At 50.4% G+C, this 70,903-nt stretch overlaps 3 protein-coding genes across 3 annotated transcripts; all 3 read right to left on the minus strand.

Moving 5' to 3' along the window:
• Positions 1-20,769: 20,769 nt before the first annotated feature.
• LOC148217262 (olfactory receptor 14A16-like) lies at positions 20,770-22,335 on the minus strand. Its single transcript, XM_088158751.1, has 2 exons — positions 22,331-22,335; positions 20,770-21,616 (listed from the first exon to the last, which is right to left on the minus strand). Exons 1-2 carry the CDS (start codon positions 22,333-22,335, stop codon positions 20,836-20,838), a joined length of 786 nt encoding a protein of 261 aa, XP_088014877.1. The 3' UTR covers positions 20,770-20,835.
• Positions 22,336-29,896: 7,561 nt separating this feature from the next.
• Positions 29,897-30,475, minus strand: LOC148217263 (olfactory receptor 14J1-like). The gene has a single exon (XM_088158752.1). The coding sequence runs from the start codon at positions 30,473-30,475 to the stop codon at positions 29,897-29,899; it is 579 nt and encodes a 192-aa protein (XP_088014878.1).
• Positions 30,476-42,240: 11,765 nt separating this feature from the next.
• On the minus strand, positions 42,241-43,191 carry LOC148217264 (olfactory receptor 14I1-like). The gene has a single exon (XM_088158735.1). It carries the CDS (start codon positions 43,171-43,173, stop codon positions 42,241-42,243), a length of 933 nt encoding a protein of 310 aa, XP_088014861.1. The 5' UTR covers positions 43,174-43,191.
• Positions 43,192-70,903: the final 27,712 nt, after the last annotated feature.

A 70,903-nucleotide genomic window follows, 5' to 3' on the forward strand; every position in this document is an offset into this window, starting at 1 on the left:
TCCCTCCTGTCCCCCAGCCAAACCTCTGTCCTCAGGGCAGGGGGTCCAAGGTGTGGAGCCCCTCCTGTGCAGGCAGAGCTGCAGCAGAGCCGTGGGGCAGCTCTGCAGCCCCGGGCCCAGTTCCCTCTGCAGAGCACAGGGCTGGGAGCAGCTGCCCGGCACTGGGGGCTCTGGGAGGGGGCACAGCTGGCTCAGGGTGACGCTGTCCCCAGTGCCCGGCTGTGGGCAGTGCTGTCAGTGCAGCCAGGGAAGGAGCTGGATCTGCCTTACTCCAATGCCATCACTGGGACACTTGGAAGTGTCTCTGAGATTTCAGTCCAAGCTGGGAGCTCCAATCCAGGATGCAAACCCGTCCTAGAGCATCTTTGTGTTATCTGAAAACCCACGGGGAAAGGCAGAAGTGTTCTGAAACTGAAAATTCTGTTAGGGTGGTGAAATGAGCAATGTGAGTCCTTGGATACAAAAATGGTGCTGGGCTGTGGTGGATACATTGCTCTCAGCAGTATCTGCTGATCTTTAAGGAAAACAGGGCAGTGTGATCATCCTCCATTTGAGAAATATGAAAGTACAGAGAAACAGCGAATGAAGTGACAGATCATTTTCCCTCAGTCTCCACTGATCATTCTGCGTCAGGGAAGTCACTCTGCTCTACCAGAAAGCAGCAAAAATGATGAGGGTTACTGATATCCAAGAATACCAGGAGAGACATGGGGAGAGCTTAAAAAGAAAACCTCACAACTCTGAAAACACACACAGAACTCTGAAAAACAAAGGTGTGTCTGTGTGTGTTACAAGGGAGGGTGTCTGGAAAAGGGTTTTGATTTTGGCTACAGATGTCTCCTCTAATATTTCACTGTCTTTTTATCCATGAATAGGTCCCCATGGCAAGACACAGGAAATGTCCAACAGCAGCTCCATCAGCCACTTCCTCCTGCTGCCATTGGCAGACACGCGGCAGCTGCAGCTCCTGCACTTCTGCCTCTTCCTGGCCATCTCCCTGGCTGCCCTCCTGGCCAACAGCCTCATCATCAGCGCCGTAGCCTGCGGCCACCACCTGCACACCCCCATGTTCTTCTTCCTGCTCAACCTGGCCCTCACTGACCTGGGCTCCATCTGCACCACTGTCCCCAAAGCCATGCACAATTCCCTCTGGCACACCAGACACATCTCCTTTGAAGGATGTGCTGCTCAGCTCTTTTTCTTTGTGTTCTTCATGACAGCAGAGTTTTCCCTCCTGACCATCATGAGCTACGACCGCTACGTGTCCATCTGCAAACCCCTGCACTACGGGACCCTCCTGGGCAGCAGAGCTTGTGCCCACATGGCAGCAGCTGCCTGGGCCAGTGCCTTTCTCTATTCACTGCTGCACACAGCCAATACATTTACCCTGCCCCTGTGCCATGGCAATGCCCTGGGCCAGTTCTTCTGTGAAATCCCACCCATCCTCAAGCTCTCCTGCTCCAAATCCTATTTCAGGGAACTTGGACTCATTGCTGTTAGTGCATGTTTGTTATTTGGTTGTTTTGTGTTCATTGTTTTTTCCTATGTGCAGATCTTCAGGGCTGTGCTGAGGATCCCTTCTGAGCAAGGACGGCACAAAGCCTTTTCCACCTGCCTCCCTCACCTGGCTGCGGTCTCCCTTTTCATCTTCCCTGGCACATTTGCTCACCTGAAGCCCCCCTCGACCTCCTCCCCATCCCTGGATCTGGCAGTGTCAGTTCTGTACTCAGTGGTGCCTCCAGCCCTGAATCCCCTCATCTACAGCCTGAGGAACCAGGAGCTCAAGGCTGCAGTGTGGACACTGATGACTGGATATTTTAAAAAACACTAACCTCCGGGCCAATTTCTGCAAATAACTCGTAATACCAATTATCTTTAATTGTTCAGTTGGTTTGATTGTGGATATTTTTTCCTGGGTTTTACCTTTATATTGGCCACAAAATATTGTTTCTGCCCTTCCTCATTTTGTTCATCTCCAACTTTGCTATGGCCAAAAATTGTGTTAATGGTGGGCTGCATTATTGGTGGCTGTATACAAGATAAAAAATCTCCCAGCAAAGTTTTCTCTAGAGATGCCACTTTTGTTCCCTTCTCTGGAGCTGCAGCAGCAGTGTCTGTTTGCAGAGCTGGGGCAGATCAGTGCTGGCACAGCAGCTGTGCCCAGCAGCAGCACTTGGTGTTGCCAGTGCTGCTCCCGTGCCACTGCCCCGCTGCCCTCCTGGCCCTCGTGTTGCTGCAGGGCCTGAGTGCTCTCGGGGGCCAGGCACAGCCCTGGGGGTGGCAGTGCCGGGGCTGCAGCAGGGACAGGCCATGGGCACTGCTGGGGCAGCGCTGACGCCTCAGGCCAGGGCCTGGGGGCTCCAGGCTCCTTGGCCAGACTCTCTCCACAACACTTGGCCAGCCCAATGCTGAGCACAGAAAAGCCCCGCGAGCAGCCCCAGGCTGGCCATGGGCAGGCTGGGGGCAAACAGCATGGCTGGTGCTCTGCAAGCTCCCTGCAAGGGGGACACCCTGGCAAGGAGCAGCAGAGCAGGGGCTGATTCGTCCCCACTGCACTGGACACCCCAGGGCAGCGTCCCAGAGCGTCCTCATGCACCTGCCAACAACATCCCCCCTCTGCAGCCCTGGCCTCTCCTCCAGCTCACACAGGAGCCGCATCCTTGCAGGCACACACACGGCAGCACTGGCTCAGGAGCCCCTGTTTGCATTGCACACAGCAGGCTCAGCACCCCCATGGTGCTGCTGTGGGGACATGGAGCTGAGTGAGCACAAATGCCATCAGCCCCTGGGGCCAGTAAGGGCTGGGGGACAGCAGGGAAACCACTCATCTTTGTCGTGGCCTCTGAAGTCAGCCAGAAAGTTTGTTCCCATCAGCTGTGAGTTTCCTGTCCCACTGCAGACGTTGTTGCTCAGAGCCAGGTCTGCCTGGCAGCCACCCCCAAACTTCCCTGACCATTTTCTTTGTTTCACCTTTGCTTTCTTTCTTCTACCCTGTTCCAAATGTCTCCCTTTTGCCCATCCCTATTCCCTCCCCTGCAAACAGCCCATCCCTGTTTGCCCTTTTCTCTCTGGCCCAGGTCCCCATTTCAGTTCCTGAGTTGGCACCATGGGAACATCCCTTGGGGAGCAGGATCATCATCCAAGTGCTTCAGGAATTGTCTGCAGTGTCCTGCAGTGCCTCGTGCTGCTCCCTTGCCAGAGGCACCTCAGGCCAGGGGGGCACATCTGGGCTGCTGTGTCTGGGTGTGGGGCTCCCTGTTGTGGGCAATGAAGGGGGGCTGGAGAGGCTCTGCAGGACTGACAGGATGGGCTTTGGGGCTGTGTGGAGAAGCTGAGGGACCTGGGCTGCTGGACCTTGTGAAGAGGAGTCCCAGGGCTCATCCTGCAACTGCTCCAAGGTGGCTCCAAGTGGCTTCAGGGAATCATAGAATCAGCAATGCTGGAAAAGATCCTGGGGATCTTCACATCCAACCTGTGCTCTGACACCACCTTGTCTCCCTGAGCATCCTCTTCTCCAGGATAAACATCCCCAGCTCCCTCAGCCACTCCTCACAGGACTTGTGTTCCAGACCCCTCACCAGCCTTGTTGCCCTTCTCTGGATACAATCCAGCCCCTCCATGTCCTTCCTAAAGTGGGGACCCAAAACTGGACACAGCACTCGAGATGCTGCCAACCACTGCCGTGTACAGGAGAAGATTCACTGCCCTGCTCCTGCTGGCCACACCATTCCTGATCCTGGCTAGATGCCATGGACTTTCTTGGCCACCTTGGCACACTGCTGGCTCATGTCCAGCCTGCTGTCCATCAGTGCCCCCAGGTCCCTTTCTGCATGGCCACTGTCCAGCCACTCTGTCCCCAGCCTGTAGCACTGCAGGGGTTGTTGTGGCCAAAGTGCAGGAGCCAGCATTTGGTCTTGTTAAACCTCTCATTGGATTTGGGCCCTGGATCCAGCCTGTCCAGGCCCCTGTATAGAGCCCTCCTACCTTCCAGAAGATCCACACTCACACCCAGCTTAATGTCAACATGATTCCATACAGTCCTAGAGTCTCACAATTTCATGAGGCCTCCCAGTGTCACAATGTCTTTTTGGTTCCATGGAGCCCCAGGGTGTCACAAAGTCCCTTGGATCCTTGTACCCTGCAGTGTCACAATGGATCCTTGGTTCCATGAGGTCTCACAGTGCAGCAATGCTCTCCTTGTTTCCAGTGTCACAATGGCCTCCTGGTTATACAAGTTCCAGCAGTATCACAGTGGTCTCCTTGTTTCCAAAAGGACAAAAAGTGTCACAACTGTCTTCTTGATTTCATGAGGTCGCATGGAGTCACAGGGACCCCCGAATTCCATAAGGGTCCACAGTGCCACACTGTACTCCTTGTTTGCACGGTGCCACAATGGACCCCTGCTGACACAAGATCCTGCAGTGTCACAATGGTTTCTTGGTGCCATGACACTCTCCATACCCAGCCAGGCCTGTCATTTTCCTCACTAGCTCACTTCTGGCACATTGGGACAGGCTCCTTCTTCTCATTCATCATTCCTTTCTTGAAGTGTCTCTATCTGTAAGGGTAGGTCTGATGTTTCCCTCGATTTTGCCTCCCAACCGTCAGAAAGAGACCTCGAGGACCCCCACCCAGGCTGACTCCCAACAATGGTTTCCTGGCCTGGCCAAGGTGGATGCTCATGACTGTGTGCTGGTGTATTGTGTTCACTGGATTGTGCTGTTGTGGCACCAACCAGAGGTTGTGTTGTACCAACTGAGGACTGCTTGACTGTACCTGTCTCCTGCAGCACCACACAATGGTCCATAAATCTTCCCACCTCTTGGCCAGAGGCCACTCGCTTTGGAGAAGGACTATAAAAGAGCGACCCTCTGGGAAAGACCCTTTGAGATCTCTCCACTGATGAAGACCCGTCTACCCCCTGGAGAAGACCCCTGAGATCTCCCCACGGATGAAGACTCGTCTATTGGATGACACATGAGGACGCCCGTCTCGTCTGTTGGTAGCTCTTTTCCCATCCCTTTTCTTTCCTTCCTCTCTCCCTATACTTTGTTTCCTATACCTCTTCCCTCTATCGTAACTGAATTGTTGGCATTTAATGAAATGCATTGCTGTTGTTGAATAAACTGATTTTCTGCTGTTGAATAAACTGATTTTGCCCCCTGCATTTTGCCTGTTTGCACCTTTCAGATCAAAAGAACCATCACGACCCCCGCTCTGTATCAATAGCGGATCGTGACACTAGGTATGATTACCCTTCCTTCTGGGGTAGGGGCCCACCCCTCTTTACTGTATGTCTCATCCAAATTTGTAATTAGCTTCAGATCCTCTTTGTCATAATTTGGTTTACCCTCAAGGGAGACTTTCCTGTCTGGGATTAGAGTTCCTTCCAATTGTACCTCTCTTTTTGCTGCTTCTTTTGCCTCCCTGTCTGCCAGCTCATTTCCTTTTTCTGATTCCAAGTATGCCTTTTGATGTGCTCTGATGTGCATAATTGCTATTTTCTTTGGGAGCTGTACTGCCTCCAGCAATTTCAGAATTTCTATGCATGTTCAGTAGCATGAACTCTCTTTTGAGAGTTCAGTAGCCCTCTTTCCTTTCAGATTGCTCCATAAGCGTGCACAGCCCCAAGAGTGTTCTTTGGATCCAAGTCTATGTTCACATTCTCACATTGGGTCAATTCCAAGGCTCGGGTCAAGGCGATTTTCACATTTTGTGCAGAGGTATTGACAGGCAATGGTTCTGACTCTGTTACCTCATGGCTGATGGAGATGGCATATCCTGCATGCCTTTTGCCATTCAGGACATTGCTGCTTCTGTCCATGAACCAGTCCTCTGCATCTTCCATAGGGACATCCTTCAAATCCAGGCAGCTTGAGGATGTTGCTCCAATGGTTTCCAAGCAGTCATGGTGTACTGGTTCTCCTGTGTTTCCACTGAGGAAAGAAGCTGGATTGACAATGTTAGTGATCACAATCTCCACATCATCCTGTTCTACCAGTATGGATTGGTATTTCAGGAACCTCTGTGGAGAAAGCCACTACCTGCCCTTCACTTCTAATACTGCAGACACTGTATGGGACACCAACACAGTCATTTTTTTGTCCCAAAGTGAATTTTCAAGCTTCTTGGATATTTATAACTACTGCTGCTACCACATCCAGGCATCCTGGCTATCCTTTTGCAGTCACATCCAATTGCTTGGAGATGTGGGTGACTGCTCTGTGATATCTAAATCTAAATCTTGTGCCAATACTCCCAGGGTGATTCCCTGTTTCTCATGAGAAAACAAAAAGAAAGGCTTACCCAGTTCAGGGAGTCCCAGCACTGGAGCTGACATCAGGGCTTTTTGCAATTGTTCCAAGGCTCATGTGGCCTGTTTGTCCCATTGCAGATGCTTCTGTTCAGAGTTGATCAGTGCATACAGGGGTTGAACAAGCAACTCGTAATTATAGATCCAAAGGTGACACCGCTCAGTCATTCTGAGGAAAGTTCTCAATTCTTTCACAGTCTGTGGTTTTGCTATTTGGCATAGAGCCTCTTGTCAGGCTTGCCCCACAATTCTTTGCCCCACATTAATTTCATACCCCAAGTAAGTGACTTCCTGCTGCATTTCCTGGACTTCCTTCTTAGACACTCGGTGCCCTTGGAGCCCCAAAGAGTTTTAGAGACTCACCGTCCAAGGCATGCAAATATCTTCTGTCTCAGTGGTGATCAGGATGTCATCTCTGTATTGTAGCCGTCACCCCTTCCCGGGTGGGGTTTCCCAAGACTCGAGATCCTTGGCGAGTTGGTTGCCAAATATGGTGGGGAAATTCTTGAATCCTTGAGGCAGTACAGTCCAAGTGAGCTGGGTCCTTCGTCCACTTTTCCATTCAAAGGCAAATATCTTTTGGCTGGCTTCATGGGGAGGGAGGCAAAAGAAAGCATCTTTCAAATCTAAACAGTAAACCAGGTTAGTTAAGGTGTCAATACTGTTAACAAAGTGTATGGGTTTGCTACTACAGGACATAAATCCTCTGTTATTCTATTGACTGCTCTTAAATCCTGGACTACTCTGTACATTCCACCAGGTTTGTGAACTGGTAATATGAGAGTGTTAAAATCAGATTCACATTCCCTTAACAGACCCCATTGCAAGAATTTTTCTATTACCAGCTGGATTCCTTCCCTACCCTCTCTTTTTAAGGGATATTGTTTTATCCTTACTGGTCATTGTCCCTCTTTAAGCTTTACCTCTACTGGTGATGCATTCTTAGCTCTTCCTGGCTTCTCAGTGGCCCACACACCAGGGTACACCTGGTTGATGATATCTTCACCGATTTTTCCTTCTATGGGAACCTCATTATTTGAATATATTCTTGAGTATCCACCTCCAGAGTAATCTCCCCTTTTTCAAATCTGATTGTTGCATTCAATTCTTCAAGCAAATCTCTTCCAAGGAGTGCATGTGGTGAATTAGGCATGTATGAGAATTTATGCAAGCCTTAGTGTTCCACAAAAATAAGCCTTTTCAGCTTGGCCAGTGGCTCCCTTAACCATAATATAATCTTCCCCCACCTGAGTTAAAGCTGTGTTTAAAATCGAACACATTGCCCCTGTATCAATTAAAAATTTTATTTGCTTTTGGTATTTTCCTTCCCCTAGCTTCATTATAACCAAGGGATCAGCTAGGGAAGATCCCCCTGGTTCCTGTCAGTCTTCATTTACATTTGCCACTACCCGTGCTCGTTTGTTTCCCTTTCCTCAGCATTCTGGGCATTCATTTTTTCAGTGGCCTAATTGCTCACATAGAGCACATTCTTTTCTTCCTAGGCACAGAGGGGGAAGCCCCTTTCTAAAATTTTCATCTTCCTTTTTAACTACTGCCATCATCCTTCCTTGTTTCCCCTTATTCCCTTCTTCTCGATTGTTAAACACCCTCCAGGTTTCATCCAATAATATTTCTAAGTTTCTTCCTTCAGTGGGTCTGAATTTCTGAAGTTTACATCTCATATCACCGGTGGAATTGCCTAGAAATAATGACACTAACTGCTGTATCCCGATATCTGATCTGGGTCCAAAGGTGTGCTACGACACATTGTGTCTCAGCCTGTCTAAGAACTCAGGTGGTGACTCAAAGGGACCTTGTTTAATAGCATATAAAGCTGAGCAGTTAATAGATTCGGGGATGGCTTTCTCTATTCCCTTTGCAATCCACTCCTGATATTCTTGTACCTTCTGTCTTCCTGCCATTCTATTCACATCCCACTTTGGGTCCTGGGGGGGAAAGAATTCCTTTACATCCTCTCCCATGTCTTACAGTGCTCCTGGGCCAAATCCCAGGGTACCTTTGGGATCAGCTCTTTCTCTGTTTCTGTCATTGCATGTAACAGTAACTGTATAGCATTCCAATCCGGGTTATGTGATTTCACTATTAACCAAAAGTGTCCAGCTATACTTAGAGGGTCCTTTCTGTAATCCTTTACATTCCTTTTCCAAATTTCCATATCATTGGTATTGAAGGGAACCTTTAGTAGCATCTGTTCCATCAGGTCCCACTTCTTCTCTAAGAGGTGCCTGCAAAACTACTGGTTGTTCCCTAGCTTTGCCCTTGTATGGGAGGATGCTGGACTTCCCAGGGGTGTTGGAGTTTTATCCAGTGCCCTTCCTGGGCTCCCACCCAACTCTAGTGATTGAGGAGGGGAGATAATCCAGATCAGAGTCTTCTTCCTTATATACCTTGTTGTTTTTAGTGCACTTCTGACCAATACTACAGGCTGAGCAGCATCATTTTAATATATGTGAGACCCTTCTGTTTTCTCTTTCCATTGCTAGGATCAGTGGGTCTTGTGGAGGGATAATACCACAATCCCTTTGCCATTCTGGGTGGTTCTGTAAGATGAAAAATCATCTGCATATGGTGCCTCATCCCATATTCCTACCCACCTTAAAAACAACATTAACTTTAACATGGTGTTACAGTCCCATGTTCCATTTAATGGCCACTTTGCCCTATCTTCTGATTTATAGAGAGGCCACCATTGATTAGAGTATTGGATGAAAACCCTTTTGCTCTCCGTTTCTCCTGTCCCCACAACTTCCTTCCAATGGGTTAGTATGCATCCTAAAGGGCTCCTCCTAGGCACCTCTTTATTTTGCTGGGTCCCCATGATTTCTCTCCTTATTTCTCTTATCTCCTCTCCCAAACCTCTGCTGGCAATATTCTTTCACTTCCTCCCAGTGGTCATTGAAAACGTGCCAATCCTTGGGAACTGAAAGACTCAAATTCACAATCTCACACTCAACCTGTATTAATTCCTGAATATGATTCCATGGGTCCGGGGTACACCTGGGGCATGTAGGCGTCCACCTCCTAGATCTGCAGTGCCACTTCCTCTTGCACCAATGACACTGTAGGAGGTCCCAGACTGGAGGCCACCTTGGTGTCCAAATTGCTGGTCCACACCAGCAAAGCAAGGAATTGGTCTAACCCTTCTAGGTTTCCTTTCGATTAGAGGTTGCTCACAATCAAAACCCAAATAACTATCTATGGAATCTGAGAATATTCCTCCCAAGTGTACCTGCTCTACTCCCCCGTCCTCCCGTACCAACCGTACAAGTTTCCCTTGATCCCTCAAGAAATCCGGGGGCTCAGTCTGGAGCCACCTAGAAACGGCTCCCTCCTTGCTTGGTCGAGCCCTCTGCACTCACTCCCAGCTTCCAGCACCTTTTTAACTGTGACACTTTAAAAAAAAAAAAAATCACTGACCTGTCATTGACAGTTACAGACACAAGAGGGCAGCATTACATCAGAAACAATAGAATCTCACGGCTCAGAAAAGACCAGAAAGCTTAACTTGTTGCAATTACAGTTAATAACACAAGAGGGCAGTGTTACACCAGAAACTCAGAATTCACTACAGAAAACATAGAAGACATTACCCAAAATCCAAAATCTCCACCACCAAAATTAGAGTGATGCAAACACAAAACACCAACAACCATATAAAATACTTCCTTCTATCACCCTACAACAAACAACAAGCACAATTTATGGCAGTTAGGGTTATAGCAGTGAGTTATGCTGTTAATAATACTGACAACACCTTGGTTCGTTCAAGTTACCCCCAAATTTGCTAGTGGCCACCCTAAGTGGTCAACAGAAACCCCTTTGCCAGCTTCCAAATACCTTCCCCAAACCTGTCAGCTCTATGTGTTGGATGTCTCTGACACACTGTTAGCCATGTGCAGGCATCCCTAGTGTCTCACAGGCTCACCTTACCTTGGGCCTCCCCCAAAACATTTTGGTAAAACGTAACTCTAGGCCATATAGGAGGTTGGTTGCTTGTCCCTGCAGAGAGTGACCGGGGAGCAGAGGTCAGCTCCAGAAAAAGTCCGGGGTGCACTGGGATGTCGATGTCCCCTGTGCTCCAGCAGACAGACGAAGACCTTCTGGCTGGCTCAACAACTGATTTTGAGAATCAGCACTTGACACTGAAATTGTAGAGAGTGTTTCATTGGCAGCACATGGGGGACACATGGGGGATATTTCTTCCAAACCACGTGTACCTGGTCAAGACAGGTTCCAGGTATAAATACACATTGATCCCACAAGCCCACACCTCCCTGCCCGCCCATCTCCACCTTCTCTCCCTTTGTATTATAATTAGCTGCCTTCCCTCCTGGTGGTTGTGTTTGGTGGTCTTTGGGATGAAGGCTGTGTGTCCTCCTCAGTAATCACTGTTTGTGCTCTGCTTTTGGGCAGGTGCAGTGGAGGTTTGGCTCTCCCTCAGGTCAGCTTGTCCCACTCAAAACCACCTGGCTGGTTCTGGCCTGTTTCTGGAGCCACAGGTTTCTGTTTTGTTGGGTTTGTACAATAGCTAGGTCTTGCTTTGCTGAGTTTTTGCAATATATGTTATCTTAAAGTTTTTTTCCTGGCAAATAAGTTCCTATATGGTTTGTTACATACCGTTTCTGCTATGTGATCTATTTCCCCTCTACCTGCTTAAGCACATCATAGACTTCTAAAGTTCTGAATTTTCAAAACCGTGTATGTTCCCCATCTCACTAGACCACACTGGGAGCCTCTAGACCACACTGGGAACAGGTTTGGGTGCATCAACCCTTACTGGTTTATACTGGCAGCTGCTGCCACAGGACTCAGGGGCTAAGGGGTGGCTTCCAGTGCTTACTGGTTTATACTGGTGCCCTCTCAGTCTATGCCTAGGAACACCAGTGGGTGCTGGCAGGCAGGCAGGACCCTGAGGCCAAGCTATCCTTTGCTGGGGAACTGCTCAGCTGTGACTTCTCCAACTTCTCAGCCTGGCACCACTGCCTGCAGCTGCCAGGGACTCCAGAAAGGGTGAGGCTGGGGCACTGCCCCACAAAAGGTTGTAGGAATGCGAGAAATTCCCCAGAAAAATTCCCACAATTTCACAGGATCCCCAAAATTTTCCAGCCCCTCCCTCACCTAAAGTGGAAGGTGATGCGTCCTGTTGGGTTGAATGAGTAGATCTGGTGTCTCTAAATCCCCTTTGACTTTAATGGGTACACCTGAACTATGGTACACTTGAGTATTCAGATATTGGGGTGTCCCTCACTGCCACGTAGAGATTTTGGGGTGCCCCCTTTGCCCCCTCCCAGAGCTAGAGCTGGTGCAGAACACTGTCTTCAGCAACTCCACGGACCAAAGCACCTGGGTGTACCTGCACTGCATCCTCTCCTGAGATAATTCACGGCTCCCTCTCACCCCTGATGTTCTCACCTGGTGTTTTGGGGCACCCCCTGAATGTTGGGGTGCCCCCCAACAGCCCCTCAGCTGCCAAGGGTCATCTGTGTCCACGTCGACTGGGAGGACCGTGGCCATCATCTTCTCCTGGCCCATCAAGGTGAGTCAGGGCACTTGGGTGCCCCAAAAATAACCTGGAGTTTGTGAGAAATACACATTTCCATTTTAAAAAGTTGTAATTTATTACTCTCGTTATAAATGACATGTTATTTGTCCAATTTTATCAAACAATAAGATTAAATTTAGCAGCAATTTTTTAATAACAAAAATTGTATATAAAGGAATACAAATCAAAGTATCTTAGATACATATATTTGAGTATATAGAAAATTTGGCAGTGAGTAATTTAGTATGATTGAGGTTTGTGTAAAGCATAAGCAAAACTGACCGGGGGTACAGGGAGGGGCTCGCCCTTCCCCACGTACCAAACAATCAAGGCCAAAAATCCCACTTATACACTGTATGCTAATATGGATTAATACAGAATTTTCTGGAAAGCTCCTCCCAGTTTCCATTCCTAAAATCTATGTCACTGTGTTGTGTGGAGCATTCTCTGTTAATGGTTAGGGGGTCTCTCATCCTTTTGAGGGTCTTATTTCCGATGAAGGCTCTTTGTCTTCATCAGTGTCTGCTGTGTGACCTTGCAGGCAGCACAAGTGCACTGAGCTTGGGGTTGTGTAGCTCAGCATAAGTTCCCACAATAAACCTTATTCAAGTTCCATGCCTGGAATCGCCCCAATTTGGCCCATTCCAAGGTCGAAACTTTTTATTTCTAGATGCTGCTTATCAAACCTATATCCTTCTACTACTCCCCCCTAACATCTGGAGTCTGCTTTGTCTCATCATTTCTTTTGCTTTCTAACAATTATTTTCTATTGATATAAGTACAATTTTGCTAATATAGTTAAAATTTAGTTAGCACGAGCCACATTTATCACATCTTTAATATTAAAATGAATTTTTTCTTACTTATGAGTATTCTATATTTTTATAATCTATTTTTTATATTGATATGTAAAATCTTTACCTTGTTAGTAACCAAAAAATTATTGGTCATTGGTTCTAACTAACACAATTCCTTTCATTACATAAATAAGCTTTACTGGTTATTTATTTCTCCCTGCGTAAGATATTTCATAATAGTTGTAGTCATTTTGTCATCTTTATTATCATCTTTTTCTCTGACAGGGTCAAGGTGGGTGCTTCAGGGTCCAGGGAGACATTTCTGGGGCACATTTGAGGCAATTTTGGGTCTGGGGAAAGAATTTAGAAGGAAGTTGAGGGACGGGAGGACCCTTGGGGGCCTCGAGTGGGCACGGAGAGAGAACTTAGGGATCCTGGGGGAAGGTCTGGGCTTCAGAATGTCACTTGGGGGTCCAGGAGGGCACCTGGAGGTCAGGGAGGAGAATCTGGGGCCATTCGGGGTCCGGGCGGGCTCTTGGGGGGCTCTAACGGGGCTCTCCGGGCCGCGGGCGATGATGGGAGTTGTAGGCACAGGTATAATACTGTTCAAGGGGGCCGTGGAGCATCATGGGAGTTATAGGCGCAGCTGCAATGTCTCTCGGTGGGTGCGGGGCATGACGGGAGATGAAGTCAGGGCTGCAATGGCGTTTAACCGGAACCGCGGAGGTTCATGGGAGCTGTAGTCCCGGAAGTGGTCCTTACGGAGCTTTTGGGGGTCTGGGAAGGCTCTTAGGGGACAGTTTTCCCTCTGAGCGGAGACTTCAGGTCCTCAGCGGGGAACGTATACGGGTCGGGAGAACTTGGGATGAGCCTGGGGAGCTCTAACCGGGCTCTTTAGGGCGCGGGGCAGGGCAGGAGTTTTCGGCGCGGGACTGGGTTATGAGGTGCTCTGAGCTCGCGGGGGATGGCAGGAGATGAATTCCCAGAAATGGCTGCAAGGGGAATCTATGGGGTTGGGAGCATTCAGGGGATTTGGGGACGTCTTTGGGTGGTCAAGAATGGGCCCTGAGGGGGCAATTCCGGATCCTGGAGGGTCCTGGGACACGTATGGGGCAGATGGGGAGCGGATCCCGGGGGTTCTGTGGAGCGCGGGGCATGACGGGCATTGCAGTCCCAGCTCCAGTGGGGCTCTATGGGGCCGCGGGGCATGATGGGAGTTAGAGGCAGAAAGGAAAGATGGCGCCGACTGCAGGCAGCGCCCCCGAAGCCCCGATCCCTAAAGCTGAACCCCCTTGGTGGCACCTTGGACTGAAACACACTAATGGAAGGTGTCTGTATTTAGTGGGGAACATTAGGAGTTTTAAATTTCTTCAAAACTACAAAAAAGGAAAAAACCCTGTTTGCTTGAGTGCAGGCAGTCCTCCAAGCAAAGCAGGTCCCAGCTGAGTGAGGACAGACAAGATGGGGTTGGGCAATGTGGGGCAAGGTTGTCCACACTGAGTCAGACCTCAAGGCACAGCTTGTCTTTTTATACACTGATATCAGCAATCTCCAGTTGATATTAATTCCTGAAACCTTATAATGCAGTCTGAACAGAGATGAAAATCAAGACCCTTTATGGCTGACAATCAGTCACACTCTGTCCCTACCCCCACCCCACCATTTCCCCCATCCAAGCCCTGGCACTCAGAGCAGCCTTGTGCAAATCTGAGCTCCCTCCCCTCCAGGCTGTGCCTGCAGCTTTCAGCTCCTTGGCACCAACTCCCACCTGCTTTCCTTGGAGAAGGAGCTGCTTGAGACACAGAGGGATGTTCATTTCTTGTCAGCAAATAAAATAAAGCCAGGCACAGCTCCATAAAAAACAGAAATCCAGGCCAAGGAGTGCTGGGCATTGGAGTCACATGCAGGGGTGTCCCCAGGGCTCAGGATTGGGGCCAGGGCAGTGAAATCTCTTTCTTGCTGATGTGGACGAGGCCATGGAGGGCACCCTGAGTCAGTGTCCAGGTGAGGCCAAGCTGGGTGGGAGTGTGGCTGTGCTGCAGGGCAGGAAGCTCTGCAGAGGGATCTGGACAGGCTGGAGCCATGGGCCCAGGACAATTGGATGAGGTTCAGCAAGGCCAAGGGCTGGCTCCTGCCCTGGGCTCACAACCACCCCAAATCCCTGCCTGTGCCCTGCCCCTGATCCTGTCCTGTTTCCTTCATCCCTGCATTGCCAGGGACTCTGTGGGACAAGGGAGCTCTGCTGTGGGTATGGAGGGAGGTGCAAGTGCCAGCACTGCAGTGGGAACCACAACTCCTCAGGTTTGTGTCCTTTGGGGGTCAGTAACTGGTGAGACTCAGAGGCACAGAAGGTTTCTCTTCTTGGCCAACATAAAAAAATGTACCCATGATAAAATTCAATAAACTTCAAAATTCTTCCCTCAGCTCTGTGCAATGTCAAAGCAGTATCTGATGTATCCACCATGAACAAGGTATTTCCATACAGGAACAGTTTTAGACACAGACATTAGAAAGGGTGATTCTGTGATAGATGTAGACACAATTAAGATGTTGACTAACGTGGAATGACCAGAGAACAATGGGAGGAGGAAATCTGGGAGCAATGGCAAGGCCATAGGACCAGCTGGTCTAGGGAAGAGATGTCCTTAGACATGGCCATTTAAACAGGAGAGGTGGAAACACCCAAATGAAGAGGGACATGAAATTATAGACAGTATAGTGGTAACACAGGTACAGGGGAAGATCAGTATTTCTTGTCCTGCCATCAGTACACATCCAGGAAATTTCTCTTCTCTTCTGGTGGGAAATTTTGACATTTCTTAAAGTACTCAAATGCCCCAGCTAATGAGATGTGCTCGTGCACCTTGCAAGCTGCAGGTCCCCTACAGCCCCAGAGGGCTCCTGTCCCATAAACATCAGCTCCAGCCCATTCCAAAATCGGGAGCAGCATCGTCCTGGGATCATCAGGGAGCTGAGGTTGGAAGGGACCTCAGCAAGTCTGCAGCCAAACCTGTCAGAAACTGGTTCAGACCAAGTGGTTCAAGCCTTGATTTGGTGTGGATTTGAAATTCCCAAAGCCAGGGATGGGGCAGCATCTCAGAACCTGTCTGAGCCCATGGGAACAAAGGTTTTCCACATGTCCTGTCTGATCTCCCCTCATTCCCCTTTCACCCATTGACTTTTGTCCCCTCCAGCCCCCCCAGTGCAGAGCCTGGCTCTGTGTTCTCCATCAGCTCCTGGGTGGCTCTGCCAGGCTGGCATGAGGAGCCCCTCAGCCTTCCCTGCTCCAGGCTGGACAAGCCCAGCTCCCTCAGCCTCTCCTCATAGCCAAAGGGCTCCAGCCCCACCTTGGAGGCCCTTCCCTCACCCTGCTCCAGCTGCCAGACATCTTTCCTGCCCTGGGCAACCCAAACCAGGCCCCAGTGACCTGGATAATCCACGGCCTTGATGTCCTGGTCACACAGCCCTGGCCCCTTGTCCCCGTGTCAGGCTCTGGGGTTGATTTGTGGAACATCCTTGGGGGAGGCTGTGGCTCCAGGTGGAGCAGGGGGATCCCGGGGGACAGGGGACCCTGCTGGGCATGAACAGCATTGGACTTGTCTGGGGCAACTGTGAGGGGGGCTGGGACAGAGTGACCAACCCAGTGACCTCACACAGCCCTGCTGTGATGTCACAAAGCAGCCCAGTGATGTCACAGCCTGCTCTGTGATGTCATTGTCTGCTCTATGCCATAGCTGCTCAGTGACCTCACATAGCCCACTCTGTGATGTCATAGCCCACTCTGTGACCTCATGTTCCCAGATGATAAATTGCCCACACAAGTGAGCTGACACAATCCTTATTCTCCAGAACCCTTGGCCTCTGGAAACTGCACAATGCCTGTTGTATAAGAAGGGGAACTGGAAGTTTGTAGCTGTCGGGGCTTTGGGGTTTGGGCCCCGAGCTGCCACAACGTGCCCGGATAAGATGTCCCACAAGGAACAGCCTTTCCTGGTGTCTCAGGCAGATTTCAGCCACGAGGTAGGAGGATGCAAGCAATGCCTGGAGTCCAGGCCTTCAGCCCATGTTGTGATTTGAGCCTTGCTTCCAAAGTACCTTTGGCCAGCAGAGGAAGGAGACCGAGGAAGCTGCAGGGAGATTCCACAGACACTTTATTTCTTCCACGAAGGGGTCCCAGGCAGCAATTCAATGGACAAGGTACTAACGGGGGCTTTTGTAGGGTCAGGGTGTCTTGAAAACAGACCAATTATTTAGGGGATTTTAAAACGGACCAACTACTTAGGGATTTTAGGAAATAGGGACCAATTGCTAAGGGGATTGAAAATGGACCAATTATATCACAGGGAGATAAAGTGAGGTTTGCAAAGGGGGGAAATATTTCTAGTATTAGTCATTCTAAGTAAGCAATTTCTTATCTAAGGGATAGCTTTGCAAGGAGGCTCTGTTAGGGTTTCTGCTCCTTCCACAGAAGTTCACCAGCTTCAATGTCCTGCCAACTCAGCCGGGCCGACTGGAACATTGGGGTCCACGACCACCAGGGACCACCACAGAGACCCCCAGGACAGAAGAACTCATGGGTAAAGAGGTGTTGGGAGTTGTTTTTTTCCTTCCCTCTCTGCCTGTGGAATTTTTTCCCACTGATATGCTAAGGATCACTGCTGGCTAGGTCCTTGAGACTTCGAGATGGGGGAGGGAGAGACTCCCTGGTTTCTTTAGGAGTTTCTCTTGGAGGGCAGGGGTGGAGGGGGGGGAACAGTGCGAGATGAGAAGAGGGTAAAGGAGGGTGGGGGGCTGTTGCTGGCACTCACTTGCTTTGGCTGTTGGAGGAGGAAGGCCACTGGAAAACCTCACCCCGCCATCCCAACGCCAGGAGCTGCCTCTTCTGGTGTTGGACCCCACACCCCTGCTAGGACGCTCTCCTGCTTCAGTTTGCTATCTCCAAGCATCCTGTTGGGGCACTGGGACCAATAGTGCTCCAAGAATTCGTGAGCACAGCCTCTCCTCCACCCTTCCCATCTGGGACACGGCCACCATCACCCCAGTGCCCCTGCAGCTGTGCAGGATCTGCCCCTGTCCACCAGGAACCTGCCAGAGCTCACTGCCAACTGGGAGGGTAACTGCACCAGAGGGGAAAAGCCCCCAGAGCCAAGAGAACAGAGAACTGTTACTGGGTTCCTGTTCTGTTTGTTGTTAATTTCATAGTTGTTGTTTTGTTTTGCCTTGTTATATATATATTAGTAAAGAACTGTTATTCCTATCCCCATATCTTTGCCTGACAGCCCCTTCATTTCAAAATGATACTAATTCAGAGGGAGGGATTTACTTTCTCCATTTCAAGGGAAGGCCCTGCTTTCCCTAGTAGACAGCTGTCTTTCAAACCAGGACAGGGTGGTCAGTGGGAGGTGATCAGTGGCTGTGGTCAGTGGCAGTGTGGGCATTGGTGTCTGGGCAGTGGGTGTGGTCAGTGAAGGGGTGGAAAGTTGGTGAGGTCAGTGGCATGTAATCAGTCAGGATACGGCCAGTTCAGTGCTCAGTCACTTTGTTCAGTTGAGTGGTCAGTGGATTGTGGTCAGGAGTGGGCAGTGGGTGTGGGCAGTGGGAGAATTCAGTGGGTTGTGGTCCGTGGGTGTGGTCAGTTGTGATATGATCAGTTCTGATATAATCAGCAATGGTCAGTTGCGTGGTCACTTGGTGTGGTCAGTGGGTGGGGCATTGGGTGTGGTCAGTGGCTGTGGTCAGTGGGGTGTGGTCAGTGGGTGTGGCCATATCGAGTGGTCAGTGGGTTTGATCAGTGGGTGTGGTCACTTGGGTGGTCAGTTGGATGTGGCCAGTGGGGTGTGGTCACTGGCTGTGGTGAGTGGGTTTGGTCAGGTAATGTCAGGTGGCTAGTCAGTGGGAAGGTGTCAGTGGGAAGTGTCAGTGGAAGTGGTCAGGTGGTCATTGGGGTGTAGTCAGTGGAGGTGGTCTGTGAGTGTGGTCAGTGGTTGTGGTCAATGGTTGTGCTAAGTGAATGTGGTTGATGCAGGTGGTCAGTGGGGGTGTGGTGAGGGTTTGTGGTCAGTGGATGGGGTCAGTTGGGTTTTAATTGGAGTGTGGTCAGTGGTTGTAGTCAGAGATTGTGGTCATTGGGGAATGGCCAATTGGTGAGGTTAGTGAGGGTGGTCAGTGCATGTGGTCATTGGGGTGGTCAGTGCATGGGTCAGACTTGATGATCTCCAAGGTCTTTTCCTGCCTGGCTGATTCTGTGATTCTCTGAAACCACCCCTGGAGCAGTTGCAGGATGAGCCCTGGGCCTCCTCTTCACAAGGTCCAGCAGCCCAGGTCCCTCAGCTGCTCCACACAGCCCCAAAGCCCATCCTGTCAGTCCTGCAGAGCCTCTCCAGCCCCTCCTCATTGCCCACAACAGGGAGCCCCACACCCAGACACAGCAGCCCAGATGTGCCCCCCTGGCCTGTGGTGCCTCTGGCAAGGGAGCAGCACGAGGGACTGCAGGACCCTGCAGACAATTCCTGAAGCACTTGGAGGATGATCCTGCTTCCCTAGTGATGTTCCCATGGTGCCAATTCAGGAACTGTAATGGGGAGTGGGGCCAGAGAGGAAAGGGCAAACAGGGATGGGCTGTTTGCAGGGGAGGGAATGAAGGTGGGTAATAGGAAGCAATCAGGAGCAGGAAAGTGGAAAGAAAGCAAAGGTGAAGCCAAGGAAATGCTCAGGGCAGTTTGAGGCTGGCTGCCAGGCAGTCCTGACTCTGAGCAACAACATCTGCAGTGGGACAGGAAACTCACAGATGATGGGTACAAACTTTCTGGCTGACTTCAGAGGCCACAACAAACCCAAGTGGTTTCCCTGCCGTCCCCCAGCCCTTGCTGGCCCCAGGGGCTGATGGCATTTGTGCTCGCTCAGCTCCATGTCCCCACAGCAGCACCATGGGGGTGCTGAGCCTGCTGTGTGCAATGCAAACAGGGGCTCCTGAGCCAGTGCTGCCGTGTGTGTGCCTGCAAGGATGCGGCTCCTGTGTGAGCTGGGGGAGAGGCCAGGGCTGCAGAGGGGGGATGTTGTTGGCAGGTGCATGAGGACGCTCTGGGACGCTGCCCTGGGGTGTCCAGTGCACTGGGGATGGATCAGCCCCTGCTCTGCTGCTCCTTGCCAGGGTGTCCCCCTTGCAGGGAGCTTGCAGAGCACCAGCCATGCTGTTTGCCCCCAGCCTGCCCACGGCCAGCCTGGGGCTGCTCCCGGGGCTTTTCTGTGCTCAGCATTGGGCTGGCCAAGTGTTGTGGAGAGAGTCTGGCCAAGGAGCCTGGAGCCCCCAGGCCCTGCCCTGAGGCGTCAGTGCTGCCCCAGCAGTGCCCATGGCCTGTCCCTGCTGCAGCCCCGGCACTGCCACCCCCAGGGCTGTGCCCAGCCCCGAGAGCACTCAGGCCCTGCAGCAACACGAGGGCCAGGAGGGCAGCGGGGCAGTGGCACGGGAGCAGCACTGGCAACACCAAGTGCTGCTGCTGCTGGGCACAGCTGCTGTGCCAGCACTGATCTGCCCCAGCTCTGCACACAGACATTGCTGCTGCAGCTCCAGAGAAGGGAACAAAAGGGGCATCGCTGGAGAAATCTTTGCTGGGAGATCCTTTAGTTCATATATAGCCACCAAGAGTGGAGCTCCTCATTGACAGAATCTGTGGTCAATGGGAAGGGTGAGAGAAACAAAATGAGAAATAACACGAGCATAGGCTTATCTTTGTGGACAATATAGAAAAACTAAAACAAAGGAAAAAGAATCCCACAACTAACAAAACAAGAACTATCAAAAATGGCTATTATTTATGTTATTTTCATTATTTTTCTGGAAGTTTAATGTCCCTGAAACCCTCCAGTCATCAGCCTCCACATTGCAGCCTTGAGCTCCTGGTTCCTGAGACTGTAGATGAGGGGATTCAGGGCTGGAGGCACCACTGAGTACAGAACTGATAAGGACAGATCCAGGGATGGGGAGGAGATGGAGGGGGGCTTCAGGTACTCAAATAAGGCAGTGCTGAGAAACAGGGAGACCACAGTAAAAAGTAAACCACAAACAATAACCTCCAAAATGAAACCAACAAGAATTATCAAAGGTGACTTTTTTTACCAATGATTTGCAGAAATTGACCATCAGTTTACAATTTCTTAAATCCTCAAGTCATCAATGTCCACACTGCAGCCTTGAGCTGCTGATTCCTCAGGCTGTAGATGAGAGGGTTCAGGACTGGAGGCACCACCGAGTACAGAACTGACAGTGCCAGATCCAGGGATGGGGAGGAGATGGAGGGGGGCTTCAGGTAGGCAAACACTGCAGTGCTGACAAATAGAGAGACCACAGCCAGGTGAGGGAGGCAGGTGGAAAAGGCTTTGTGCCGTCCCTGCTCAGAGGGGATCCTCAGCACAGCCCTGAAGATCTGCACATAGGAGAAAACAATGAACACAAAACAACCAAAATATAGAACAGCACTTATCACAATGAGCCCAACTTCCCTGAGGTTGGAGTGTGAACAGGAGAGCTTGAGGATCTGGGGAATTTCACAGAAGAACTGGCCAAGGGCATTGCCTTGGCACAGGGTCAGGGAAAATGTATTGGCTGTGTGAAGCAGAGCATTGAGAAAGCCACTGGCCCAGGCAGCTGCTGCCATGTGGGCACAAGCTCTGCTGCCCAGGAGGGTCCCGTAGTGCAGGGGTTTGCAGATGGACACGTAGCGGTCGTAGCACATGATGGTCAGGAGGAAATACTCTGCTGAGATGAAGAACACAAAGAAAAAGACCTGAGCAGCACATCCAGCATAGGAGATGTGTCTGGTGTCCCAGAGGGAATTGTGCATGGTTTTGGGGACAGTGGTGCAGATGGAGCCCAGGTCAGTGAGGGCCAGGTTGAGCAGGAAGAAGAACATGGGGGTGTGCAGGTGGTGGCCGCAGGCTACGGCGCTGATGATGAGGCCGTTGGCCAGGAGGGCAGCCAGGGAGATGGCCAGGAAGAGGCAGAAGTGCAGGAGCTGCAGCTGCCGCGTGTCTGCCAATGGCAGCAGGAGGAAGTGGCTGATGGAGCTGATGTTGGACATTTGCTGGGTCTTGGCATGGAGATCTAGAAAAAATTAATAATGGTATAGTTCAGTTTGGAGAGGATTTTAAATATCCCAGCCCAGCTTGGTGTCACTTTTCCCCCACTGCCTGCCCAGGGCTCTGCTGCCTGGAGCTGTTCCTGCCAGCAGCTGCTTCCCTGTGCCCAGGGCTGAGCCCTGCCAGTGCTGCCAGAGCCCAGCCCAGCCCTGGGGCTCAGCTCTGCCCTGCAGACCCCTCCCAGCACAGGGCACTGCCCAGGGCTAGCTCTGCTTCTGCAGGATCTGATGGCAACATCACAGCAACCCTGAGGAGACTGGAAAAATGACACTGGTGTTGCTTGTAAGTGCTGATTTCTGTTACTTCCTGCTTTATTAAGATCCGAGAAAAAAAAAAAATTTCCCAACCTGAACTGAGATGAATATCTATATGCAATTTTCCCACCTACGCAACACAGAGCAATAGAATATAAAATCAGGATTATCTTTTTTATGCAGCCCCTGCCTCTCTGCGCTCCCTTTGTAATCTACCTAGAAATATTCTGGAGTTAAATGCTACTCTGGGAGCAGTCCTGAACAATGCATCATCCTCAATACACAAGCAGAATACTTCCAAGCCTTACCAGCTGTCTCCTTCCACCCAGACCTTGTCCCCCAGTGCTGGGAGCAGCTCCCAGGGCTGGCTGAGAGCTGTCCCTGGCAGGCAGCAGAGTCCCTGCCCCAGCACAGCACCCTGGGCTGCAGGACCCTGCTCTGCACCACAGCCCTGGGCACCCCTGGCTGCTCTACACAAGAGATCATCAGAGAATGTACTCACCGAGTCTGCAGGCATTGGGAGGTTGCAGCTTTAGGAGATCAGTGCAGGAGCTGCAGCTGCATTGTCCTGCAGCCAGAGGCTTCCTGTGTCAAGGGCTGGGAGTGATTCTGCCCCAGGCACTTCTGAGCATCTTCCCAGCCCTGACTGATTGAAGCTCTCTGTGCCTCTGTGCTGTGCCTGGGGTGGATGCAGGCAGTGCCCCATCCCTGCTGAGCTGGGAGAAGAGCTGCTCATGATGCGAAATGTGTTTTTGAAGCTCTTCTTGGTTGCCAGAATCGCCTTCTGTGCCAGAAGCTCAGCCCAGCTCTTCACCACAGACACAGCACACGGATTTTAATGACCCTCTCAGGGCGTTGGTGCTGTCTGCATCAGACTCCGTCCCTCAGAGTGTGCTTGAGAAACTTCTCAAGAACTCAAATTTTAATTGAAACACTGAAGTTTCTTCAAGTTTTAATGGGTCCCACTGAGGGACAGGACTGAGAAAGTGTCCCCAGGTTTCAGTTAGTGCAGAACACTGGCGGCACTGATGACAGGTGGGGACAAACAAGGGAAAGGGGTCTCTGATGCTGAGCAAACCTGGATGTGTTTCAGTAATGCAAAGGACCAAGGGCTGAGCCCCAGCCCCTGGCAAGGCAGATCCTGTCCCTCCCTCATTGCTCAGGGCTTTTCCCGGGCCACTGGGCTCTGGCCATGTGCAATGCCAAGGGCAGCACCATGGGGCGGCCCCTGCCAGGCTGCTGAGCAGGGACAAGGAGGCAATGAGGCCCCAGCACAGCAAGGCTCACTTGTCCCCTGCTGGCCTCAGGCCCAGGGCCAGCCTGCATGGCCCAAGTGCTGCAGGAGTTGGCTGTGTCAGGGCCTTTCAGCTGCTGCCCATCCCTGTGCCCTCTGCAGCCCAGGCTGTCCTACGGTGTCCATGCCCTGCGCCTCTGTCCCTGCAGGCTGTCGTCATCCCCCGGCTGCCCCACCTCGCTGGCCCCTTCCTTTGCTGACAGCTCTGCCTCCTGCCTGCCTCTGCCTGCACACACAGAGCCTTGGGCTGCTCCAGATTCCTTCTGGGGGATGTGCTGCACCACAGCCCTTTCATAGAAGGGAAATTTCTCCTTTTTTCCAGTCTGGGCCTCCTCAGCTGCCTTTGGCATTAATTCTTTCTTTCTCAGGCTGTTTTCCACTATGTCAAAAGGATCCACCATCTCTGAAACCACTGTTCAATCCCTCCCAGGGCACTCTTCTGCTGTCCTCAGTTTCCACTCCACTGAGCACATAGCTTCTTTGTCACTCGATAGTGGTCAAGTGTTTGAGCCCAAGAGCCCTTGGACAAGAGGGATCGCTCTTTTCCATAGGAAGGAAACCACAGAACCCCAGGGTTTTGAAGGCAGATGAGAAGCACTCACCAGAGGCCAAGGCAAGCCAGACCTGTCTGTCCTTACAGCTTCTGTCTGAAAGCAACCTTTGGATATATGGGGAGTTTTGGAGGTGGAATTCCATTTCAGCCATGGGTTCCTGGACTAGAAAGACAGTTCTCCATAGGAAGGAAACGGTAGAGTCCCAGTGTTTCAAAGGCTGATTAGATGCAGCCCCAAGGAGGCCAAGGCCAGCCAGACCTTTTGTCAGGGAGGAATCCTTGAACAGACAGAATTTGGGAGGCCAAATCCCACTTTTCTCTATGGACATCTGGATGAGAAGGAGAATTCTTTTTCCTAGGAAGGAATGTAGGGAGCCCTGGTGTTTCAAAGGCAGACAAGAGCTGGCCCACAGGAAGCCTGGAAGATTTTGTCTGGGACCTGTCCTTGGAATTTTGGAGGTGGATTCCCAATTTTGGCCATGGATGCCTGGACTTGAAAGATGTTTTTCCATGGGAAGAAAAGCACAGGTCCCCAGTGTTTTGAAGGCAGATAAGAGGTGGCCCCCAAGAGGCCAAGGCCTGCCAGAGCTGTCTGTCCTGGCAGGTTTCATATGGGAATAATCCTTGGATAAAATCAAATTTGGAGGAGGTATCCCAATTTTGGCCATGAACCCCTGGAGGAGAAGGACAGCTTTTTCCCATAGGAAGGAAACCACTGAACTCTAGTGTTTCAGGGGCTGATGAGAAATAGCCCCCAACATGGCAAGTCAGCTGGACCAGTCAGGCAGCCCTCAGGAGGCCCAGCCAACCAGACCTGTTCCATGTTCTTGTACCCTTGGGGCCCTGACATCACAACTGCCCCTTGGTGTTGTGTTCCGCTGCAGTGAGGGGCACAACAGCTTCCCTGGGCCCTGGAGTCTTGGACCTCAGGCAGCCATTAGTGACCAACAGGAAAAGACGTAAACAGGATGGGTCTTGGTTTAGCAAAACCCGGGATCCTTTATTGAACCAGGGACCAAGACAAGAATGAGGGTAGAGTCATGGGTTTTATATGCCAGGGTATGGGTGGAGTTTAGGTTCAATTACGAGAAAAGCAGGGGACTGCAAAGGGGTGGGTCGAGGAGGACAATCAATGGGAAGAACTAAGGCAGGAACACTACAGTCAAATTTAAACCAATGAGGGTACAGGAAAAGAAGATCATTCTGGGGCCATTCCTTATCTGACAAAATGAGTGGAGTATCTTCCTGGGCTTGCAGGAGCATGCCCCACAGGGTGGAGAGGCCCTGATTCCATTGGGCCCCTCTGTTACATGAGTTCTTAGTTCTATGGAGCCCTGTAGTTTCACAATGGTCTCCTTGGTTCCATGGTGCCACACAGTGTCACAACAGCCCCTTGCTTCCATGAGGCTCTGTGATGTCACAATGGTCTCATTGGTTGGACAAGGCTCAGCAGTTCCACAATGGCCCTTGAAGTATAAAAATAGTGTCAGCGGGTTCCCCTGCTGGTTCACAATGGCCTCCTTTGTTCCATGATGCCTCATAGTGTAACAGTGGTATCCTTGGTTCCACAGAGTCAGAATGGTCCTGTGGTCTCATGGAGCCTGTCAAGATCCGCTATTAATACAGAGTGGGGGTCGTGATGGTTCTTTTGATCTTAAAGGTGCAAACAGCCAAAGTGCAGGGGACAAAATCAGTTTATTCAACAGCAGAAAATCAGCTTATTCAACAACAGCAATGCATTTCATCAAATGCCAACAACTCAGTTACGGTAAAGGGGAGAGGTATAGGATAGGGAGAGGGGAAGGAAAGAAAGGGATGGGAAAATAGCTACCAACAGACGAGACGGGCGTCCTCACGGGTCATCCCATAGACGAGTCTTTGTCTGTGGGGAGATCTCAGGGGTCTTCTCCAGGGGATAGACGGGTCTTCATCAGTGGAGAGATCTCAAAGGGTCTTTTCCAGAGGGTCACTCTTTTATAGTCCTTCTCCAAAACATGTGGCCTCTGGCCAAGAGGTGGGAAGATTTATGGACCATTGTGTGGTGCTGCAGGAGACAGGTACGGTCAAGCAGTCCTCAGTTGGTACAACACAACCTCTGGTTGGTGCCACAACAGCACAGTCCAGTGAACACAATACACCAGCACACAGTCACGAGCATCCACCTTGGCCAGGCCAGGAAACCATTGTTGGGAGTCAGCCGGGGTGGGGGTCCTCGAGGTCTCTTTGCGATGGTCGGGAGGCAAAATCGAGGGAAACATCAGACCTACCCTTACAGATGGAGACACTTCAAGAAAGAAATCATGAATGAGCAGAAGGAGCCTGTCCCAGTGTGCCAGAAGTGAGCTAGTGAGGAAAATGACTGGCCTGGCTGGGTATGGAGATTTTTCTAGGCACTCAGGGAAAAAAGAGGGTGCATCATATTTGGAAAGAGGTGCAGGCAACTCAGGAAGTGTTTAAGGATGTTATTAAGTCATGCAGAAAGAAAATGTGAGAATTGAAAACTGAATTAGGACTTAACCTGGCCACTTCTGTGAAAAATAATAGAAAATATTTCTATAAATAAGTTATTAGTAAACCGGCGAACAAGGAGAATCTCAGCTCTTCATTGGATGCTGTGGGGAATAGAGAAATTGAAGATGAGAAAAAGGCTGAGCTACTTAACCCATTCATTGCCACAGTTTCAAACAATTAGACAGGATATCCTCAGGACAAGTGTTCTCCTGAGCTGGGAGATGGGGACAGGGAGCAGAACAGACCCCTGTAATCCTGGAGGAAGCAGCTGGGGACCTGCTGAGCCACTCAGATGCTCACTGGTGTCTCTGGGAACAGGTGGGATCCATCCTAGGGGGATGAGGGAGCTGCTGGAAGGGCTCCCCAAGCTGCTCTCCATCATTTCTCATCAGTGCTGGCTCAGCAGGGAGGTGCCAGAGGACTGGAGGTGCCAATGTGAGCCCATCCCCAAGAAGGGCTGGAAGGAGGATGTGGGGAAGTGCAGGCCTGTCAGCCTGACCTGGGTGGCTGGTGAGGTGATGGAACAGATCACCTTGAGTGCCATCACAGGGCACCTCCAGGATGGCTGAGGGATCAGAGGCAGCCAGCATGGATTTCAATATCTGCATTGATGATCTGGATGAGGGCATTGAGTGCACCATCAGCAAATGTGCAGATGGCACCAAGCTGGGGGTGAGTGTGGATGTGCTGGAGAGCAGGAGGGCTCTGCAGAGGGACTCAGACACCACTGTGACACTGACACTGCATGGTGTCATGGCACCAAGAATCCATTGTGACACTGCAGGATCTTGTGTCAGCAGGGGTCCATTGTGGCACCGTGCAAACAAGGAGTCCATTGTGGCACTGTGGAGCCTTATGGAATTCGGGGGTCCCTGTGACTCCATGAGACCTCATGAAATCAAGAAGACAGTTGTGCCACTTTTTGTCCTTTTGGAAACAAGGAGACCACTGTGATACTGCTGGACCTCGTACAACCAAGAAGACAGTTGTGACACTGCAGGGACTCATAGACTGAAGGAAACAATTATGACACCATGGTGCCCCATGGGACCAAGAGGCCATTGTGACACTGTGGAAACAAGGAGAGCATTGCTGCACTGTGAGACCTCATGGAACCAAAGATCCATTGTGACATTGCAGGGCACAATGATCCAAGGGACTTTGTGACACCCTGGGGCTCCATTGAAGCAAAGGGATATTGTGACACTGGGAGGCCTCATGAAATTGTGACACTCTAAGACCGTATGGAATCGTGCTGACATGAAGCTGGGTGTGAGTGTGGATCTTCTGGAAGGTAGGAGGGCTCTATACACGGGCCTGGATAGGCTGGATCCAGGGCCCAAATCCAAGGAGAGGTTTAACAAGGCCAAGTACTGGGTCCTGCACTTTGGCCACAACAACCCCTGCAGTGCTACCAGCTGGGGACGAAGTGGCTGGACAGCAGCCAGGCAGAAAGGGACCTGGGGGCACTGATGGACAGCAGGCTGGACATGAGCCAGCAGTGTGCCAAGGTGGCCAAGAATTTCCATGGCAACTGGCCAGGATCAGGAATGGTGTGGCCAGCAGGAGCAGGGCAGTGATTCTTCTCCTGTACTCGGCCCTGGTTGGGCAGCACCTCGAGTGCTGTGTCCAGTTCTGGGCCCCCCAATTTAGGAAGGACATGGAGGGTCTGGAGCGTGTCCAGAGAAGGGCAACAAGGCTGGTGAGGGGTGTGGAACACAAGTCCTGTGAGGAGTGGCTGAGGGAGCTGCAATTGTTAATTCTGGAGAAGGGGAGGCTCAGGGAGACAAGGTGGTGTCAGGGCACACGATGGACTTGATGATCTCCAAGGACTTTTCCAGCCTGGCTGATTCTGTGATTCTTTAAAACACCCCTGGGGCAGTTGCAGGATGAGCCCTGGGCCTCCTCTTCACAAGGTCCAGCAGCCCACGTCCCTCAGCTTCTCCACACAGCCCCAAAGCCCATCCTGTCAGTCCTGCAGAGCCTCTCCAGCCCCTCCTCATTGCCCACAACAGGGAGCCCCACACCCAGACACAGCAGCCCAGATGTGCCCCCCTGGCCTGTGGTGCCTCTGGCAAGGGAGAAGCACGAGGCACTGCAGGACCCTGCAGACAATTCCTGAAGCACTTGGAAGATGGCCCTGCTTCCCAAGTGATGCTCCCATGGTGACAACCCAGGAACTGAAATGGGGAGTGGGGCCAGAGAGGAAAGGGCAATCAGGGATGGGCTGTTTGCAAGGGAGGGGACAGGGATGGGCAAGAGGAAAAAATCTGGATCAAGAAAGAGGAAAGAAAGCAAAGGTGAAGCCAAGGAAAAGCTCAGGACAGTTTGGGGGTGCCTGCCAGGCAGCCCTGGCTCCGAGCAACAACATCTGCAGTCGGACAGGAAACTCACAGCTGATGGGAACAAACTTTCTTGCTGACTTCAGAGGCCACGACAAAGCTGAGTTGTTTCCCTGCTGTCCCCCAGCCCTTGCTGGCCCCAGGGGCTGATGGCATTTGTGCTCACTCAGCTCCATGTCCCCACAGCAGCACCATGGGGGTGCTGAGCCTGCTGTGTGCAATGCAAACAGGGGCTCCTGAGCCAGTGCTGCCGTGTGTGTGCCTGCAAGGATGCGGCTCCTGTGTGAGCTGGGGGAGAGGCCAGGGCTGCAGAGGGGGGATGTTGTTGGCAGGTGCATGAGGACGCTCTGGGACGCTGCCCTGGGGTGTCCAGCACAGTGGGGATGGATCAGCCCCTGCTCTGCTGCTCCTTGCCAGGGTGTCCCCCTTGCAGGGAGCTTGCAGAGCACCAGCCATGCTGTTTGCCCCCAGCCTGCCCACGGCCAGCCTGGGGCTGCTCGTGGGGCTTTTCTGTGCTCAGCATTGGGCTGGACAAGTGTTGTGGAGAGAGCCTGGCCAAGGAGCCTGGAGCCCCCAGGCCCTGGCCTGAGGCGTCAGCGCTGCCCCAGCAGTGCCCATGGCCTGTCCCTGCTGCAGCCCCGGCACTGCCACCCCCAGGGCTGTGCCCGGCCCCGAGAGCACTCAGGCCCTGCAGCAACACGAGGGCCAGGAGGGCAGCGGGGCAGTGGCACGGGAGCAGCACTGGCAACACCAAGTGCTGCTGCTGCTGCTGCTGGGCACAGCTGCTGTGCCAGCACTGATCTGCCCCAGCTCTGCACACAGACATTGCTGCTGCAGCTCCAGAGAAGGGAACAAAAGGGGCATCTCTGGAGAAAACTTTGCTAGGATGGAGATTATTTAGTTCATTAAAGCCAATGAGAGTGCAGCCCCTCATTGACAGTCTCTGGTCACAGTAATCATGGGGAGAAACAAAATGAAATATGGCACAAAGAATGGCATTTCTAGATGAAATATGTTAAAATATTTTTAAAAAAGTAAATAAAAGAGCAATTCGATGACCAAACAAAACAAGTACTATCAAAGACGATTTTTATTGGAAGTGATTTGCAGAAACTGGGAAGCAACTTACTGTTTCTAAAACCATCCAGTGATCAGTCTCCATACTGCAGCCTTGAGCTGCTGGTTCCTCATGCTGTAAATGAGGGGGTTCAGGGCTGGAGGCACCACTGAGTACAGAACTGACAGTGCCAGATCCAAAGATGGGGAGGAGATGGAGAGGGGCTTCAGGTAGGCAAGAAAGCCAGTGCTGACAAAAAGGGAGACCACGGCCAGGTGAAGGAGGCAGGTGGAAAAGACTTTGTGCCGTCCCTGCTCAGACGGGATCTTCAGCACAGCCCTGAAGATCTGCACATAGGAGAAAACCATGAACATAAAACAGCCAAAAGCTAAACAGGCACCTACAGCAAGGAGCCCAAGTTCCCTGAGATAGGATATAGAGCAGGAGAGCTTGAGGATCTGAGGTACCTCACAGAAGAACTGGCCCAGGGCATTGCCATGGCACAGGGGCAGGGAAAATGTATTGGCTGTGTGCAGCAGAGCATTGAGAAAGGCACTGGCCCAGGCAGCTGCTGCCATGTGGGCACAAGCTCTGCTGCCCAGGAGGGTCCCGTAGTGCAGGGGTTTGCAGATGGACACGTAGCGGTCGTAGCACATGATGGTCAGGAGGGAAAACTCGGATGAGATGAAAAAGGCAAAGAAAAAGAGCTGAGCAGCGCATCCAGCATAGGAGATGTTTCTGGTGTCCCAGAGGGAATTGTGCATGGCTTTGGGGACAGTGGTGCAGATGGAGCCCAGGTCAGTGAGGGCCAGGTTGAGCAGGAAGAAGAACATGGGGGTGTGCAGGTGGTGGCCGCAGGCTACGGCGCTGATGATGAGGCCGTTGGCCAGGAGGGCAGCCAGGGAGATGGCCAGGAAGAGGCAGAAGTGCAGGAGCTGCAGCTGCCGCGTGTCTGCCAATGGCAGCAGGAGGAAGTGGCTGATGGAGCTGCTGTTGGACATTTGCTGTGTCTTGGCATGGGGATCTGTAAGAAAAGTAATCATGGAATAGTTCAATTTGGAGAGGACTTGAAATATCCCAGCCCAGCTTGGTGGCACTTTCCCCCCACTGCCTGCCCAGGGCTCTGCTGCCTGGAGCTGTCCCTGCCAGCAGCTGCTTCCCTGTGCCCAGGGCTGGGCCCTGCCAGTGCTGCCAGAGCCCAGCCCAGCCCTGGGGACTCAGCTCTGCCCTGCAGACCCCTCCCAGCACAGGACACTGCCTAGGGCCACCTCTGCCTTTGCAGGCTCTGATGGCAACATCACAGCAACCCTGAGGAGGTAGGAAAAGTGACACTGATGCTGCCTGTGAAGGACCCTGTGTAAATTTCTGTCACTGACTGCTTTATTAAGTTCAGAGAGAAAAAAATTATATCTTTCCCCAATCTGAGCTGAGAGATGATGCAATTTGCCGTCTAAGCAACCTAGAGCAGTGGGTTATAAAATCAGGATTTTCCTTTTTATGCAGCCCCTGCCTCACCGTGCTCCCTGTATAGTCTACCTAGAAATATTGTGGAGTTAAATGCTATGCTGGGAGCAGTGCTGAACAATGCAGCATCCTCACCACACAAGGAGAACACTTCCAAGCCTCACCAGCTGTCTCCTTCCACCCAGACCTTGTCCCCCAGTGCTGGGAGCAGCTCCCAGGGCTGGCTGAGAGCTGTCCCTGGCAGGCAGCAGAGTCCTTGCCCCAGCACAGCACCCTGGGCTGCAGGACCCTGCTCTGCACCACAGCCCTGGGCACCCCTGGCTGCTCTACACAAGAGATCATCAGAGAATGTACTCACACAGTCTGCAGGCATTGGGATGTTGCAGCTTGAGGAGATCACTGCAGGAGCTGCAGCTGCATTGTCCTGCAGCCAGAGGTTTCCTGTGTCAAGGGCTGGGAGTGATTCTGCCCCAGTCACTTCTGAGCATCTTCCCAGCCCTGAATGATTGAAGCTCTCTGTGCCTCTGTGCTGTGCCTGGGGTGGCTGCAGGCAGTGTCCCAGCTCTGCTGGGCTGGGAGAGGAGCTGCTCTTCAGCAGAAATATCTTTTTGAAGCTCTTCTTGGTTGCCAGGAGCTGCCTCTGTGCCAGGAGCCCAGCCCAGCTCAGCAGCACAGACACAGCACAAGGACTTTAATGACCCTCTCAGGGCTTTGTGCTTGTTTGCATCAGACTCAGTCCCTCAGAGAGTGTTCAAAAAACTTGTCAAGAACTCCAAGTTAGATTCCAACTCCAAAGTTTCTTGAAGTTTTAATGGGTCCCACTGAGGGACCCAACTGAGAAAGTGTCCCCAGGTTGCAGTCACAGCAGAACACTGGAGGCACTGATGACAGAAGGGGACAAACAAGGGAAAGATGTCTCTGGTGCTGAGAAACCTGGATGAGTTTCAGGAATGCAAAGGGCCAAGGGCTGAGCCCCTGCCCCTGGCAAGGCAGATCCTGTCCCTCCCTCCTTGCTCAGGGCTCTTCCCGGGCCACTGGGCTCTGGCCATGTGCAATGCCAAGGGCAGCACCATGGGGCGGCCCCTGCCAGGCTGCTGAGCAGGGACAAGGAGGCAATGAGGCCCCAGCACAGCAAGGCTCACTTGTCCCCTGCTGGCCTCAGGCCCAGGGCCAGCCTGCATGGCCCAAGTGCTGCAGGAGTTGGCTGTGTCAGGGCCTTTCAGCTGCTGCCCATCCCTGTGCCCTCTGCAGCCCAGGCTGTCCTACGGTGTCCATGCCCTGCACAAAATTAGTGTTAAGGAGTCTTATTCTGATATTTTGGAGATTTGCTGACAGCAGGGCCTCACAGAACCAAAGTGTCAACTGTGACACTATGGAACCTCAAGGAACAAAGGGGCCTTTTGACACTGTGGGAGCTCATGGAACTAAAATCCATTTTGACAGAGTGGGGCCACATGGAACCTATGGTCCCTTGTGACACTGCAGATCCAAGGAGGCCATGGTGACACTGTGGAACCCCCTGCAGTCATGGGTGCATTGTGACACTGCAGGACCTCACAGAACCAAGGTGACCCTGTTATACTACTGAACCTCCGGGAACAAAGTGTACATGGTGACATTGTGGAAATGTTTCTGAGAGCATGAAAGCTCATGGAACCAGAAGTCCATTGTGACCAAGGGGCCGTTCTGACACTGAGGAACCTCATGGAACCAAGGGTCCATTGTTACACTGTGGGAACTCATAAAACCAAAGGTCCATTATGACCCTGCAGGGCCTCGTGGAACAATGGAGAGTATTTTGAAGCAGAATCACGAAATTAATGAGTTTGGAAAACACCTTTGAAACCATCAAATCCAACCTATGAACTAACATCACCTCAAAAAATTAACCATGGCTCTGAGTGCCACGTCAAGACTTTTTTTGGCTGCTAGGGACCATGACTCCACCACTTCCCTGGGCAGAAGATTCCAGTGCCCAATCACTCTTGCAGTGAATAATTTTTTCCTGATGTCAAATCTATACTGGCTCATCTTCAGTCTGTGTCCTCTCCTTCTGTCAGGTGTTTCCTGGGAGAAAAGAGAGCGACCCCCACCTGACTACAACCTCTGTTCAGGTGGTTGTAGAGAGTCTCCCTGGAGACCATTGTAGCCATTGGGGCCATTGTAGCACGGCAGGGCCTCATGGAATCAAGGGGACCACAGTGACAGTGTGGGGCTCCATGGGACAAAGGGGCCATTCTGACACCATGGAATCAAGGAGACCTTTGTGGCACTTTGGGGCTCCATGGAACCAAAGGTCCATTGTGACTCAGCAACATGGAGGACATTTTTACAATTTGAGGCTTTGTGAAACAACAGGACCATTGTGGCATTTTAGGGCCTTATAAAACTCCAGAAATCATAGTGATGCTGTGGAGCTCAATGCAACCAAGGGGTCATTGTGACACTGTGGGGTGTCGTGGAATCATGGAGACTATTGTGTCACTTTATGGTCCCATGGACCCAAGGAGATCATTGTGGCACTTCAAGGCCTCATGGAAGCAAGGAACCATTGTGACACTATGGGTCTCATCACACCAAGGGCTGGGGTGCCAACTGTGCGGCACCATTGAACCGAGGAGTCCATTGTGATACTACAGGGCCTCATGGAACTGAGGATTCATGGAACAGTGCTGGACTTCATGGAACCAAAGGTCCATTGTGACACTGTGGGACCTCATGGAATCCTGGAGGCCATGATGACACTTTGAGGCCTCGTTGAATCAAGGGGCTCTGCAGGGCCTTGTGGAACCAAGGAGACCCTTCTGCCATTGTGAGTCCCCATGGAACCAAGGGTCCATTGGGATACTGCAGTGTGGGAAATGCAGGCACGGAGAGCTCACAGGGCCTTGTGCATACAGGCTCAGAGACAGAGATGGATACAGGGTTTGACCTAAGACCTTGGAGAAGACTTAGAGAATTAGAGCATTTAAGTGGAACAGACATGAACAAAGAATATGAGTTTGTATTTAAAGTAGAAATATGTTTTCAGCAAACAGAAATGAATATTATGTAAGCAAAGCAATGCATTAAAATAGTAAAAGATTTTAAAGTTTAGCAATAGAACCTTTGTAAGGCTAGTTAGAAGTTTAAGATGTATCAATGAATGTTTGTGAAGTGTTATATGATTGGCTGAAAAATTATTCATTGCAGCAAAGCCATGGGAAATAAAGCAATTAATGATTGCTGTAAAAATACACTAGGAAGCTTTGTAGAAGTATTTGATTGGCTAAAACACTAACATAAGGCATTGTAACTGAGAATTAACGTCTCACCGTTCTATGAAACTGATGCCATAAGGCAACAAACCATCTTTTACAAGTGTCTCAGTTGCTCCATCTCTAGTAATATTTATATTCTCATACTGTGGTACCAAGGAGATTCCTGTGACACTGCAAGGCCTCATGGAAGAAAGGTGGGCCCATTGTGACATAACAGGGACTTGTGCATCCAAGGGGCCATTGTGACACTGCAGGACCTTATGGAATAATGGAGAGCATGGAAATTGTGACACCAATTGTGGCACTCATCCAGGCGTCCGTGGCCAAAATATGATTTTGTTCCAAAACTCCATAGAGCCATGGATTGCTCCCAGTAGAAACCTCCAGGAGAGACAAATGTGACTGGTTTGGCATCACTGCCTCTCATCGACCAACAAAACGCTGGGCTCTGTGCTTCCCTTCCAATGGAAAAGAAGCATCCTTCTTGTCCATGTGCCCATGGGCCAAAACTGAGATTCCACCTCACAAATTTTCTATATACAATGATTGCTTAGAGGGAAAAAGTAGCCAAGACAGACAGGTTTGGCTGGCTTAAGCCTCTGGTGATTTTCTTAAGACTATGAGGGCAAAATATTCATTTGACAACACCTTGACAAGGTGGGGCTTTGGGGCAGCAAAGGACAATATAGGGACAAAGGAGCGCTGTGCTCAATGGAGTGGAGACTGAGAACAGCAGAGGAGAGACATGGGAGGAATAGAAGGGTGATTTCAGAGCTGGTGAATCCTTTTGACATAGCAGATGACAGCTGGAGAAAAAAGCATTAATGCAAAGGGCACATGAAGAGGCCCAGATTGGACAAAAAGATAAAGCATTTCCTCTCTCAGGGCAGGGCTGGGTGCAGCACATTCCCCAGAAGGAATCTGGAGCAGCCCAAGGCTTTGGGTGTCCAGGCAGAGGCAGGCAGGAGGCAGAGCTGTCAGCAAAGGAAGGGGCCAGCGAGGTGGGGCAGCCGGGGGATGACGACAGCCTGCAGGGACAGAGGCGCAGGGCATGGACACCGTAGGACAGCCTGGGCTGCAGAGGGCACAGGGATGGGCAGCAGCTGAAAGGCCCTGACACAGCCAACTCCTGCAGCACTTGGGCCATGCAGGCTGGCCCTGGGCCTGAGGCCAGCAGGGGACAAGTGAGCCTTGCTGTGCTGGGGCCTCATTGCCTCCTTGTCCCTGCTCAGCAGCCTGGCAGGGGCCGCCCCATGGTGCTGCCCTTGGCATTGCACATGCCCAGAGCCCAGTGGCCCGGGAAGAGCCCTGAGCAAGGAGGGAGGGACAGGATCTGCCTTGCCAGGGGCTGGGGCTCAGCCCTTGGCCCTTTGCATTCCTGAAACACATCCAGGTTTGCTCAGCATCAGAGACACCTTTGCCTTGTTTGTCCCCCCTGTCATCAGTGCCTCCAGTGTTCTGCTCTAACTGGAACCTGGGGACATTTTCATGTGAGTTGTGACCCTCAGTGGAGTCCATCAAAACTTCACGAAACTCTGGAATTTCAATTTAAGTTTTCAGAAGATTTCTGAAGACACCCTCAGGGAATGATTCTGAGGTAAATAGCCCCAAAACCCTGAGAGGGTCATTAAAGTCCTTGTGCTGTGTCTGTGCTGCTGAGCTGGGCCAGGCTCGTGGCCCAGAGGATGATTGTGCAAGAAAGAAGAATTTCAAAACATTTCTCTGGATGAGCAGCTCCTCTCCCAGCCCAGCAGGGCTGGAGCCCTGCCTGCATGTTGGAATATCCCTGCTCTACAGAGATGGGGCAACTGAGTGGCTTCTTGTTTTTAAGATTTTCTTCCTTTATCAGTCTTGTTGAAGGATGAAACATAAGACGTGCAAAATTCTATCAGAAGCCAAGTTATTTCCTGGTTACAATACCTTAGAAATGTTTTTCAGCCTATTTGCTTTTGCCACACAATGGTGCTAATAATTCTAACACCAGTCACCTATTATTGTATCCCACGTGGCCTTGCCACAATGCAGCTTTCACAGTTTTAATTCTCAAAAATATCTGGTTTTTTTTGCGAGGCCATTGTTTGAACCTTGTTTCTAGTTCAATCTGTCTCTCAACAATATCTTCTCTATTCCAGGGCCTTTCTAAGTCAGCACACCTTATCTCTGAGTTTGCATGCAGATGTACAAGACTGTGTGAGCTTTCAGTCAGGCTTTGAGAATCCTTCACTAATCCAATTCTCACAGAGCTGGGGTGAACATTGGTGACATCAACTACAATAACCAATAGAACTGAAGGAATTCACATGTGCCTACAAAGGCCTATGGGAGGGAGGAACATCTCGCCATGATCTAGAGGGGTGTTTCTCCTTGCCTGTTGTTGTCCCTCCAGGGCTGAAGTCACAAAGCTGTCTGAGCCTCCACAGGAGGAGTATCAGTGAGAGATTTTACCTGATAAAGCACCAAATGATCCATATACCATGGAATGGCTTTACAAGTGTGGGAAGGTTTTCAACTGCAGCTCCAACCTCATCACCCACCAGTGCCTCTGCACTGGGGAAAGGTCCTATGAGGGTGGGGAATGTGGAGAGAGCTTCGGGTGGAGCAACAAGGTGATCCAGTACCAGAGGACTCACACCAGGGGAGGCCCTCTGAGTGTCCCGACTGTTTGAAGAGGTTTCAGAACAGGTCTGCTGTCCTCTGCTGTAAGAGAGGAGAGGCCCTTCTGCTTCCCTGACTGAAGGAAGGGCTGCAGCTGCAACTCCACCCTGCAGGAAGGGCTGCAGCTGCAACTCCACCCTCATCAGGCACCGGAGCATCCACACTGGGGAGAGGCCATAGGAGTGTCCCCAGTGTGGGAAGAGCTTCACCCAGAGCTCTCTCTTGGCCAAACACCAACGCAGGCACCAGTAAGGGAAGCCCTGTGAGTGCCCCAACTGTGGGAAGAGCTTCGTGTGCCTCTCCAACCTCATCCCCCATCACAGGAGCCACGCTGGTTGGGCAGAGCCCTGGTGGCCCACATCCCTGGTGATCCAGGTTGGGATGACACCTGGCTGGTGCTCTTCATGTCCTCCTGGATCCCCATGGGCACCTGGATGAACCCTGGGGCATTAACATCCATGGGGACTCAGATCAACATTGGAAATTAATTGAGGAGATGATTTTTTTACTTTACAGCCCAAAAAATCTCATCTGCTCTGTCCAGTTGTTTCTTCTGGCGGCATCAAGCAATGCTGGATGATCTTGGAGATCTTTTCCTACCTGAATAATTTCCATGTTGATCCCATCAAAACACCCAGAATTGGGGTACAAATAAAGAAATTAAGCAAAGAGATCTCAAGCTGAATCATTTCACTGGCATTTGAGCATGAATTTGGGGTTCAGGGCAATATTCAGGAGGATTTGGTATTCTGAGACTGCCTGAGCCAAGGACGATGGTGTCACGATCCGCTATTAATACAGAGTGGGGGTCGTGATGGTTCTTTTGATCTTAAAGGTGCAAAGAGCCAAAGTGCAGGGGACAAAATCAGTTTATTCAACAGCAGAAAATCAGTTTATTCAACAACAGCAATGCATTTCATCAAATGCCAACAACTCAGTTACGATAAAGGGGAGAGGTATAGGAAACAAAGTATAGGGAGAGGGGAAGAAAAGAAGGGGATGGGAAAATAGCTACCAACAGACGAGACGGGCGTACTCACGGGTCATCCGATAGACGAGTCTTTATACATGGGGAGATCTCAGGGGTCTTCTCCAGGGGGTCTTCATCAGTGGAGAGATCTCAAAGGGTCTTCTCCAGAGGGTCACTCTTTTATAGTCCTTCTCCAAAGTGAGTGGCCTCTGGCCAAGAGGTGGGAAGATTTATGGTCCATTGTGTGGTGCTGCAGGAGACAGGTACGGTCAAGCAGTCCTCAGTTGGTACAACACAACCTCTGGTTGGTGCCACGACAGCACAGTCCAATGAACACAATACACCAGCACACAGTCACGAGCATCCACCTTGGCCCGGCCAGGAAACCATTGTTGGGAGTCAGCCTGGGTGGAGGTCCTCGAGGTCTCTTTGTGACGGTCGGGAGGCAAAATCGAGGGGAACTTCAGACTGACCCTTACAGATGGAGACACTTCAAGAAAAGAATGATGAATGAGCAGAAAGAGCCTGTCCCAGTGTGCCAGAAGTGAGCTAGTGAGGAAAATGACTGGCCTGGCTGAGTATGGAGATTTTTCTAGGCACTCAGGGAAAAAAGAGGGTGCATCATATTTGGAAAGAGGTGCAGGCAACTCAGGAAGTGTTTAAGAATGTTATTTGGTCATGCAGAAAGAAAATGTGAGAAGTGAAAACTCAATTAGGACTTAACCTGGCAATTTCTGTGAAAAATAATAGAAAATATTTCTATAAATAAGTTATTAGTAAACCGGCGAACAAAGAGAATCTCAGCTCTTTATTGGATGCTGTGGGGAATATAGTAACTGAAGACGAGAAAAAGGCTGAGCTACTTAACCCATTCATTGCCACAGTTTCAAACAATTAGACAGGATATCCTCAGGACAAGTGTTCTCCTGAGCTGGGAGATGGGGACAGGGAGCAGAACAGACCCCTGTAATCCAGGAGGAAGCAGCTGGGGACCTGCTGAGCCACTCAGATGCTCACTGGTGTCTCTGGGAACAGGTGGGATCTATCCTAGGGGGATGAGGGAGCTGCTGGAAGAGCTCCCCAAGCTGCTCTCCATCATTTCTCATCAGTGCTGGCTCAGCAGGGAGGTGCCAGAGGACTGGAGGTGCCAATGTGAGCCCATGCCCAAGAAGGGCTGGAAGGAGGATGTGGGGAACTGCAGGCCTGTCAGCCTGACCTGGGTGCCTGGTGAGGTGATGGAACAGATCACCTTGAGTGCCATCACAGGGCACTCACAGGATGGCTGAGGGATCAGAGGCAGCCAGCGTGGATTTCAATATCTGCATTGATGATCTGGATGAGGGCATTGAGTGCAGCATCAGCAAATGTGCAGATGGCACCAAGCTGGGTGTGAGTGTGGATGTGCTGGAGGGCAGGAGGGCTCTGCAGAGGGACTCAGACACCACTGTGACACTGACACTGCAGGGTGTCATGGCACCAAGAATCCATTGTGACACTGCAGGATCTTGTGTCAGCAGGAGTCCATTGTGGCACTGTGGAGCCTTATGGAATTCGGGGGTCCATGTGACTCCAGGCGACCACATGAAATCAAGAAGACAGTTGTGCCACTTTTTGTCCTTGTGGAAACAAGGAGACCACTGTGATACTGCTGGACCTTGTATAACCAAGAGGCCATTGTGACACTGTGGAACCAAGGAGAGCATTGCTGCACTGTGAGACCTCATGGAACCAAGGATCCATTATGACACTGCAGGGCACAATGATCCAAGGGACTTTGTGACACCCTGGGGCTCCATTGAACCAAAAAGACATTGTGACACAGGGAGGCCTCATGAAATTGTGACATTCTAAGACCGTATGGAATCGTGCTGATATTAAGCTGGGTGTGAGTGTGGATCTTCTGGAAGGTAGGAGGGCTCTATACACGGGCCTGGACAGGCTGGATCCAGGGCCCAAATCCAAGAAGAGATTTAACAAGACCAAGTGCCGGGTACTGCGCTTTGGCCACAACAACCCCTGCAGTGCTACAGGCTGGGGACAGAGTGGCTGGACAGCAGCCAGGCAGAAAGGGACCTGGGGACACTGATGGACAGCAGGCTGGACATGAGCCAGCAGTGTGCCCAGGTGGCCAAGAAAGTCCATGGCAACTGGCCACAACCAAGAATGGTGTGGCCAGCAGGAGCAGGGCAGTGATTCTTCTCCTGTACTCGGCCCTGGTTGGGCAGCACCTCGAGTGCTGTGTCAAGTTCTGGGCCCCAATTTAGGAAGGACATGGAGGGGCTGGATTGTATCCAGAGAAGGGCAACAAGGCTGGTGAGGGGTGTGGAACACAAGTCCTGTGAGGAGTGGCTGAGGGAGCTGGGAATGTTTATCCTGGAGAAGAGGATGCTCAGGGAGACAAGGTGGTGTCAGGGCACAGGTTGGATGTGAAGATCCCCAGGATCTTTTCCAGCGCTGCTGATTCTATGATTCCCTGAAGCCACTTGGAGCCACCTTGGAGCAGTTGCAGGATGAGCCCTGGGCCTCCTCTTCACAAGGTCCAGCAGCCCAGGTCCCTCAGCTTCTCCACACAGCCCCAAAGCCCATCCTGTCAGTCCTGCAGAGCCTCTCCAGCCCCTCCTCATTGCCCACAGCAGGGAGCCCCACACCCAGACACAGCAGCCCAGATGTGCCCCCCTGGCCTGTGGTGCCTCTGGCAAGGGAGCAGCACGAGGCACTGCAGGACACTGCAGACAATTCCCGAAGCACTTGGATGATGATCCTGCTCCCCAAGGGATGTTCCCATGGTGCCAACTGAGGAACTGAAATCGGGAGATGGGCCAGAGAGGAAAGGGCAAAGAGGAATGGGCTGTTAGCAGGGGAGGGGACAAGGGTGGTGAAGAGGAAGAAATCTGGATCAGGAAAGAGTAAAGAAAGCAAAGCTGAAGGAATAGAAATGCTCAGGGCAGTTTGGGAGTGGCTGCCAGGTAGCCCTGGCTCTGAGAAACAACATCTGCAGTGGGACAGGAAACTCACAGCTGATGGGAACAAACTTTCTGGCTGACTTCAGAGGCCACGACAAAGCTGAGTGGTTTCCCTGCCATCTCCCAGCCCTTGCTGGCCCCAGGGGCTGATGGCATTTGTGCTCACTCAGCTCCATGTCCCCACAGCAGCACCATGGGGGTGCTGAGCCTGCTGTGTGCAATGCAAACAGGGGCTCCTGAGCCAGTGCTGCCGTGTGTGTGCCTGCAAGGATGCGGCTCCTGTGTGAGCTGGGGGAGAGGCCAGGGCTGCAGAGGGGGGATGTTGTTGGCAGGTGCATGAGGACGCTCTGGGACGCTGCCCTGGGGTGTCCAGTGCAGTGGGGATGGATCAGCCCCTGCTCTGCTGCTCCTTGCCAGGGTGTCCCCCTTGCAGGGAGCTTGCAGAGCACCAGCCATGCTGTTTGCCCCCAGCCAGCCCACGGCCAGCCTGGGGCTGCTCCCGGGGCTTTTCTGTGCTCAGCATTGGGCTGGCCAAGTGTTGTGGAGAGAGCCTGGCCAAGGAGCCTGGAGCCCCCAGGCCCTGGCCTGAGGCGTCAGCGCTGCCCCAGCAGTGCCCATGGCCTGTCCCTGCTGCAGCCCTGGCACTGCCACCCCCAGGGCTGTGCCCGGCCCCGAGAGCACTCAGGCCCTGCAGCAACACGAGGGCCAGGAGGGCAGCGGGGCAGTGGCACGGGAGCAGCACTGGCAACACCAAGTGCTGCTGCTGCTGGGCACAGCTGCTGTGCCAGCACTGATCTGCCCCAGCTCTGCACACAGACATTGCTGCTGCAGCTCCAGAGAAGGGGACAGAAGGGGCATCTCTGGAGAAAACTTTGCTGGGAGATCCTTTAGTTCATATATAGCCTCCAAGAGTGGAGCTCCTCATTGACAGAATCTGTGGCCACTGGGAAGGGTGAGAGAAACAAAATGAGAAATGACACGAGCATAGGCTTATCTTTGTGGACAATATAGAAAAACTAAAACAAAGGAAAAAGAATCCCATAACTAACAAAACAAGAAATATCAAAAAAGGTTATTATTTATGTTATTTTCATTATTTTTCTGGAAGTTTAATGTCCTTGAAACCCTCCAGTCATCAGTCTCCACATTGCAGCCTTGAGCTCCTGGTTCCTGAGACTGTAGATGAGGGGATTCAGGGCTGGAGGCACCACTGAGTACAGAACTGACATTGCCAGATCCAGGGATGGGGAGGAGATGGAGGGGGGCTTCAGGTTAGCAAACATGCCAGTGCTAACAAACAGGGAGACCACAGCCAGGTGAGGGAGGCAGGTGGAAAAGGCTTTGTGCCGTCCCTGCTCAGACGGGATCCTCAGCACAGCCCTGAAGATCTGCACATAGGAGAAAACAATGAACACAAAACATCCAGAAGCTAAACAGGCACTAACAGCAATGAGCCCAAGTTCCCTGAGATAGGATTTGGAGCAGGAGAGTTTGAGGATGTGTGGGATTTCACAGAAGAACTGGCCCAGGGCATTGCCCTGGCACAGGGGCAGGGAAAATGTATTGGCCGTGTGCAGCAGAGCATTGAGAAAGCCACTGGCCCAAGCAGCTGCTGCCATGTGGGCACAAGCTCTGCTGCCCAGGAGGGTCCCGTAGTGCAGGGGTTTGCAGATGGACACGTAGCGGTCGTAGCACATGATGGTCAGGAGGGCAAGCTCTGACCCAATGAAGAAGATAAGCATGAAGACCTGAGCAGTGCATCCTTTATAGGAGATGTGTCTGGTGTTCCAGAGGGAATTGTGCATGGCTTTGGGGACAGTGGTGCAGATGGAGCCCAGGTCAGTGAGGGCCAGGTTGAGCAGGAAGAAGAACATGGGGGTGTGCAGGTGGTGGCCGCAGGCTACGGCGCTGATGATGAGGCCGTTGGCCAGGAGGGCAGCCAGGGAGATGGCCAGGAAGAGGCAGAAGTGCAGGAGCTGCAGCTGCCGCGTGTCTGCCAATGGCAGCAGGAGGAAGTGGCTGATGGGGCTGCTGTTGGACATTTCATCATTCAAGGTATCGTGGACTGTTGAAAAAAAAAATGGACAAGCTAGGACAGATTCCTTCTAGTCAATCATGTGCAATTAATTTTGGAAACCTCTCAAAGCTACTACTCTTCCTGTGGGGGAACTTCCATAAAATTTCATTTTTGAGATCGGACTTTTGCTGCTGATTTGTTACTGCCTTATCTTCAGCAGTGCTCTCAGTCTGAACACTGAGGAGACCAGAGCAAAGACAGGGCTTTCTGAGCCCCAGTGCAGGCAGTCCTGCTAGTCCCACAGAGCTGCTCCTTGCTTTTCACACCTCCCTCTGACTCAGGGTGATGGCACTTAAATATTCTAGAGAAATAAAGTAGCCTTTTTGAATGATCTAATTTCAAAATAGAGAGAGGGAAACCAAGGGTTGTTCTGGCTCTCTGCTGCCTGGAGTTGTGCCTACTGGGAGCTGTTTCTCTCTATCCAAGCCTTGTCCCTTCCAGTGCTCTCAGAGCCCAGCCCAGCCCTGGGGGCACAGCTCTGCCCTGCACACCCCTCCCAGCACAGGGCACTGCCCAGGGCCATCTCCCTGCCAGCAGGGCCTTAAGGGCAGCTCACACAAACTGAGATGCTGCAAGCCAAGGGGCTGCTGCTGCTGTCTGTAGGCACAGGAGGGTGAGGAGGCACTTCGTGAGGGAGATGGGAGGCAGATGTGCTGATGCCCAGGGGGACAGTGCAGGAGTGTCAGTGACACAGACACACCTGACAGCCCCTTTGCCTTGCCTTGAGGAGAAAGCTGAGAGCAGCCCTGGCCATGCAGCACCATCTCCACAGCAGGAGGAATCTGCCCTGATGGGGGTGGCTCCTTGCACCTCCTACTTCTCCCTACAGCCCATGGGGAGCTGCCAGGCAGGCTGAGAGCTGTCCCTGGCAGGTGGCACATGGACTGGGCTGGCCAAGAGCCCTGAGGGCTGCAGGAGCTGCTCTGCAGGACAGCCCTGGGCAGCCCTGGCTGCAGCTCCAGCTTCAGCCCCTGCAGCCGTCCCTGGCAGCAGGAGCCGTCCTGCCCTGTCCCTCTGACGGTGCGCAGGGCGGGCTGTGCTGGCTCCAGGAGATCCCTCCAGGAGCACAGGGGACATTGCCCTGCACCCACACACTCACCATGTCCAGGGCTGTGAAGATGTTTCCCCAAGTGCAGTCTCAGCTCAATGTCTTCCCAGTCCTGATTGCCTTGAGCCTGTCTGTGCCTGGCTCCTGTGCCCTCAGTGCCTGCAGGCAGTGCCCTCAGCCCTGCTGGGCTGGCAGAGGAGCTGCTCCTCAGCAGAAATGTCTTTTTGAAGCTTCTCTTGGTTTACCTTGGGAGCTGCCTCTGTGCCAGGAGCCCGGCCCAGCTCAGCAGCACAGACACAGCACAAGGAATTTAATCAATCTCTTGAGGCTTTAGTTTACTTTACATTATAATCATTCCCTGAGAGAGTGTTCAAAAAACTTTTCAAGAACTAAAATCTAAATTAAAAGACTGAAGTTTCTTGAAGTTTTAATGGGTCCCACTGTGGGACATGACTGAGAAAGTGTTCCCGATTTCCAGTTAGAGCAGGAAATTGGAGGCAGAGATGACAGGTGGGGACAAAGAGAAGCCAAGTCTTGGTGCCCTGGGGCACAGCAGGGTCTGTGCCACCAAGGGCTGGGAGGAGACACCTTGTCCTGAGCCACTGGGGCCTCCTGGCACAGTCCCAGCAAGGCTGGCCACTGGCACCCCTTGTCCTGCCCTCAGCATCCCCCCACATCCCAGTGGCCTCAGGGATCTGCTGGGACGAGTCCCTGGGGAGCCTTGGTCAGGAATGGCCCTGGGGGCTCCTTCATGCTCCCAGGGACTGCAGGTTTTTCACAGGACTTTGGGGTTCGCTTTTCCCTTGGAGTTCTCTGAGATCTTTGTGCAATCATGGCCTCCAATTATCTGCTTTAATTAGTCCCTTGAGAGCCTTTGTCAGTAATGATACTCAGTGGGGCTCATTAATACTTGAAGGTACTCAGTTTTTTTAAGGTACTTGGAGTTTCCCTTTTGACACCAACTCTTTTGGTAGTTTATGCAGTGATGCCCCCAATTTTCTGCTTTAACAAGTCCCTTGAGAGAACTTTGTACTGACACTCACTGGGGCTCATTAATACTTCAAGGAACTTCGGTTTTTAAATGAACTTTCCTTTTTCCTTTCTTTTCTCAGTCTCTGAGACATTTTTGGGCAATCCTGGCCTCCCATTCTCTCCTCCAAAGAGTGTCCATGAGGAGCCTGTGTTGGGGATGGACCTCAGTGGGACCCATTAATGCTTTGAGACATTTGTGGTTTTTCTTCTGATTTGGACTCCTGGAAAGGTTTGTGCAATCTCCTCTCAGGCCCTGAGGTTGAAGGGCTCAGCACCAAATGCACCACGGGGCTGCTTGGGATCAAGCATGGTTTGTCACCATGGCTCTGCCTTGATTTCCCTCTGGTCTGGTGCCGTTCATTAGGAAGATTTCCTACTGCAGTTAGAGAGAAATATTTCAAAGAGCTTCTAAGAAATATGAATTCCTATTTTAAAGAGAGTGTTTTATAGCTCTTCTCATTAGACATATGTGATTGCAGTATTCAGTGGTTGATATTGATCCAGGGTGTCTCCTCAGGAACTTTGGCCTGCTCAGAGAAGTTGTGGCTTGAGGTCTGAGTGTGGACAACCTTGCTCCACATTGCCCAACCCCATCCTGTCTGTCCTCACTCACCTGGGACCTGCTTTGCTTGGAGAACTGACTGCACTTAGGCCAAAAGGAGTTTCTTGCCTTTTTTTTTGTTGTTTTTTTGAAGCATTCTAAAACTCCTGAATTTCCTCATTGAAAACAGACACCTTCTATGAGTGTGTGCCAGCCCAAGGTACCACCAAACAGCTTCCCCTTCTCCAAGTCAGAACCCTGCAAGGAATGTTTGAGACCTTTGGTCTTCTTGGTTCCACAAGGCCTTGCTGGGTCACCATGCACTCTTGGTTCCATGAGGTTCTGTTCTGTCAGAATGGAGATTTGGGTCCATGGGGTCCCACGGTGTCACAATGCTCTTTTGGGTTCCATGAGGCCTTGATCTGTCACAATGGACTTTTGTTCCTCGAGGTTCCATACTCTCACCAATGGTCTCTGTAGTTCCAGAGTGTCACAATGGACTCTTGGTTCCATGTGGCCCCACAGTGTCACCGTGGTCTCCTTGGTTCCACAAGGCCGTGCAGTGTCACAATGGCTCACAGGTTTCATGAGGCCCCACAATGTCACAGTGGCCCCTTGGTGCCATGAGTTTCCCCAGTGTCACAATGGTTCCTTGGCTCCACGTGGCCCAGGTGTCTCACAATGGACTCTTGGTTCCGTGGGGCCCCGCAGTGTCACAGGGGTTTCCTTGGTTCTGTAGGGTCACACTGGACACTGCAGCGCCCCCTGCTGGCCGGGAGGACCTGGCACTGTGCGAGCACCTCCTGGTGGATGACCCCTGCAACTGTGAGTGGCTTGTACTGGTTTGTACTGGTTTGTGCTGGGATGGGGTCCAGAGTGTGCTGGGACAGAGCTGGAGTCACTGGGTTGCACTGGAAGAGGGTGTGTGAGTGTCTGGGTGGACCTAGCACTGTGTGTACTGGTTGTACTGGGTTATACTCGTTTGTACTGGGATGGGGTGCTGGGGGGTTACTGTTTTGCACTGGGTTCTACTGGGAAAGGGAGCAGGGGTGTGTGAGTGCCCCCTGCTGGCTGGGAGGACCTGGTGGCCAACTGTGAGTTATACTGGGTTATACTGGTTTATATTGGGATGCAGTGCAGGGCGTCACTGGGTTATACTCATTTATACTGGGATGTGGCCCTGGGGTGACAGGGTTATACTGGTTTGTACTGGTTTCTACTGCTTTCTACTCAGTTATACTTGGATATTCTGGATTTTAGTGGGTTAAACTGTGATGGATTTGGTTATACTGGGAGGAGGCTTGGGGTTGCTTGGCACTGGGAGCAACTTCTGGGGATGCTGGTCTTACTGGTTTATGCTGGGATGGGGCTTGGGACCTACTGGGACTGACTTCAGGTTGTTTTGGCCTTACTGGTTTCTACTGGGAGCTGCCTCCATGGGCTCAGGGGCGACTCCTAATGCTTACTGGTTTATACTGGTGCCCTCTTAGTCCACACCTGGGAACACTGGTGGGTGCTGGTGGCAAGGCAGAACCCCAAGGCTGAGCTGGCCTTCGCTGGGGCCCTGATGAGTTGTGACTTCTCCAACTTCTTGGCCTGGCAACACTGCCTGCAGCTGTTGATGCCCACCAGGAGGTCCAGCAAGGGGGAGGCCAGGGTGCTTCCCTCTGAAAAGCTGAAGGAAGGTGGGGGATTCTCTGGAAAAATTCCCACAGTTCTGCGGGATCCCCAAAATTTTCCAGCCCCTCCCTCACCTAAACTGGGAGGTGGTGGGATCTGTTGGGTTGAATGGGTAGGCCTGGTGTTCCTAAATCTCCAATGACTTCCATGGGTAGGCCTGGTGCCTTAAATCCCTGTTGATTTTAATGGGTAGACCTGAACTCCCGCACACCTGGGTATTCAGATATTTGAGTGCCCCCTTTCCCAGCCCAGAGCTGGAGTTGGTGCAGAACACTGCTTTCACCGACCCCAGAGTCCAAAGTACCTGGGTGTACCTGTGCTGCATCCTCTCCCAAGGTACCTTGGGGATCTCTCCCCTCCCGGGGCCCTCACTGTGGACACACACATTTAGAGAGCTAGGAAATTACAGCTTGGCAATTCCTCTCAGGCCTGAATTTCTCCTGTCTCTCAGGTCCATTCCCAGGCTGACAAGCTGACTACAGCTTCAGTTAAGGAGGCAGTCTCCCAGAGTGATAACTTGGTGAAAAACAGAAAGGAATTAATAATAAAGATTAACACCTGGTGTCTTTCCCATGGGACATCCGGACATGCTGTCCCAGGGATGTTTGTCCCAATTGTCCAATGACCTACTGTCCTGTCCTAGCTGCACATAACACACTTTAAATACGGGATGTCCGTACAATAAAGTTGCCTTTTTTCCCCAAAAAGGTCCGTGTGTGTTGCTGTCTTTTCTTTCTCTTTGCAGCACAGTAACCACACCTCACCTGTAGTTTTGGGGTGCCCTCTGAATGTTGGGGTGCCCCTCGACAGCCTCCCAGCCACTGAGGGTCATCTGTTTCCAGGTCGACCAGGACGATGCAATGGTGGTCATCATCTTCTCCAGGCCCGTCATGGCCAGTCAGGACACTTGGGTGCCCCAAACATCACCTGGTTACACCTGGGGTACACCTGGGTACCCCTAAAATATCCAGGATCCCCCCCAAAATCACCTGGGTACACCTGGGTACCCCTTGGACACCTGGATCCAAACCCAAAACCCATGGAGTCCCCAAAAACCGGTGTCCCTAAATCCTCATTGCTTTGACTGGGTAGACCTGGTGTCCCTGAATACCCATTGACTTCAATGAGGCAGACCTGGTGTCCTGTTTATCCCTGGTTATATTCACTAATCTTTCCCAGTAGTCCCAGGTATGCCCCAGTACTCCCAGTATCCTCAGTGCTCCCCTTATCTGCTCCCAGGAATAGCTCCTAGTTTGACTAATTTGCCCTCCCATTTCTCCCAGTGCTCCCAGTTTGCCCAGTTTGTCCCTTTCCTCCTTTCTAGTGCTTCCAGTTGTCCCCCAGTATTTCCAGTTCCTCCCCCTTAGCCCTTCCTAGTGCTCCCAGTTTAACCAGTAACCCTTCCTGATCAAGCCCTATCAACGGGTAGACCTGGGGTCCCTAAATCCACAAAAGACTTCAATAGGTTAGACCTGGTGTCCCTCAGTTCCCATTGACTTCAATGGATAGACCTGATGTCGCAAAATTTTTTGGTGTTAAAAATGCCAATTTTGGGCTCAGAATTCCCAGATTTTGAGCTGAAAATGGAGATTTTTGAGCTTACCTGGAGGCAGAGCTCCAGCACAGGCCCCAGGTGTGGGATCAGGGATTCAGAACTGGCTTCCAGGAATTCATCCAGGACTTCCAGAGCATCAGCACTGTGATACTGGAGTGGAAATTCCCATAATTCAGCCCAACATTTCTCCCAAATTTCCCCACTTTAACATCAAATTTCTGCAAAATCCACATTGACTTTAATGGAAAGACCTGGTGTCCCTATATCCCCTTTGATTTTAATGGATAATCCTGATGTCCAAAAAATCCCTAATGGGAGATTAATATTATGAGGGATGGGGAATCTTAGAGACATTGTAAAAGAGGGTTTATTGCTTTATTGCATCACTCTCATAGAAGAGTGAGACATTAAAGGTGTTACATCCAATGCCATAATATCAGAACCTGCCTCATTCTTAGTTACAATGCCTTATGTTAGTTCTGTAGCCAATCAAATACTTCTATGAACTTTGCTAGTGTCTTTTTATACCAATCATTAATTGCTTTGCTTCTCATGCCTTTGCCGCAATGCATCATTTTTCAGTAAATCATATAATCCTTCACAAACCTACACTGACACATCTTAAGTTTCTAACTAAATTTATAACAGGAACTATTACTAAATTTTAAAATCTTTTACTATCTTACTTAACATACTGCTTTGCTTATATAATAGATATTTCTGTTTGCTGAAAACATATTTCTATTTAAACTACAAACTTATAGTCTTGTTTCATGTCTGTGTCACTTTAATGCTCTAATTCTCTAAGCCTTCTCCAAGGTCTTAGATCAAGCCCTGTATCCATCTCAATCTCTGAGCCTGTATGCACAAGGCCCTGAGAGCTCTCCGTGCCTGCATTTCCCACACTGCAGCATCCCAATGGACCCTTGTTTCCATGGGGACTCACAGTGGCAGAAGGGTCTCCTTGGTTCCACAAGGTCCTGCAGAGCCCCTTGATTTAACGAGGCCTCAAAGTGTCATCATGGCCTCCAGGATTCCATGTGGCCCGACAGTGTCACAATGGCCCCTTGGTTCCATGAGGCCTTTCTATGTCACAATGGACTTTTGGTTCCATGAGGTTTCTCAGTGCCACAATGGTGTCCTTGGAGCTGCAGTGTCAGAAGGGACCAAAGGTTCCATGTGGTCCCATTCTTTCAAAATGGATTTTTGCTCCATGAGCTCCCACAATGTCAAAAGGCCCCTTTGTTCCTTGAGGTTCCATAGTGTCACAGTTGACTCCTTGGTTCTGTGAGGTCCCACTGTCACCAAATCACCAAAATAACAGAATATGACACTTTTAAAAGTACTTTGGTTCTAAAAAGGGCATCATTTCTTTCAGACCTCAGGTCCAATGTGGAATAACTACTAAACTTATGTAGACACATGATTCTACAAGTTGCTTATATTCAGTGACTAAATGTGTATTACAATTTACCCATTTCCATAAAACCCACCCCAAGTTACCAGGTTGTGTCCTTGTTTGTTCTGTCACTCCACCTTTGAGCCAGGTATTTTCTTCTTCTCTTCCAACCATCCTGGCTGGGAAAGCAGCCCCTGCATGCCTTGTTCCTGTGCTAAAAATTCACAGGCACAGTAAAAATGGAATGAACTCTTTTTGGTGTCAAGGCCAAGGCTCTGTGTATGCAGGCAGAGGCAGGCAGGAGGCAGAGCTGTCAGCAAAGGAAGGGGCCAGCGAGGTGGGGCAGCCGGGGGATGACGACAGCCTGCAGGGACAGAGGCGCAGGGCATGGACACCGTAGGACAGCCTGGGCTGCAGAGGGCACAGGGATGGGCAGCAGCTGAAAGGCCCTGACACAGCCAACTCCTGCAGCAAGGGCTCCTTCCCTTATCTGGAAGGGGCCTCTCTCATCCATCCTGTTTGCACATTCTTGCCCCTCTATCTGATCTTGTAGCCCTGCTCTTTCCTCCTGTTCTTGCAAAGACAGCGAATTTTAAGGATTCGTAGCATCTTGTCAACTCCCTTCTAGTTAAAGCATCCACCTGTATTTTTAAATTTTACTCTTTTATTTCAATTTTTATTCCCCTTGTTTCAGTATCACAATGACTCCTTGGTTCTACAGGCCCCACAGCTTCATCACTGAGCCTTGGTTCCATAGGGGTCCTGAGTTTCACAATGGTCCCCCTGATTCCATGAGGCATCAGAGTGTCACAATGGTCTCTTTGGGTCCATGAGGTTCCATGGTGTCTCCATGGTGTTCTTGGATCATCTGCAGTCCTTGTCTCAACTGACCCTTGGTTCCATGAGGTTCTGCAGTGTCACCATGGTCGCTGTCAGAGGCTGGATGAGATCAATGTCCCAGACCCCTGGGGATGAGCTGTCAATCAGTCACACAGTGGGGTGGTGCTTGACCCAGGCTCTGATTGCCCCAGCAATCACAAGTCCCACCTGGGGGAGGCCCACGAAGGCCCAGGGGCTTAAAACACGGAGCAGGCGCTCAGCCCATGGTCCATACGCTGCCTTCTCCTGGGGTCTGTGTCTCACCCACACTGGAACCCTCGGAGCTGGGAGCCATGTGTGTGTCTGTCTATAGAGCTTCTGTCTTTCTGTGTCTCTCTTTCCTCTCCTTCTAATGCTCTTTATATGGAAGAGTTTAGGGTACCTCAACAATGTTTTTAAAGGTTTCTAGATTAAACAGGCAAATTTAATGAAGTTCTAGCTATGATAATTGTTTTATGTTGACTAGGATTTTGTATTAAATCCTTTTCCAAAGTTCGTTGATTTTTTATACTTTAAAAGTAAAATATTATGTATTTTTGACATCTAGAAAATATCTGATTGGGGTTTCTCCTGTGCACCAAACTCAAGTAAAGGAACCTCTGGTCACCCCCAGCATTTCATTGTTCTGGGGTGTTACAGCCCTGCAGGCTCACCATGGCCTCTTGTTTCCATCAGGCCCTGCTGTGTCACACTGGCCCTTGGTTCCATGAGCATCTGGAGTGCCACACAGCTTGATGACATTTGTCCTTGCTGCCCCTGCCATCCCACTGCCCCAGCAACAGCCCCGAGCCACCCGTGAGGGACAGGCCCTGCTGGGCCAGGCCTGGGCTCAGGCCTTGGCCTTTCTGCTTCCTCCAACCAGCCCAGGCCTTGCTCAGCATTGCAGTTCCCTGCTCACAGCCTCGGGCTCCTGCAATCCTGCCCTCAAGGATCTGCTCTCACCAGTCCCTGGGGAGCCTTTGGCACTCCCTGCCCTCAGTGGGGCCACTGATGCTCCAAGGGACTTGGAGTTTTGCTCCTGACTCCCGGAGCAGCTTCTTCAACCTTCTCTCAGTGCCTGAGGCTCCTGCACTCAGCCCTAAATCCACCACGGGGATCATTAAATACAAAAAGTTCTCAGGAGCTCTTTGTCTTCCTTCAATTGTCTTCAAGTCTGCAGGGCTTGTGCAGCTGCTTGGAGAATGCTTGGAGTTCTTTTAAGGAAGAAGATTTCAAAGTACACCTCATTACTTTTTTTCTTTAATCATGTGAGCATTTTTTTTAGTTTTCATTTCAGAGAAGAGGGGATAAAAGCATTCCCCAAGTGATCTTGATGCTGAATGTCTCCTTAGGAGGTCTGGGCCCACAGAAGAATGAGCCCCTTGCAGGCTGACCCTGTTTGGACAACCTGCTCCTCACCCCCAGCCTCACCATGTCTGACATGGCCCACCTGGGACTGACATCCCTGTGCCCTGCAGCAGAACCTTGTCCCCTGAGCTCTGCAGCTGGGTGTCCCTGCCCATTGCACCATGTCCCACCTGCTCTCCTCAGGGCTCTGCCTGAACACAGGCACAGGAGAAGTTTTCCTGTTTGTGAGGAAAGAATGGAAAAGTCTGAGCAGGTTTTCTGAACAACAAACCCCACTCAGGAACCACATGTTCAGTCCAGGCTGCCTGGAATGATGTCTCCTTTCTGCAAGGGCGAGTGTGAGCAGAAATGATCTCTGTAAGCAGAATTCTCTGAGTCTTCCAGCTGAATTCTCTGTCCCTGTCCTTTCCCTGGATCTCTGTTGCAGATGGAAGCTGTTGGTGCCATTCTCACCTTTAACCCCTCTTTTGAATGCAGACAGTTCAGGTGTGTTAAGCAGCTGTCGCTCAGTTTATTCAAAGCTTTTGGATCCTCATGGAACCAAGGCGACAACTGTGACACAGCGGGAACTAATGGAACCAAGGAGACAATTGTGACAGTTCAGAGCCTCACAGAAACAAGGCTCCATTGTGACACTGAGGGCAATCATGGAATCAAGGAGACCATTGTGACACAGCCAGGCCACATGGAACCAATGATCCATTGTGACAATGCAGATCCAAGGAGGCCATGGTGACACTATGTGACCTCATGGAACCAAGGGTCCATTGTGACACTCCATGGCCTCGTGGAACAAGGAGATCATTGTGACGTAATGGAACCTCGTGGAACCAAGGGTCCATTGTTACAGTCCAGAACCAAGAAGACCATTCTGACAGTCCAGAACCTCATGGGACCAAGATTCCATTTTTATACAGTGGGGCTTCATGGCACCAAGGAGCCACTGAGACACAGCAGGGCCACATGGGACCAATGGTCCATAGTGATACTGCGGATCCAGGGAGACCATGGTGATGCCACAGAACCTCATGGAACCAAGAGTCCAGAGTGACACAGCAGAACCTCTTGGAATCAAGGCAACCATGTTAGGTTATGGAACCTCATGGAACCAAGAGACCATGGTGACATTGCGGGGCCTCATTTGAACAAAGGACATGGTTGATGGGACAGGACCTCATGGAAACAATGGGACATTGTGACACTGCAGAGCCCCATGGAACCAAGGAGACCACTGTGACACTGAGGAACTTTATGGAATCATACAGCCATTTTCACACTGCAGACCCGAGGAGAGCATTGTGACAGTACAAAACCTCATGGAAATGAGGGGCCATTGTTATCCAGGGAGGCCTCGTGGAACCAAGGGGCCATGGTGACATTGTGGGTCCTCATGAACCAAATATTCATTGTGACATTGCAGGGCTGCTTTAACCAATTGTCCATTGTAATACTGAGGATCCAAGAGACCATGGTGACACCATGGCAGTTCATGGAACCAAGAGGCTGTTGTGACACACCAAGGAGAGCATTGTGGCAGTGCAGAACCAAGGAGGCCATTTTGACAGTACAGACCCAAATGGAACCAAGGGTCCATTGTTATCCAGCAGGGCCCCATGGAACCAAGGGGCCATTGTGAAACTGTGCAAGGGCCATGATGGAGTCAAGGACAGCACTGACACTGAAAGCCACAGGAAAGAAAATTTTGAGCACAGTTTTGAATATCTGAAAACAGATATTCTTTATTACATCATGGTGGTCACTGTGGCAAACCTTCCTCCATTCGAGTGCACTGAGCATTGAATGAACAGAGTTTTTATCACACACACTGGTTACATACTCTTTAGCTATCCCCACTTTCTTTGAATTTATTGGACATAGTTACACTCCTTATCACAAGTCCTTATATGGTTCTTTGGGGTCTGTCTTCAACATCCAGTGCCCTTTTCAGGGAGCTTCTTCTCAACCTCCACTTTTGAGTGAGGGCAATATTAATTTTTTTATAATTTCTGCTTTATCAGCCTTGCAGAGCTGAGCTGGCATCCTCCTTGCATTTTGTGTGACTTCTGTTTGCCTCAGCTACATCCTTTATCTGTTTCTCCAAGGCTGTGCTGTTCTGTTCTCTGCCCTTGATCAGTGTAAATGTTGTTCTGTTCTCCTGTCCTTGTCACAGTGCTCACCCCACAAGGCGTGTCTGCAACCCCCTCCAAGCCATGGGCTTGGGGTGGGCAAGTGTTCCTGAGGGAACAGGGATGGGACATCTGGGCTGGACTGACCCAAGGGATGTTCCATTCCATGTCACATCATGATCAGAAATTAACTGAGAGAAGCGACGGGCAAGGGGCATAGGGAATTGATTTGTTTTTTAAGAACATTTTTATTCAAAACAGCACCTACACATACAGAATCCACTCCTGCTACAATATGGTTAAGTATTTTCTGCTGCTAGGAGATTTCCTGTGGATTTGCATTGCTTCTGTGTATGGCCTTTGCTTTTTGTGGTTTGTGGGGTTTTTTGTTGTTGCGGGTGGGTCTTGCTTTGTTTTTTTGTTTGGGTTTGATTTTCCATATTGAACTGCCTTTTTATCTGATACATAAATTCAACCTTTTTTTATGGCTTGGTTGACACCTGATGGCAAGAGAAATTTACCCAACTCAGTCATTTTGCCAAATTACATTTTGCAGTCAACATTAACCAGATGAATTCGGTCACAAACTCCCTGCAACTTGGCAGCATCCACAAAGGAATTGAAAGTGCATTTCATGCCATTGTAGAGATAATAGAAATGTTCCACACTGGTGGTCCAGGGCTGGTCACTGAGGGATGTCACCAGGGAGTGGCTGCCAAGAGGACTCTGTGCCATGGATGACATTTGACCCTCATTGTTCAGCCAAATTCCCACCCACCCCATGTTCCTCTCCTACAGCCCAGCTCTCTCCAATCTGGCTCTGAGGAGAGCACAGCAGACCATGTCCCAGGCCTGGCTAAAGTCTGGGCACACAACATCCCCTTCTTTTCCCTCCCACAGGGGTTCTGCAATCCCTGCCTTGTGCTGCCAGTGCCTGGAATGGCTGCAGGAGGATTTGCCACGTGCCCTTCCCTGCTGAGCCTGACCAGTCTGTGACTGTCCCAGTGCCCCTCCATGCTCTGTTTGCAGACTGGTTCCATGTCTGCCCTTCCCAAGTGCCCAGGACCCTCTGGGATGGCTCTGGCCTTTCCAAGGGGTTTGAGAGGGGTCTCACAGTGACACTACCCAGCCTTCTCAGCATCCCTGAATCCAAAGGCCTTTTCCACATCCCTCAGCTCCTGGTCAGTGCCCAGAGCACAGCACAACCCTGTCCAGGTCCTCAGGGTGGTTCAGAAGGGAGGCAGCTCTGATTTCTCCCCACAAACCCCCACCCCAATGGTCTCTCTGTGCAGTCCATGGCTGTCCTGAACATTTTTTTCCTGGACCCTCCCTGCCTGGGATGTTTCTCCTATGCAGTCGTAACCACAGCCCAGTAATGAGTTCAGGTGATTTCCCAGAGTGTAGTGGCCTCAAGGCACTGTTTGTGCCACCAGAACTGTGCCACCCCCGAGTGCTGATGATGGTGTTTGTGCTCACTCGGGTTCATCTCCCCACACACACACGATGCACTGCTGAAATCTCCTCAGGACACACCAAACACGGCCTGCTGGCCTGGTCACTTGGTGTCCTTCCATGCAGGGACAAACAACCTTGTGCAGCTGGGGGAGAGGCCAGTGCTGGGAGTGGTGATTGCAGGGGCTGGTGTGGGACAATTGCCCTGGGGCACCTTCCCAGGCTGTACCCAGAACAAAGACACAGCCCAGGCCCTGCCCTGCTGCTCCCTCAGGTCCATCCCAGGAGCTCTGGCTGTGCCAGGACACTGCTGTGTGCCCCCTGCACACTGCCCCTCTGCCCCAGACACTGGGCTTTGCTTGGCCAGGGCATTCCTGCAGCACATTGCTGACAGCAGCTCTGGAGGAGAGCAAAGCCTTCCTGCCCTGCCCTCAGGAGATGCCCTTTGCTGATGGAGCTGCTGTGCTGGAGCCCAGCTGTGTCCCAGCAGTACCCATGGCCTGTCCCTGCCTGTGGGCACAGCACGGACACACAGCAGGACAGTGACCAAGCTGCCAGAGCACTGCGGCCTCACAGCCACAGAAGGGCTGGCAAGGAGAGGGTGGAGTTGGGAAGAGCAGATGTGGGAAGAGCCAGGGCCATTGTCCCTGGCTGTGCTGCTGTGCTGGGAGTCTCTTCCCTCCACCTCTGCCCACAGGCACTGCCCTGCAGAGACAGAGAAGGGCTCAGGAAGGATCCTCGATATAGAGGACAAAGCATGCACTTGTTTTTATTTAAATGCACAGGGAACAGACCTCTTGAATGTTTTTGTCTTTCAAATAAAAGGTAGATATTAATGTAGTGTCACGATCCGCTATTAATGCAGAGCGGGGGTCGTGATGGTTCTTTTGATCTCAAAGGTGCAAACAGGCAAAATGCAGGGGACAAAATCAGTTTATTCAACAGCAGAAAATCAGTTTATTCAACAACAGCAATGCATTTCATCAAATGCCAATAATTCAGTTACGGTAAAGGGGAGAGGTATAGGATAGGGAAAGGGAAAGGAAAGGAAGGGATGGGAGAATAGCTACCAACAGACGAGACGGGCGTCCTCACGGGTCATCCGATAGACGAGTCTTCATCTGAGGGGAGATCTCAGGGGTTTCCTCCAGGGGGTAGATGGGTCTTCATCAGTGGAGAGATCTCAAAGGGTCTTTCCCAGAGGGTCGCTCTTTTACAGCCCTTCTCCAAAGCGAGTGGCCTCTGGCCAAGAGGTGGGAAGATTTATGGACCATTGTGTGGTGCTGCAGGAGACAGGTACGGTCAAGCAGTCCTCAGCTGGTACAACACAACCTCTGGTTGGTGCCACAACAGCACAGTCCAGTGAACACAATACACCAGCACACAGTCATGAGCATCCACCTGGCCCGGCCAGTAAACCATTGTTGGGAGTCAGCCTGGGTGGGGGTCCTCGAGGTCTCCTTGCAACGGTCGGGAGGCAAAATCGAGGGGAACTTCGGACCGACCCTTACACCACCCCGTGACTCACGATCGTCGTCAAGAGCGCCCCTTTGCAGAGTTGTGGTGAAGTCTTCAGTTGTGGCATCTTCAGATCTCGTCCAAGTTGGTAGCATATCCTGGAAAACAGAGACAGGAAAGTAGGAAAAAGATAAGGGAAAGGATAAGGAAAAGGAGAAAAAAGGAAAACAAAGCAAGTCAATTATATTCAATTTTTGATTGCTAACAATTTTAGACAATTTGATCAATTCTTTAATTTTTCAATTTTTGATTAAAAATAAATCAATTTTTCATAACAAAGAAAGCAAATTTTTGATTAAACACTTTTAATTGCAATTAAAAGATAATAAATTTTAGTTAAAAATCATATTTTATCCTATTAGAATCTTGTGTCAATAACCCTAGGGATGTCAACAGTGACTGAGCTGGATACATTTGTCACAGATGACAATTGTGCTAACTGTTTCATTATTCTTCAACTCATAACGTATAGGATTGCTGATAAAACAAAACCAATTAAATCTAAAATCAAGAGAACAATGGTGGGATAACACAATTTGTTCAGGACACCTGTAGCAGTAGGTGACCACCCAAATAGAGTATCCCACCACCTGTGTCCAGCATCTGTCTTTACTCTTTCCAAAACACGATGTATTTTTTCCACATTGTGATGAACAGCTATTAGAGTTTTCTGTCTGTTTTTCTTCATCGTCTCCAAAATTTTGATCAGATCTTGGTGGAGCAAAAATTGCTTCACCAGAGAGAGGTTCATTCCAATTGGAGTGGGCAATAGATGGTGGATCAGTGTGTAATTTGACTGCAAAAGATGGTAAAAAGTAACTGGGGCTAGATAGGAAAAATCACATCCTGAAATCCTAGTAAAGTTACAGACACAAAAGTTTGAATGATTTTTAGTATTCAGTACCAAATTTTCTATGAATACACTATCACAAGTAGTTCTAAAGCATGCATATCCATTGCCCATATATACCAGTACTGTTTCAGGAATCTCGTTTGGAAGAATTTCAAAATTGCAAACATTGTGTTCTGTATCCAAGCAGATATCTTGAGCTCTGATTGCATTACTTTCACAGATAAACCCTTGTTGTTCCCGGACAATGCAAGTTTCCAAATGTTCATTTGCCATTTCTCACCAATTTGATGGGCCCATTCCCTATGCTCGAAAGGATAGAGAATAGCACCATCATGATTCAACCCTAATGCAATGATGGGGAATATTGAATGCACTGAAGCATTACGAATTGTCAGTACAAAGGCTGTGGCAGTGTTTGTGCTGGGATCATAGGTAAAATTTACTAAGTTCCACCAGGACTGGAACTCTCTTTCAAAATCGGTGGCACTGTCCCAGACTCTTTTTTGAATTTCAGTGGGAAAAGTGCCTTCCTCACCTTCTCTTATAATTGAAGCAGCAACTGACTGCATCCACAACTGGGCCTGGATACAGCTGAGACACAGAGAGATGGTATTTTGTGTAGCACCAAGTGCATCGATTATCAATTTGTGGTCGTTTACATTTACCTTTTCCCAACTTGGCAATATGTTTGATAACAACCATTGTTGGGTTCCCAAAGCTGTTAAGGATAATTGCAGGAGCCGTTGTAATTTGGTTACATCTCCAGCTGTGGTAGCCAATTTATTCATTAGTACTTCTGAATCGATGCTATTCAAAATTCCCAATCCTGTTCCCACAACACCGGTTATGTCTCTTGCCATTCGCTTTTTTTTTTTAGAAGGATTCCATTTTCACAACTAGGTTGTCCATCCCTCAAAAGAAGTCTGTAGAAAGGGTGAACAAACTGGTTGGACTTCTGAGACATTATTTTGCATCAATAATTTGATTTGTTTGAGAGACCATGCCGGATTAAACAATATTTGTTGTTAGCCAGTTTTTTCTAATTACATAAGGTCCAAATTGAAAAATCGTAGAGCTTAGCACAACCGGTGGTTGGGTTGTAGGTGTTACAACATTAACATCAAGTTCTCCCCAGTATTTTGTATCATTTTTTCCACACATGATTTTATAGGAAAATTGTACAGCAGTTAGGTTTAGCCAACAGTCTTGCTTTTGGATTTTGCAATATAAAGTCCGGCCATGAGATCCTATGCCATAACTGTATGCAGGTTCAGTGAGGGATCCAGTTGCTAATTTACAAGTTATTGCGACATCATCACCTTGTGTCACCATGAAAGGAGGAAAAACCTTGTTTTTGTCATCCAACACTAAGGGGGGTGCTTCTTCATGTCCCTCGGTGTTCTTCTGTGAAAAGTAAACACAAACAGAGTCTGCCTCCAGGAGGCAGGAGATTAAAATGATGGAACTATCCAGTGTGTAGCGTGGACTGGAATTCTGTTAACTTCCCAATCATTTTGCTGCTGAAAAGGAGGCCACTCTGTACCTCCTTTAAACACAGCATAGGAGTCAGTGTAGATGTAAACAAGAGAGATATTCTGTACCTCAAGTTGGAAAACACTCCAAACAACTGTCAGCTCACCGGTCTGAGAGCTGCCTTCTCCCTCAGTATTAATTTGTTCACCAGCAGAAGTGGGGAGGGCTACTGCCCTGTATTTCCCCACCTTTCCCTCTCGTTTGGCAGAAGCATCAGTGAACCAAGAATTTGCTGATTGTTCAGGGGAGAAAGGAGTGGCTACTTTACTTACCAAGGCAGGTTTGTCATGGCTATTTGCCAAGCTCTCAGTTTCTTGTATTGCCAGATTTTTTACAGCTCTTTCTATCACTGAGAAGATGTTACAGTAATGTTTGATCTGGGCATACCACTTCCCAACTGAGGATCTCTGGGCCACCCTGTCAGGGGGAGGGGTCTCAATAGTGACTGTGATGTGTTTTCTCCAGAACACTAATAATTCTAGAGCCTGTTGGATATCTTTCCTGGATTCAGGCAATTTAATTTGATCCAGGGAGGTTAGAGTATCAGGTGGAATACATGTCATACTTCCTTTCCACCAAATTCCCAAAAACTTCACCTCCTGAGAAGGTTTTTGAATTTTCTCTGAGGAAATTTGCAAATCAGGGTTTTCCAAATGAGAGATTATTTTTTGTTGGGTATCCCCCACTACTTTTATTTCATCCCCTCCCACCAGAATATCATCAATGTATTGATAGACAGCTGTATTGTCAGGTTTAGGTATCTTTTCTAATTCCTGGGCTAAAGTGTGGTGGGCCGAATTGGGGGAATGTTCAGACCCTTGGGAAAGCCCAGTGCAGGTGTACTGCTTTGGCTCAACTCCCAGAGCCTGTGCAGGAGATTGATTTGGTTCATTGTTCAGAACTTGTGGAGAAGTTTGCTCTGGTACACTGCCCAGAACCTGTGGAGAAGGTTGCTCGGGGGGGTGCATCACTGATATAATCATATTCTATTTTAATCACAGGTTTCAAGTTGGAGCAGCAGTGTTCCCCACAATTTTTCATCAAAATTGGGTCTTTTGGAGAGTACATTGGATTAATGTGAATAGCTTCCTTCTCCTGTGTTCCTTTTGGTGAATCAGCACGCTTTGAATTTTCATCCCATTCTTCTCTTAAGGCAGCTTTTAACAAATTATTTTCATCTCGCAACAAATGGTTCTCATTCCTTTCTTGATCTAATAGTTTTTGCAAAATTTGAACAAGATTTTGTAGAGAGTCTATAATTGTTCTTTCCTCATTTCTGCACTCAGAGCGAGTTTCTATAGCTGCCGTAAGACAAGCTCCTAAAACCGAGCAGAGTATGATTTTATCTTTGCCCAGTTTGAACTTTGACTCATGTTGCAGAGAATATATTCTATCAATCACATTCTCCAGATTAAACCAATTATTGTTCGCCCATTCCTCCCCACCTTGGGACGGTCTGGCGCTATACTTAGCTAATAGAGCATAAAATGCAGTTTTATCTGTTACAGTGGAATTCTCAGTCATTTTGTGAAGGGATAGGTAAAAACCACAACAGGGAGGTCTATTGCTTAAGTTACCACACACAACGAAACAGCTTTCGCTGTGTGCCCCCCTTCGCTTCCCTGTGTGGGTGAAGAGACCAAACTACTTGGGAGGCACTCCTTAGTTACAAAACACCAGGTTGTCTCTTCACTGCACCAAGTAGTCAAACATCATAAAAAACAACAACAACAACAACAACAACAACAACAGTGTCCCGCCTTTTGCACCAGTAGATCTTTTGTGAAATTCTGACGACAGAACCCTCAAGTGAGTCTGGGGATGCTCCACACCAAGGTGTCTGCAGTCTGCGGGAAATCAGAAAAACCCCCCTTGCTTTCTAGACAGGCTCACCCATTCAAGGTGGCCAGCTAGGTGCGGCTGGAGTAAGACTTCCTTCCCCTGATACAGACTACAGACAACCTTGCATCCCTTCTGTCTGCCAGAAAATCCTGTCCGTGACGCCAATTTAATGTCACGATCCGCTATTAATGCAGAGCGGGGGTCGTGATGGTTCTTTTGATCTCAAAGGTGCAAACAGGCAAAATGCAGGGGACAAAATCAGTTTATTCAACAACAGAAAATCAGTTTAGTCAACAACAGCAATGCGTTTCATCAAATGCCAACAATTCAGTTATGGTAAAGGGGAGAGGTACAGGATAAGGAAAAGGGAAGGAAAGGAAGGGATGGGAGAATAGCTACCAACAGACGAGACGGGCGTCCTCGCGGGTCATCCCATAGACGAGTCCTCGTCCGTGGGGAGATCTCAGGGGTCTTCTCCAGGGAGTAGACGGGTCTTCATCAGTGGAGAGATCTCAAAGTGTCTTTTCCAGAGGGTCGCTCTTTTATAGTCCTTCTCCAAAGCGAGTGGCCTCTGGCCAAAAGGTGGGAAGATTTATGGACCATTGTGTGGTGCTGCAGGAGACAGGTACGGACAATCAGTCCTCAGTTGATGCAACACAGTCTCTGGTTGGTGCCACGACAGCACGGTCCAGTGAACACAATACACCAGCACACAGTCACGAGCATCCACCTGGCCCGGCCAGTAAACCATTGTTTGGAGTCAGTCTGGGTGGGGGTCCTCGAGGTCTCCTTGCGACGGTCGGGAGGCAAAGTCGAGGGGAACTTCGGACCGACCCTTACAGCAATGTGGAGCAAGCTTGTCCACTCTGGCTCAGACCTCAAGGCACAGCTTCTGTGAGCAGGCCAGACCTCCTGAGGAGAGACCCTGCATCAACATCAATCACAGAATGCTGCAATCACCTCTGTTCTAAAGATAACAGGAATAAAATACACCCTTGAAAATAGGAATGGATATTTCTAAGAATCTCTTTGAAATATTTCTCCATACCTGGAGTTGAAAACCTTCCCAATGAACTGCACCAGACCAGAGGGAAATCAAGGCAGAGCCATGGTTTCTCAGGACTTGCTTGATCCCAATGAGCCCCGTGGTGCATTTGGTGCTGCCAAGGAGTTCCAAATAATATTTTGGAAATATTAGCTCTGTCTCTGCAGTGCTGCCTTTGCCAGGAACCCAGCCCAGCTCAGCATCAGAGACACAGCACAAGGACTTTAATGACCCTCTCGGAGTTGGGGATGAGTCCCTGAAAATCAGTCCCTGAGAGGGAGTTGAAGAAACCTCTCAAGAATTCCAAGTCAGATTCAAACTCCAAAGTTTCTCTTATTTTAATGAGTCCCACTGATAAATGTGAAGGAGGTTTCCCATGGATTGAATTAGAACAGGAAAAGAAACCTCTCAAGAACTCAAAGTCATATTCAAAGTCCAAAGTTTCCTGAAGTTCTACTGGGTCCCACTGAGGGACATGACAAAGAAAGTGTCTCCAGGTGCTGGTTTGTTGTTTTTACGTTATATTTTCAGAATGTGTGTTCATTGTTTCTATTATATATTTTTAAAGTGTGGCCGTATTGTTTTTATGTTGTAATTTTTGGTGGGGTTTTTTGCTTTTGCAAATGAAGCAGAGAGATGGGACGGTTCCTTTAGAAAGTGTGATTTATTTTTTTTTATTTTCTATCCAGGCAGATACGCTAAGTTTTTCTTACAAATGGTCACAGCATGGCTTAGAAGTCACAAGACTTATGGTTACAAGGTCCTTTAAGGCTTTATTAAGCAAGAAAGCACTGTCAACAGAGATATTTAGGTTTCTAATTAAATACTAAGATATTTCGTCTTACTGACTCATACCACAGAGTGAACTTTCTTAGCCAATTATATCCCAACACACAAACTTACATGGCTGCACTCTGAAACTTCTTCTTCCCTTTGTAAGTACCTTTATTTCTTCTAGATCTTAAATTCTAAAGCTAAACTTGTGTTTAGTTCTATGCCTTGCCTTACAGACCCTTGCATTTTGAATTCCAACACAGCAATGAATTGACTTTGCTCTGGATGTTGCCTGCAGCCTCCACCAGCTCCAGCTGAGCTTTGCCTTTCCTAAACACATGAACACACGCTCAGGGCAGATTTCTGAATTCCTCCTCTGGACTTTGTCCTCACTTCCACCTCCTGGTCGTTGTGCTGTGGCTCATGCTTGTCATTTGTCCCTGAGGCAGCACAGCCCCCCTGGCCAGCACAGGCCCCACATCCCCTCATCAGACACGGCACAGCACAGGGAGTGTTTTGGGTGGGCAAATGTTCCCCACCAGAGTGTCCACTCCACACCTCAGTGTCCAGTCCCAGCACCCACATCCCGTGCCAGGGTTCACAGAGAGCCCTGCTCTGGGCTCTGCCAAGGGCTGGGTGAGGAGAGAGCCCGGGCAGGGCTGATGCTGCCCCCAGAGCAGTGCTGAAATGGGCAGGAGGAAGGAGATAAGCACAGAACAAATAGACCAAAAAACTGGGGGGGGTGCCCAGGTCTGGAAGTGGCTGATGGAAGAGGCAGGAGGGATGCTCAAAGCCCTGGGGCACCTTCTCACACTGGCCATGCCACCAAGGCCACAGACCAAGCTCCTCAGTGCTGCACCTGCCTGTGTGAGATCCCTGCCAGGGGACTGGCACAGCAGCACACACCTGCTGGAACGTGTCCTGGCCCTGCAGAGTCACACAGCTCAGCTGACACGAGTGGGTTTTATCTCCTGGGCGCTCACCTTGTTTCCATGGGGCTTCAGAGTGTCACAATGTTCTCCTTGCTTCTGCAGTGTCACAATGGCCCCTTGCTGCCATGAGGCCCTGCAGGGTCACAGTGGCCCTTTGGTCACAATGGTCTCCATGATTCCATGGGGCCTTGCAATGCCACAATGGTCTCCATGGATCCACGGTGCCCTGCAGGATCCCAACGGCCCTTTGGCTGCACCAGGCCCTGGAATGCAACAATGGCCTCTTGGTTCCACAAAGCCCTGCTGCTCCACACCGACCCCTTGGCACCATGCGGCCCAGCAGAGCCACAGTGATGTCCTTGGTTCCACGGGGTCCCCACAGTGTCACATGGGTCTTTCATTTCAGAAGGCCTCAAAGTGTCTCAATGGTCTCCATGGTTCCATGGGGCCCCACAGTTTCACCATGGTCTCCACAGGAAGGGATCCATGAATCCCCTGTGTTTCATGGTTTCATGAACTGCAGCCACCAGAGGCCAAGGCCAGCCAGACCTGTCTGTCCTGGCCGCTTTTTTCTGGCAGAAACCCTTGCAGATAGGAATTCTGGAAGAAAAGCACCAATTTTTGCCATGGGTGCCTCTGCAAGAGGGATTTTTTTTTCCATAGGAAGGCGAGCATGGAGCCCCAGTGTTTGAAGACAGATGAGACCCAGCCCTAAAGAAGCCAAGGGCAGCCAGAATGGTGGAAATGTCAACTTTTCTTTGGCAGCAATCACTGATATTGAGAATTTTAGAGAGGGAAATCTCATTTTGGCAATTGATGCCTGGATAAGAAGGACAGTTCTTTTCCTTTGAAGGAAGGCCCAGAGCCCCAGTGTTTCAGGGGCACATGAGAAGAGACCCTCAACATCCCAAGGGCATTTGGACCAGTCATGCCAAGCCAACCAGACCTGTTACCTTTTCCCTTGGACCCATGAGCTCTGCAGTGTCACAGTGGTTGTGTCATATTGGATCCTTGGCTCCACGAGGCCCAGCTGTGTCACACTGGCCTCTTGTTTCCATGGGGTTGCACAGTGTCACAATGGTCCCTTGTTTCCATGAGCCCTTGCAGTGTCACAGGGTTCTCCTTGGTGCCACAGTATCCCAACGGACCCTTGGTTCCATGGGGACTCACAATGGAAGAAGGGTCTCCTTGGTTCCATGAGGTTCTGCAGAGCCCCTTGATTCAACGAGGCCTCAAAGTGTCATCATGGCCTCCAGGATTCCATGGGGCCACAAAGTGTCACAATAGACTCCATGATTCCATGAGATCCCAAAGTGTCACTATGGCCCCCTGGTTCCATGGAGCCCCAGAGTGTCACTATGGATTCCTTGGTTTCATAAGGCCCTGAAATGCTACAATGGTCTCTTTGTTTCACAAATACTCAAATTATAAAAATGGCCTCCATGGTTTCATGAGGCCGTGCTGTGTCACAATGGAGCCTTGGTTCCATGGTGCCCCATAGTGTCACAATGGTCTCCTTGGTTCTGCAGTGTGACAATGCCCCCTTGGTCCCTTGGAGCTCTCTGTGTCACTCTTGTGCCCGTGGTTCCATAAGGCCCTGCAGTGCCACAATGGTGCTTTGGTTCTATGTGGCCTCAAAGTGTCATCATGATCTCCATGGTTCCATGAGGCCATTCTGTGTCATAATGGCCTCCTTGGTTCCATGATGCCCTGTAGTGCAACAAAGTTCTCCTTGGTTCCATGGTGTCAGAATGGCCCCTTTGTCCCATGGAGCCCCACACTGTCACTGTGCTCCCCTTGATTCCATGAGGCCCTGCCGTGCTACAATGGCCCCAATGGCTACAATGGTCTCCAGGGAGACTCTCTACAACCACCTGAACAGAGGCTGTAGTCAGGTGGGGGTTGGTCTCTTCGCCCAGGCAACCACTGACAGAAGGAAAGGACACAGTCTGAAGATGAGCCAAGGGTACTATAGCTTTGACATCAGGAAAAAATTCTTCAGTAAAAGAGTGATTGGGCACTGGAATCTTCTACCCAGGGAAGTGGTGGAGTCATGGTCCCTGGCAGCCAAAAAATTCTATATGTGGCTCTCAGAGCCATGGTTTAGTTTTTGAGGTGATGTTAGGTCACAGGTTGGATTTGAAGATTTCATAATAGTCTCCATTGTTCCATGAGGCCCTGCAATGTCACAATGGACCTTTGGTTCCATGAGTCCCCACAGTGTAATCACAAACCCTTGGTGCCAAGAGGTTTCTGAGTGTTGCAATGACCCTTTGGTCACAATGAACTTCTGGTTCCATGAGCTTTCATACACTCAGCAACAGCTCTGCAATGTCACCATGGACCCTTGGTCCCATGAGGTTCTGTAGTATAACATGGTCACCTTGGTTCTGGTAGGCCCTGCAGTGTCACAATGCACCCATGGTTGCAGGAGGTTCCACAGTGTCACCAGGGCCTCCTTGGATCTGCAGTATAACAATGGCCCCTTGGTTCCATGAGGCCTTTCTAGGTCACAATGGACTTTTGGTTCCATGAGGTTTCTCAGTGCCACAATGGTGTCCTTGGAGCTGCAGTGTCAGAAGGGACCAAAGGTTCCATGTGGTCCCACTCTTTCAAAATGGATTTTTGCTCCATGAGCTCCCACAATTTCAAAAGGCCCCTTTGTTCCTTGAGGTTCCATAGTGTCACAGTTGACTCCTTGGTTCTGTGAGGCCCCACTGTCACCAAATCAACAAAATATCAGAATATGACACTTTTAAAAGTACTTTGGTTCTAAAAAGGGCATCATTTCTTTCAGACCTCAGGTCCAATGTGGAATAACTACTAAACTTATGTAGACACATGATAATACAAGTGTGTTGCTTATATTCAGTGACTACATGTGTATTGCAATTTACCCATTTCCATAAAACCCACCCCAAGTTACCAGGTTGTGTCCTTGTTTGTTCTATCACTCCACCTTTGAGCCAGATATTTTCTTCTTCTCTTCCAACCATCCTGGCTGGGAAAGCAGCCCCTGCATGCCTTGTTCCTGTGCTAAAAATTCACAGGCACAGTAAAAATGGAATGAACTCTTTTTGGTGTCAAGGCCAAGGCTCTGTGTGTGCAGGCAGAGGCAGGCAGGAGGCAGAGCTGTCAGCAAAGGAAGGGGCCAGCGAGGTGGGGCAGCCAGGGGATGACGACAGCCTGCAGGGACAGAGGCGCAGGGCATGGACACCGTAGGACAGCCTGGGCTGCAGAGGGCACAGGGATGGGCAGCAGCTGAAAGGCCCTGACACAGCCAACTCCTGCAGCAAGGGCTCCTTCCCTTCTCTGGAAGGGGCCTCTCTCATCCATCCTGTTTGCACATTCTTGCCCCTCTATCTGATCTTGTGGCCTTGCTCTTTCCTCGTGTTCTTGCAAAGACAGCGAATTTTAAGGATTCGTAGCATCTTGTCAACTCCTTTCTAGTTAAAGCATCCACCTGTATTTTTAAATTTTACTCTTTTATTTCAATTTTTATTCCCCTTGTTTCAGTATCACAATGACTCCTTGGTTCTACAGGCCCCACAGCTTCATCACTGACCCTTGGTTCCATAGGGGTCCTGAGTTTCACAATGGTCCCCCTGATTCCATGAGGCATCAGAGTGTCACAGTGGTCTCTTTGGGTCCATGAGGTTCCATGGTGTCTCCATGGTGTCCTTGGATCATCTGCTGTCCTTGTCTCAACTGACCCTTGGTTCCATGAGGTTCTGCAGTGTCACCATGGTCACTGTCAGAGGCTGGATGAGATCAATGTCCCAGACCCCTGGGGATGAGCTGTCAATCAGTCACACAGTGGGGTGGTGCTGACCCAGGCTCTGATTGCCCCAGCAATCACAAGTCCCACCTGGGGGAGGCCCACGAAGGCCCAGGGGCTTAAAACACAGAGCAGGTGCTCAGCCCATGGTCCATACCCTGCCTTCTCCTGGGGTCTGTGTCTCACCCACACTGGAACCCTAGGAGCTGGGAGCCATGTGTGTGTCTGTCTATAGAGCTTCTGTCCTTCTGTCTCTCTTTCCTTCTAATGCTCTTTATATGGAACACCATTATTTTTGGGCACCGCAACAACCTAATTGTTTAAAGGTTTTGAGGTTGAGTGGGAAAAGTTAATGAAGTTCTGGCTATGATAAGTGTTTTATGTTGAGTTGGATGTTGTATTAAATCCTTTTCCAAAGTTCCTTGGTTTTCTATACCACTAAAATTTTGTGTCATTTTGACCTCTTGAGAATATCTGTCTGGGGTTTCTCCTGTGCACTAAACTCGAGTAAAGGAACCTTTGGTCACCCCCAGCATTTCAGTGTTCTGGGGTGTTCCAGCCCTGCAGGCTCACCATGGCCTCTTGTTTCCATCAGGCCCTGCTGTGTCACACTGGCCCTTGGTTCCATGAGCATCTGGAGTGTCACACAGCTTGATGACATTTGTCCTTGCTGCCCCTGCCATCCCACTGCCCCAGCAACAGCCCCGAGCCACTTGTGAGGGACAGGCCCTGCTGGGCCAGGCCTGGGCTCAGGCCTTGGCCTTTCTGCTTCCTCCACCCAGCCCAGGCCTTGCTCAGCATTGCAGTTCCCTGCTCACAGCCTCGGGCTCCTGCAATCCTGCCCTCAAGGATCTGCTCTCACCAGTCCCTGGGGAGCCTTTGGCACTCCCTGCCCTCAGTGGGGCCACTGATGCTCCAAGGGACTTGGAGTTTTGCTTCTGACTCCTGGAGCAGCTTCTTCAACCTTCTCTCAGTGCCTGAGGGTCCTGGACTCAGCCCTAAATCCACCACGGGGATCATTAAATACAAAAAGTTCTCAGGAGCTCTTTGTCTTCCTTCAAGTGTCTTCAAGTCTCCAGGGCTTTTGCAGCTGCTTGGAGAATGCTTGGAGTTCTTTTAAGGAAGAAGATTTCAAAGTACACCTCATTACTTTTTTCCTTTAATCATGTGAGTATTTTTTTAGTTTTCATTTCTGAGAAGAGCTGATACAAGCATTCCCCAAGTGATCTTGATGCTGAATGTCTCCTTAGGAGGTGTGGGCCCACAGAAGAATGAGCCCCTTGCAGGCTGACCCTGTTTGGACAACCTGCTCCTCACCCCCAACCTCACCATGTCTGACATCGCCCACCTGGGACTGACATCCCTGTGCCCTGCAGCAGAACCTTGTCCCCTGAGCTCTGCAGCTGGGTGTCCCAGCCCATTGCACCATGTCCCACCTGCTCTCCTCAGGGCTCTGCCTGCACACAGGCCCAGGAGAAGTTTTCCTGTTTGTGAGGAAAGAATGGAAAATCCTGAGCAGGTTTGCTGAACAACAAACCCCACGGAGGAACCACATGCTCAGTCCAGGCTGTCTGGAATGATGTCACCTTTCTACAAGGGACAGTGTGACCAGAAATGATCTCTGTAAGCAGAATTTTCTGAGTCTTTCAGCTGAGTTCTCTGTCCCTCTCCTTTCCCTGGATCTCTGTTGCAGATGGAAGCTGCTGGTGCCATTCTCACCTTTAACCTTTCTTTTGAATGCAGACAGATGTTCCCAGGTGTGTTAAGCAGGTGTTGCTCAGTGTTTATTAATAGCCTTTGTATCCTCATGGAGCTAAGGAGATCCTTGTGACACAATGGGGGTTCATGGAACCAAGGAGACAATTGTGACAGTTCAGAGCCTCACAGAAACAAGGCTCCATTGTGACACTGAGGGGAATCATGGAATCAAGGAGACCATTGTGACACAGTGAGGCCACATGGAACCAATAGTCCATTGTGACAATGCAGATCCCAGGAGGCCATGGTGACACTGTGGGACCTCAGGGGCCACTGTGACACTGAAGAATTTCATGGAACCCAGCGTCCAGTGGTGTCTGATTGGAACAAAGGAACCATTGTTGACAGCACAGAAATTCATGGAACCAAGGAGATCAGTGACATTTAGGAACCTTATAGAACCAAGGGTCCACTATGACACTGCAGAAGCAATGAGACCATTGTGACACTATGGAAACTCATGGAACCAAGCAGCCATTGTGACACTCCAGGGCCTTGTTGAAGCAGGGAGACCATTGTGACAGTCCAGAACCTCGTGGCACTGAGGGTTTACTGTGACACAGCAGGTTCCCATGGAACCAATTGTCCATTGTGACAATGTGG

Source organism: Sturnus vulgaris, unplaced genomic scaffold (assembly GCF_052056855.1).
Source record: "Sturnus vulgaris isolate bStuVul1 unplaced genomic scaffold, bStuVul1.hap1 Scaffold_87, whole genome shotgun sequence".
Taxonomy (NCBI): domain Eukaryota; kingdom Metazoa; phylum Chordata; class Aves; order Passeriformes; family Sturnidae; genus Sturnus; species Sturnus vulgaris.

Coding starts and splice junctions, on each gene's coding strand:
- LOC148217263 (XM_088158752.1), bottom strand. CDS start 30,475: ATGTGCTACGACCGCTACGTGTCCATCTGCAAACCCCTGCACTACGGG.
- LOC148217264 (XM_088158735.1), bottom strand. CDS start 43,173: ATGTCCAACAGCAGCCCCATCAGCCACTTCCTCCTGCTGCCATTGGCA.